A 72,089-nucleotide genomic window follows, 5' to 3' on the forward strand; every position below is an offset into this window, starting at 1 on the left:
CACATACGCCAACAGTCTGGATCAAAAAGTTGTTCGATGGATGATCTTTATAACTTTTGGAAAACGTAACCTTTTCCATTAAAAAAAGGAATTTTATAATAGCGTTGACACCTCGTACACTAAGTACTGACTCCTTTTGAAATGGCGCTGACAATTTCTCTCTCTCTTTTGAACGACCTCTCTCTCTTCCTCTTCTCTCTCTCCATTCATTTTCCCAAAAAGAAGCTCTTCTCTCTCTCTCTGTTCTAACAGAAAACACAGCTGGGGTTTCTCCTGCGCCATTCATTTTCTCTCTCCTCTCTGGTTTTCTTCCTCTTTCTCTTCCCTTTGCCAAACCTCTCCTCCCTAGTTAGCCCCTCTCGTGCACCCTGCCTATGGTTCCCTGTGCCAAGCGCCTCTCATTCTCTCTGCCACTCTTGCTGCTGCGCACACCCTCTCTGCCTCTCGCTCCCCTAATCGCTCAGATCATCCCATCGTCTTCCATGTCCAAAGGCTCGTCCCTCAAGTTCCCCATTGATAGGTGCTTTATCTCACGCAGGTACTCTATCTCTATGTATTTGACTCATACAATCTCTGAGTTCTCAATTTCCATCACTGATTTGGGGGGAGTTTGGGTTTTTTTGTGGAATCCCAAACAATTTTGGTAGAATCCACCAAGATTTTTATTCTCTCTTTATCTGATTTTTAGGGTATACTTGTACAGATGGGGTTGTTAACCTTTGTATTTAATGGTTTGGAGAGTCTTATGATGATTTTGGTTTGCACAATTAAATCTAAGTCATAATATTTATTATTGTTTTTAACATGACTCATATTATGCAAAGTTTGTTGGAAATGCAAAATCCTTTTAGCTAATGTGAATTGTAATTATATTGCCACTATGTTCACCACAAATATGCAGTTTGCTTCTTTAGTTAACTCATTCGTTTTTTTTTTTATGGAATACTTTTTATAGAATCCCAATAAACTCTTTTTTTTTTTATGTATTATCTAATTATGAAACTCTTAATATTCAATTTCATTGAATTTGACAAGAACACAAATTGTTTTTCCTTCTTCCTGATGAATTAAAATTATATCTATTAGGTTTGTTCCCATTGTTAACCATCTCAAATAAATGGATTAAGAATGTTTGTAATGATTTTTTTAATATATTCGTTATGACTTCTTTATAGAATGGATCTTGACAACCAATTCCCTCCAAAGATTTGTAAATGCAAACCAGGATGTGGTCGGATGCGTGTGTTTATTGTAAAGACACATGATAACAACAATAGGCATTCTATAAATGCTCTAATTGGAAGATATGTGATTTATTCATTGATATAATGTAGAAGTATATTGGTATTCATTTGTAAGCATATATCTAACACACATTTATCTTATGATATTAACCACCAGAATGAGACTGGATGTGGCTATCTAGAGTGGTGTGATGAAATTCTAGGTGAAGATAGGAAACCTATGGGTCGAAGGTTCGTGTCTCAAAGGCCATATGCTTGTGTGGCTGATGGAGTAGATGCATCTTTATCTGAAAAAGAGAAGTGCAAATCTGTTGCTATGGTCCATGGGAAAGTAGGCCTTCAAAAAATTATTCTCATATGTATAATTTTATTTATGATATTGATGTTTGCTCTCCTATTTTTTGTAAAAGGAATGGGTATATGTTTTATGGTATCCATATAATTGTATACATTTATTCGTTCTCTATCTTCTATGGAAGAACAATGTTCAATTTAGTTTATCTGCACATTAATGTAATTTGGAACTATCTTAATCTTTCTTTCTCTCTCTCTGTCTCAAGCATCAGATATTTTTAAGTAGTTTGGATCTCTTTTTCAAGCATCCGATATTCTTAAGTGGTTTAAATCTCTCTCTCTCTCTCTCTCTCTCTCTCTCTCAAGAATCAAATATTCTTAAGTGGTTTGAATGGTGAAAGTATCAATAGACCTACAAAGTGACAATGAACATTATTCGGTGATACCACACAAGCAATGCCTTGTTTTGAGAAACTTTGACATGGCTTCACCTAACAAATTACCAAGTCCCTTTTCATTAACTTCAAGTCTCCCTGGTGAGAACCAAGGAGTCCCAGATTAAACATACCTTCACTTTCAAACAAGGTTGAGTGTTCCCACAAAAGATTTACTTCAATAGCGATGAGTGTATGTTGCCGCCATCATTTACATATCCCTTACTTCCACGATTTGCTTATTGCTTATTTTTGGATACTTGTTTTCATTATTTATTTGTCGCTTTGGTGGGGTATAGAGTTTGGGATTGTCACAACTGCTCGGGCCTGAGTTCATGTACAAAGTTTTGAGAGCGAGAGAGAGAGAGCGAGGGAGAGAGAGAGATTCTAGGCTAGATCTCAGCTAGTGGAGTGTTGCTTCTTCTAAAACATTATATTACGAATGTATTGATCAAGCAATTGGGGTGGTAAAATGTTTACTCCAAATTGTCCACACAAACGCGCATTTAAGCCCTAGCTTAACAGTAAGAGTGATGTTCTCTCAAAAGTATAATTCAAGTGAGTGCATATTGGTTCCACAACTTTTGTGATTACAGCATGTGTATAAGACTGAAAAAACACTCCCAAATGTCCAAATTGTCCACAAAAAAGAAAAAAAAAAAGAAAAAGCATGTGCATAAAGCTCTCACACACACACACACACGCTCACGTGTGGGCAAACACACATCTTCCATTATAATTCAACCAGAAAAGCAATGTTGGTTTTAAAGGTACCAAGTGATGAATGTGCACAGAATGTTTTTCAAGGAAAATAATTTGTACATCAATAGCATTCTCTCCAATACATTGAAAATAGCCAATAACATTTATAGTATCTTATCATATGCCACTCAATTATGAGGTGCAGTTACAGTCTAGGTGGGGATAAACAAAAACCATTATACATAATTTCAAAACAACTTATAACATTTAAAGCATCTTCATATATGAGAAAGCTTGAGCAAGTTTTCATAGGTTCCCATAATACATTTAGAAGCTTTCCATTTCAGCGGAGCCTTTCCAGAGTCAAGTTTTTATTTCCTCCACAATTTGCTAATGTTGTTTGCATGTGGCTCTCTAGAAACCCCATCTCCACCAACTTTTGAACCTGTTCAATAACCCACATCATTCAAGAGCCAAATAGGATGTTTCATGATTATATGTTAATGTATTATGACTTGTGAAAAAGATCAACCAAGATTAGACATATGGAAAAAATTGAGAGAGAGAGAGAGAGTGAGAGAGAGAGCTTCATGTTAATATAGGCAGCAGCTAGAAAAGTAAAAACATTAATTGTAATGCCCAAATAGCCTTGGTACAAGTCAAAGAAACAATTAGAGAGCCAAAGAAAAAAGTTTGCCCAATCAATTTGTTTAGCAAAAAAAATGATAATTATTCAAACCTCATGGAAATGCTCATAAAATATAATATTAATCCCCTAAGTTGCCAAGAATGAAATATTATTTCAGTTCCACTGCAATGACTGACCATTTTCATTTATCAGAACAAAGACAACAATAACGCAATGATCGTTAGGCAAAATGATATATATATATATATATATATATATATATAGATGTATCTCTGCTAGAATTTTATATACACATACAATGTCTGAGACATAAAATTTGTATCTCTGCCGCAACATAGGCCCTTCCTTTGAAGTACTTCCATATGAATTTGTCTTCTCTGTCTAAGACATAAAATACATTATGATGAGTAACATTAGTGTTCCAAATGAAATTACAAATAAGAACTTATATGCATATAAAAATGTTTCAAAATGAATTTAAAAAGATGAACTTACCATTGTAGCACATCTACTGCCTTCTTATGGGTCTGAAGATTACGATGTGTTTTGTCTTTAGCCCTGTAAGAAGAATATAAATTCACATGTTAGTATTTCAATTGAAGCAGTTGTCCTTAGCCCTGTAAAAGTATGCATTTGTACTTATCAAAAACAAACGATGGTCAGTTCGTTTTGTCATGACCATTGCCATTGCAGACGACACATTTTCTTTGTTTTGTCTTCGGCTTCCATCCCTCAAAACGAGCTTTCAGTATTTTAGTGGTCGGTCGTCCCTTTGTCTGTACTCATGTAAGTTCAAGGACATTGCGCAATGGTTACTTCCACTTGGTGTGTTACTACAACTAGCAGAATTATAGCTCATTGCATTATCCTGTAGACCTCTCTTGCACACAAACTTTTCATCAAACTGACAAATTCTATTTTGTATTATGGACATTACAAACTCATTGCCCTCTACAATTTGTGAAGCATGCTCGACAAAGAATCGACTTACCTGCATAACCTCATAATATTTAATGGAGTGTGGTAGTTCAGATGTTACTTGAATTTGTTCCTTAATGTCATCAAGAAAAACTATCATCTTTACATCCTTGGTCCAATGCTTCATTATATACTGTGGAGGGATTTCAAACACATCTTTCACCATAAAAATCTTCAGTACATGCTTGCAAGGAAGACCCATCTTCTCAAAGAAGTGACAATTGCAAGAAACGTAATTGTCATGATAATTGAATTTCACTAAGTAGGATCTAGATCTGGTTCCCGGGACTGCCACCTTAAAGGTAGCAACTTGTCCATTGTCTTCAACTGTCTCCCTCGTAAAATTAAAGCAATACTGGAGTAGTTTGAATATCTTTCAAATTATTGTCCCTCTCTTTTCGCACCTTCTTATCTTGGACTTTTGCAACTACTTCTAATAACGTGCGCAAGCTTATTGTGGGTTTCAAGTACGTTTTGAAGTGTGTATTCATTCCTTCACTCATTTGAGTAGAGGTCCTACCCGCAGTAAATGTGTTAGCCAAGTATGTATCAACCCATTACATGCGAACCATAAATCTTATTGAGCCATTCATTATCTTCCAGCTTATATTCTCAATCATTGATTTCCATCCCGATTCAAATTCTTTAATTGTTGGGCTAGCCACACACCTCATAAAGATATCTGAATAAGAATGATGCATACACAAGACATAAACACATATTTTTTTTTTTTTATCTTCGCAAATATGTGCCACTTACAATAATGATGTCTACTTTGGTAAAGAACTTGTCTCACTGCATATGAAATTGCATGATCTTAATCAGTGAGAATAACGCTTGGTTGCCGTCCGCCCATGGCTTCCAATCAGTTTTCAAATACCCATATATATGATTCTATTTTCTTGTCACGTATGAGTACAAATCCAAAGAAAGTTGTATTCAAATAGTGATTTACACTAAGTATAGGTACAAAGGGCATACCAAATGTAATTATCTTATATGTGGTATCAAAGGTAACCACATCAAAAAAGCACTAGTAAGAAACTCTAGATGTAGAATCTACCCATAATATATTGTGAATGTAATCATCATCATCTAGTTTCAATCTATAGAAAAATGATGGGTTTAATTGGTTCTTTTTATACAGCTATTACAAAATTAAATTGCCATCTTCTCATCTAAGTTTTCTTTTAGCGCTTGCTATTTCATTTTGGATGTCCTTTGGTATACAAGGGACATTATCGATCCCTCCAGCCTGCTCTATGAATATGTCATGAATATGTCTAAGCTTAACCATTGTCGAGCTCATTTAGTGTATCAATGGCTTTGTAGCACTTGACAATGATCGATGCATGCGAATTAGACGAGCTTTTCATGGACTAACTAGAACATGATTATGATCATTAACAATGCTAGTCACTTTCCACTCGCCGTCTTCTAGATAACTTATGCACATCCTAACTTTGCACCCACACTTTAATTCAGGGTAAACATTTCCACTTTTATTAGGTCTTTCTTGTGTAAACCTTTCCTTCGAGCAAACATAAACCCTATCGATCTATTTACCTTCCTTGTTACCTTCCTTATTATGAGTTGTCCCCTTGCGAATACCAAAACATTTGGTCAATGCATAAGACTTATAGAACTCATATACATCATCCTTTGATCAAAACATCATTCCTACACATGGTTCTTCTATTTCTTGTCTTATGTTTGGGGATCCACAACCACCATCCGGGATTTCTTTAATGCTGCCTACATTTGGGTATGTGCTAGATGTCACACCGACTGAATTCGTGGGATCCATCTCAGTTTTTTTACTTACCCAACGTGAAACTGCACACAACAAAAATATATGTATTCAAACCTTCATGTTAAAAATACCAATCATATTTTTCTCAACCCACCTTGCCACATGCAAAAATTGTAACAAATAGATACTACATACTTGTAATATAAACTCAATGCGGCAGGGGCGAAAAAACCCAATTGAAAAAAAAGAGCAGCAAAAAAACAAAAAGGGGAAAAAATTGGGGAGAAATACACAATTGAATAAATAAATAATTTTTTACAACAGAGGTATTCTAATTTCTAAGAGTAAGTGATTTACTATACGGTGCATCAGATGCCACAAGAAGATATTGGACTAGGACACAACATATGATATATCAAAATGTATAAAAATAAACATAACAGAGCTCAAGAAATTTGTAATCTCTCTTGCTTAGGACATAGTTCTTAATAGATGCATAAACCAAATTCCTTAAACTTAACATCCAATTTATTCGTCATCATGAATATCTCTTTCTTTTTTGGTCAACAACCATATGGACTGAAACATAAAGCATGCTCAATCTATAATAACAGTAATGAAGAAACATAAAGTATGCTCAATCTATAATAACAGTAATGAGGAAAATAACAAAGAAAGCTTATCATAACAAGGTGCATAGAAGTGACCCCTTCAATGGTCAGTTGAACTCAACAAGTTCGTTCGACTCAGAGATAACAATCAATAGTCAGATTAGAATTTGACACTGAAATTGCTTTTCTTGTTTTTGTAAATTATATAAACGTAAGTTCCCTTTCAAAACCCATTAAAGAAAACTCACAATTGAATCCAACTAGTTTCTTTCTCCATATTGTGGAGCACATGTTGGACTTTCTCAAACACACTGCTTTTTGTTAACTTTTTCGTATTTCAAAAATAACAAATATATCAAATGCATGAAAAACAAAAGCTGTATTGAAAGCAGTAGTCTATACAAGAGATTTACAAACTGATAAAGAAAAAATTTAATTACACAATATCTAACTAAGTTACTTGCCTTGCACTCACAAATATACAATCACACCAATTCATTGTGTTTATGTATGCAAAATATAACACAACCTTCTCCATAATAGGTATAATAAGTAGTTTTTTTATGGCCTCACTCCTCCTATAAACTCTCACGACGGAAACAAATATCATCAACTAGAAAGCCCGAGCTTCAGAAATTGAGAGCCACTTTAACAAACCAATCCATTTATAAAATGGCAAAACCTCAACTGATAAATTTTGTTTTGATGCAATATAGAATCATGCCCTAAAAATTTTCGAGGTAGAGAGGTAGATATGTGAAACCATGCCCAAAAAACATTGAGATAGAGAGAGATAGAGGATATGTATAAATATGTCCTAAAAATCATCAGAGATAAGGAAAAAAAAAAAAATTTGTGGATTCTACCAAACTTGTTTGGGATTCCACTAAAAAACCCAAACCCCCTCCCAAATAGATGATGGAAAGTGAGACCTCAGAGATTTGATTTGTATGCGTCAAATACAGAAAGAGAGAGAGAGAGAGAGAGAGAGAGAGAGAGTACCTGCACGAGATGAAGCACCTATCAATGGGGAACCTGCAGGACGAGCCTTTGGACAGGGAAGACGATGGGCCGATGGAATGATCTGAGTGATTAGGGGAGCGAGAGGCAGAGAGGGTGCGCCAACAACAAGAGTGTTAGAGAGAGCGAGAGGGGCTTGGCACAGGGAGCCAAAGGCAGGGTGCGCGAGAGGGGCTAGCCAGGGACGAGAGGTTTGACACAGGGAAGAGGAAGATGAAGAAAACCAGGGTGGAGAGAGAAACCGAATGGTGTTGGTGTGCCCCCAACTGTGTTTTTTGTTGGAAGAGAGAGAGAGAAGCGCTTCGTTTTGGGTAAATGAATGGAGAGAGAGAGAAGAGGAAGAGAGAGAGGTCGTTCCGAAGAGAGAGCAAAATTGTTAGCGCCATTTCAAAAGGAGTCAGTACTCAGTGTACGAGGTGTCAGCGCTATTATAAAATTCCTTTTTTGAATGGAAAAGGCCGCGTTTTCTAAAAGTTATAAAGACTGTCCATCGAATAGCTTTTTAATCTTGGCATATGTGAACGGGGTGCGCGAGCTGGCTAACATCAGCCTTATATATATATAAAAGATGGGTTCACCACAATATTGTAAACCTTAGGACCACCTACATATATAGTTTTGTAAATTGAAATGCAACAAACCACCAAAGCTCTATCTTCTTGACAAGTACGCTGCGAAGGGAGCTAGTCTTTTATGTGAATTATAGATAAATATTTATTATGAAAACCCTCGTCATCATTACTATTAATAATATTATATTATAATATGAAATTACAATTGAATAATATCATTATATTATTTTAGCATACTTTAATAATAACTTATAATATTTATTATAATTTAATAATATACTATTATTGCATAATATTATATTATATAATAATATTATATTATTATATAATACTTTAAAAATAACATATAATAGCATTATATTACTATAATATTATATTAATATCATATTATTGTATAATTATATTATGAACATGTAATCTTTTGTGGGAAAAGTTAATATAGAGTCAGCTCTAAACAATCAAATTAGAGCCTACCTAAAAAATTTCACCGGAAGAGGTTATTTTGATGCCCAAATACCCTCAAATTGATCATTTCGACATCAAGATTCATGAGCATGAGAAAAAAATGGATTTCAAAGTTTTGGAAATAGTGTATTTTGTAACGTATTTTTGGATTGTCAATTTTCAAGATTTTCAAGTTTTCGATCTACTCTATTTTAGAGGCTTTAAACTTTATAAATAAAAATATATATTTTAAAGTTGTCACAAATATTTCAAGTATTGAAGCCACATTTCTCGACACTATTTGTAGGTGGGCTCTAATTTGATTGTTTAGAGCAGCGGTTTAAAAAACGGATCGGTGCCCCGGATTGGACACCCCAAAAACCCATCTGGATCGGTGAATCGGCGATCCAGATTGGAAATCAGACGAATAGATAGGAATAAGCTTTAAAAAAATCTAAAAAAATTATTAAAATTCATTATAAATGTTATTTTTTAATAATTCAATAAAAAATCGGGGTACTACATTATTAATTTTCATTTTTTTCATCAATATGTGAATATTGAGTTTTTTTTATCTGTATGAACTTATTTGAACAAAAATACTTGTTGTATTTTTGACAAAAATAAGAAATGAGTTTTTTGACAAAAATATGAACTTATTTTAACCAAAATAAGAAATGAGTTTTTTTGAAAAAAATACTTGCTGTATTTTTTTTTTATAAGAACTTTTTATTTTTTTGACAATAACTTTTTATTTTTTATTTTTTTGACAAGAAAAAGATTTGATAAGAACCTTTCATTTTTTTTATGCGAAAATTTTTATTTTATAGATAAGAAAAAAAAATTGACAAAAAACGAAATTGATAGAAACCTTTTATTTTTATTTTTTAGAAAACTCCATTAATTTTTTTTATAGAAAAAAATTTGACAAAAAAATTCATTTTTCTTGTACGAAATTTTTATTTTATTGATAAAAAAATTTGACAAAAACCAAAATTGATAAAAACCTTTTATTTTTGTTTTTTTTACAAAAAAACATTTACTTTTTTTGATAAGAAAATAATTTGACAAAAAAAAAGAGGAAAAAAAGCAGTTCCTCAACCAGATGAATCGAACCTGCGTCCGTCCACAAAATGAGCGCATGCAATAACCAGTATAGTACTTGCAACTTATTGTTAAGAAAATTGTTAACAAAATATGTAATATATGAACGTTTTAAGGTATTACCTTTTCACATAGTTCCACATCGAAGAGAGAGAAGCAAATTTTGGTGCATAAATAGTTCTTTGTACTCACTGTTTGTAGCACGCGTGAAGCAACAAGATTACATGATGCGTGTGGATCGCGAGCACACGTGCGTGTAGGCACTATAGGGCCCGTGAAGCGTTAAGGCCTACGAAGGAACTAGGGCCCGTGAAGGAACTAGAAGAAAAGAATCAGGCTATTTACTATGCAGAATCACCGGTTCTAGATTTAATATGCAGAATCGGAATCAGGCGATTTACTATACAGAATCGTCGGTTCTCTCTAGAACCGGACAAAAGAGAACTGGCGATTCTGGCTTTTATCGAAGAACCGACACGGGATAACTGATTCGAATCCCCGATTCCGTGCCGACTCGATGATTTTTAAAATACTGGTTTAAACTGCAGTTATTATTATTTAATAATTAGGGAATCTTTTATTGTTATTATTATTTAATAATTAGAGAGAGAGCCTGGACTTAATTGGTTTGCGCTTAACAATTTGCAACACTATGTTCTAAGCTCAATTCCAACAAAGGATAGGGCCCTCTCCCCATTACTCACCCAAAAAAATATTATTATTTAATAATAATAATAATATTGTTATAATAATAATAATTTAAGCATTAAATATTTATCATAAGAAACTGCCTATATAAATTAGAATAATTTTTTTTCACTTTTATATATTTTTGTAATACTGTATTTAAATTTTCATATTTTTTTGATGAATGCATACGAATATTTATTTCCTAAATCTTTGATGTACTTATTTCCTAAATATTTCAAAGTACGCATCATTTTTCAAAAATATCTTAGGAGACATTTGGATGCATAGAAATACATTTCCAAAAATGTTTTTCAGTGGAGATGGCACATTTCTGTGTTTCGATCGAAATTTTTGGACTGAAAAGTATTTCCACCTGAAATTATTTTCCTCATTTCAAGCCAAAAATAAAAAAAATTGTATCATCGCCTTTACCCTCGGTAATTAATTTCCAACCAGATTTACCTGTTACGGAAACATGAACTTTATAAAATACAATTAACTTAACAAAAATACCGCCTATGTTTTAGAGAGAGAAAGCATCTTAAAATTTTAGGGAGAGAAATTTCTAATTTTAGAGAGGAAAACTAATTTCTAATTTTAGAGAGGAAAACTATTGAAAATTTTTAGAGAAAGAAATTATCTCAAAGTTTCTATAGATAAACGATTTCAATTTTTTTTTAGAGAGAGACAATATCTTAAAATTTTAGAGAGAGAAACTATATCAAATTTTAGAAATAATTTTTTTAAAAAATTTTTTAGAGAGAAACTATCTCAACATTTTTAGAGAGAGATACTATCTCAAATTTTAAGTTTTAGAGAGAAAAAACTTGAAAATTTTTAGAGAGAGAAACTATCTCAAATTGTTTAGAGAGATAAACTATCTCAAATTTTAAGTTTTATAAATAGAAAGTACTGAAATTTTTAAGAAAGAGAAACTATCTCAAATTTTAAGTTTTGCTTTAAATTTGTAAAGAGCGAAACTATTTTAAATTTTAAGTTTTAAAAATAGAAAATACTTGAATTTTTTTTTGAGAGAAAAACTATCTCAAAATTTTTAGAGAGGTAAACTATATCAAATTTTATGTTTTAAAGTGAGAAAGTACCTGAAATTTTTTAGAAAAAGAAACTATCTAAAAATCTTTAGAGAGAGAAGCTATCTCAAATTTTAAGTCTTAGAGAGAGAAAATGCATAAAAACTTTTTTAAGAGAGAAACTATCTCAAAATTTTTAGAGATAGAAGGTATTTCAATTTTTAAATTTTAGGGAGAGATTTAGATAAAGATAAACTATATCAAAATTTTTAAAGAGAGAAACTATCTCAAGTTTTAAGTATCAAAGAGAGAAATGACCTAAACATTTTTAGAGAGAGAAGCTATCTCAAAACTTTTAGAGAGAGAAAGTACTGAAAAATTTTTAGAGAAAAAAACTATCTCAAAATTTTTAGAGAGAGAAACTATCTCAAATTTGAAGTTTTAGGGAGAGAAAATATCTTAAAATTTTAGATAGAGAAACTACTTCAAAATATTTAGAGAGAAATTATCTCAAATATTTAGAGAGTGAAACTATATCAAATTTAATAAAAAATAATATAATAATGAATAATATAATAAAAATATTTAACAAAAATTTAAAATAAAAGAAAAATGAAATGTTATGCATCCATGTAGTATCCAAACAGCCGAAATCTATTTGATAGGAAATACTTTTCTTGAAATACATTTAAAAAAAATAAAATTTTCCAAGTAATCTGTTTCCATGGATCCAAACTGCCTTTTAAAGTATATAATTTTTTTTTTATCTTATCCTAACATATTTCTCTATCTAAAAAAAGATAAGATTTATCTTTGAGTTATGCTAGGGTGCTCACACTATAGAGCATTTTGTAATTGTACTCAACAAATTTTGGATGTTATTATACCTTTATTTTTTATATGAAGTATATTTTTAGTAAGGGTACTCAAAAGACTTTTCTTGAAATACATTTAAGAAAGAATAGATTTTTCCAAGTAATCTTTTTCCATGGATCCAAACGGCCCCTTAAAGTATATAAACTTTTTTATCTTATCCTAATATATTTTTCTATTCCGCAAAAGATGATTTATCTTTGAGTTATGCTAGGGCGCTCACACTATAGAACATTTTATAATTGTACTCAACAAATTTTGGATATTATTATTCTCTTATTTTGTATATAAAGTATATATTTTTAGTAATTATATTTTTGGTCATTAGGAAATATGTAATATGATTCACATAGCATACTAGTTAGATTTAATGCTCTATGTGGTTGATATACATCCAGGTGGATAATGTCACACCCATAACAAAAAATATTCTTAATAAAAAATTGTATTACAAAACAAATATATAAATATCAAAAATTTATTAAGTACAATTATAAAATAATCTATAATATGAGCACCCTAACATAAACCTTTATCTTTTTTTATCTTATCTTAAAATATTTATCTAAAAATAAAATTCTTTTTGTCCTTATAAGTATAATTCAACAGTGGTTCAAGTTGTTATATTAAACTAAAAAAAGCAGCCTTTGGAGACAAGGACACCGTTTTGGTGAGTCAACCTACTCACTTATTACCATGCAGTCCCTTGTCTAACTAATATCCATCTTTAAGATGGATGTCAAAAAAAAAAAAAAAGGTTACATCCATTAAAAGTTAAAATAGAGTATGAAGAAAAGAATTCAAAAAATGATATTGATATATTTTTTTTAAAAAATGAACTCTAAAATTTTAGATCGAAAATACCTTTTTTTCTTTGTAGGTAGACCGCACAAAAATAGTGCGGGTCGGCCAACTTACCAAACACTTTTCCTGAAGATAATGATAAGCAAAGTTGCTTAAAAAAAATAAAATTACACGAGTGTAAGGCTGGCTGTATCAAATCTGCAAGTTTAATCTACGTGGCGAAGTTCCAAAAAAATTCATCCTTCCTCTCTTCGATTCGTTGCTCCTTTTTTAAACCAAATATTTCGCCTGGACGGACCTTCACAAATCACAATTATACAAATCCCGTATAAATATCAAACGCCATTTTTTTTTGTCTCTAGAATCTCACAGATAGCGAAAGGAGTCTTCAGATGGTCCTCGCTTCTGTAGCAAATTACGTAACGTAGAGAGCGAAAGAAAAGTACAGGAGCTTTCAACCTCTTCCGACCCGGTACCTCTCTCTCTATATCACTTTTATCCTTCCTCTCTCTAATAACTTTGAACTCTCTCTTTCTAAAAAAATGTTTTTGCAGTCTCGATCGACTGGACAGTGTGCGATATTTTCTTTCGTTCTCCCTATCTCCTGATTCAGACATTGATTTACTGCTTTGTCACTCTGGTACGATTTTTCACTGCGAAGAGTCTGCTTAATTTTGATTGCTTAATCTTTTCTATGTCTAGTATTAGGGCTGCATTGTGTTCTTCAGTTTTCTGAGAGATTACTTCGTATTGGATTCTTTCCACTTCTCTCTCTTGCTGTGTTTTGTTCCTCTGAGTCTTCGTTTTTAATGCGTTTCTGTTATTTGATTTATTATATGGTGCTTGTGAGAAAAAATGATGCTGCATGTGTGTGTTAATCATTTGAGGATTAGAGGTTTGAGTTTTTTGCAGGAAACCCTAATCTAAATTATAATAATGATCTGTGTTGTGTCATATTCGTTTGGGGATGGGGGTGGGGATGATTTGCTAAAGCCCTAAAATTTGAGGCTTACGGTATTTGCAGGATTTGGGCTTCTGTGTAATGGCAGCAGATCAAAACTCCATTCCCAAAGATTTGAGACCTTTGAGCTTTGGTCTAAAGGTTGCAGATGGTAATGGCTCCTCCAGTATCTTGCAACCTGCAGTAGCTCAGGACATTAGTGGTAGCCCTAGGTCTAGGATTGCACTTTACCAAGAGAGACAACAACGAGGGTTTGAGGGCCACTATCCCATGACCTATACTGAGTCTATGGTAACAGGGTTATCTGGGCTGCTCCCTATTTCTTCTTCAGCCATTGAGATACTTGGTAGTTTTAACGCTTTTGCAGGCAATGGTAATGAACCATTAACTGATAGGTTCCCTTACGATATGGCGCAGGGGAGGTCCTTTACACTTAAGAGTAATGCTTCTGATAGTCAATCTAATAATGTCCATCAGCACCAACGACAAACCTCGGTGCCCTCAACCTCTCAGGATTCTCATTGTCCTGAAGCTACTGATGATTTTTCCACCAAAAAAGTGAAGTTTTTGTGTAGTTTTGGGGGCAAAATCCTTCCTAGGCCAAGTGATGGGGTGCTGAGATATGTAGGGGGTCAGACAAGGATCATCAGTCTGAGGAAGGGTATTGGGTTTCAAGAGCTTTTTCAGAAGCTGGTAGATGCATATGGGCAACCTGTTGTCATTAAGTATCAGCTCCCTCAGGAGGATCTTGATGCTCTGATTTCAGTTTCCTGCGATGAAGATTTGGATAATATGATGGAAGAGTATGACAAGCTCTTGGAAAACTCCCGAAAGGGATCGCCGAAGTTTCGTGTCTTCTTGTTTCCAGCCTCAGAGCCTGAATCCTCTGATGTTGTTCAGTATGCAGATCATCAGGAAGCAGGGCAACGATATGTTGAGGCACTGAATGGGATCCCTGAGAGCACCAATAGGATAAAAGAGAGCACAACAAGTGCTACTTCAACTCAAAGTTCTGATTGTCAGTTTAATGGTGATGCTTCTGATAATTTTGTTCCTAGTCAAGGTGATGCAGGCAGCAATCTACTATCTAGCAAGATTCCAGTTAATGATGCTCCAAGATTGGCTAATGATGCTCTGAGGTTGGCTAATGATGCTCCAAGTGTGGTTAACGATGCTCCAAGATCGGCTAATGATGCTCCAAGGTTTGCTAATGGTGATCCAAGGTTGGCTAATGGTGATACGAGGTTGGCCTATAGGTTTCCTAATCAGTTGATTTTTGGGGAAGATGCTGCATCTTCAAGTGCCGCTTCTGTTAATACCAGTGGTCCTTCTGAACCTATGCCCATGTGTTCTATGCTTCGACTTGGGCAAACCCATTCTGTGGATCCAGCAGTTAGGCCAGAAGAGGACCATTTACATGCTAAAGTAGACAATCTCTCTGCTATGCTAAATCTACCTGTTTATGGGTTGTCGACAAGTCCTTCTGAGAGGCCCAATATTTCTTCAACACTAGTCGATTGCAGGCCAGAAGGGCAGCAGATGCCACAAATCGAAGCACATGCTTCTTTAGTAGATGTTCGTCCACCTCCCACATATGTGCATGGTTATGTGGGTGCTCATCCAAGTGCCTATAACTTGAGCAGCTACAGTCCTTACAATAACTCGGACATAAGAATCTCTCCTGAATCAATGAATGCTTCTCAGAGTTCTTCTCTCAGTGCACAACAATCAGTAGTGCATGTGGCTTCAGTTATTGGTGTTGCTGGTGTCTCCTATCCATTTGCACTGGCAGGTTCTTTGGGATATCCTATAGGTGTATGTCCTCCTTCACAGAATTTGTGTGCTGGTCCTTCTTCGCCAAGAGTTAATGGCAAAATTGGAGGTCAACTGTTCGTACCAACACCCCATATACCCATTGAGCATTACATGGAAGAGAGCAGTGCAGGAGCAAGATTTCAACTTAACGGTGACCAGAGTCATAAGGCATTCCAAGTTCCCCAAATTACCCATTCGCCTCCTGTTCAGGTTCAAGGTCAGTCCACCATGGAGAGGCTCATTTGCCAGCCATCGGCACCTGAATGTGTAGTTTTCTCTGAAGAATGGGTAGCCCAGCAAATGGGAAATTCTGGCGATAAGGTGTCTATTCTTGAGGACTGTTTTATGTGCCAAAAGGCACTGCCTCATGCCCATTCTGATACATTGATTCAAGAGCGTGTGAATCCTGTTCCAGAGACAAATTCAGCTCTTCAAAGTCATCATTCTGATGGAAGTCTAAGACTCATGGCTTCACCGAGAGTTGCTGGAGCATTGGGGGAGGGTTCTGCGGCTCCCCCAGTTGAGCATTGGTTAGGTATGGGACGTGGGGCAGTGGCTAGGTTTCAGGGAAACGGAGGAAGTCATGCGAAACTGAATGGGCAGAATGGACATGAAACTGCTGCATCTTCACTGAGACCTCCACGAATTCCTCATGTTCCCGAGCAGCATCTTGATTATGATCAAGTTCCTCAGCAGCAAACAGAAAAACCTGATCACACCAAGTTGTTGTTTACTCAGAACATACCAGTTAAATCTACTGAGGAACTTCCAAAAACTAAACCTTTCGGCTTTACTCATGTTGACAAATCTACTGAGGAACTTCAAAAAACTGAACCTTTGGACTTTACTCATGTTGACAATGCAGTGAACAAGTATGGAGCAGATGATGTGAAACCTCTGTATGATCCATTCTCAAGCAACCACTCATTCTTCCATCAAGAAGATGCATTTGTAATGCCCCATAGCCAGGTTAAGCAAGAGGTGGCAAGGGATAGGACGATTGGTATAGACATACCTCTAGAAAATAGCTTGCTTTTCCCTAGTGCAGAACCCTGCGATCTGGACTCTTCACATGATTTTGCAACGAAAGATGTTTGTCTGAATTCATTGTCACCTGACAATTATAAAACACTCGATGGGAGGTTAAGTGCTTTTCCTGTGAATTCATCGGGGTTGTCTTCAGGGATCGATCAGAGCAAACTACCAATTTGGATGAACTTAGATCATTGTGTGAGAGAAAATCAGCTAAGCGGCAGGACGCAAACAAGTGAAACCTCGGTAGTGGCTAACGTGAATGCTGTCAGAGAAGAAAGGCTGAATGTGCAGCCACAGGTTACTTTGGATTCTATTCGAGTGACTGATCCCTTCAGTGAGCCAGGGATTGTTATGAGTGCGGGGTATGTCAATCCAGGTCAACCATCGATAAATAATGCTCAGTCTGCAGATCCTTCTGCAGCACTTCCCTTAATTGGAAATCCTTCAGTTTCTCATGAGATGTTGAACAACAAGGCCACAGTACCTTGTGGTGATTCTTCATGCGTGAACACTACAAAGGAAAACCCAAGTCAAGAATGGAGAGTCGAAGGTCCACAAGCCTTTACAAGGGGTGCCATCAACAATGTCACTGTTCCTATGAATTGTAACTCAGAAACTGTAATATTGGATCCTGGCCTTGGTAATGGGAAAAAAAGAGATATAACAGCTGCCTCAAACTTGCCCTTCGGTCCATCTGGTTTAGATCGTTGGGACTTGTTACATGGTGTACCTGTGCCTCAACTTGGGGTGTGCAATGTGGAGAACAAAGATATCTCTTTTATGATGGGATTGCCCATTGAAGACCACATGGTTTCTAGGGGCAATTTGGGCAATTTGGGCTTGACATTGGGATTGGATGGAGGCTTGAAAGACTCATCAGATGCGCAAGTTGAAACCAGTTTTCAAAACAAACTGGTCCTGGAGCCAATGCAACAAAGCCATGGTGAGTGTACCTCAAATGCATGCAGTAAATTAAAATTTCTCGTTTCTGTAAGTCCCCAATTTTTATTTTTTAGAATTTCCTTTTTCTAGTAACATTCTTCTTTTTACAGTGAAAAGCTCTTGCGATGAATACATTAAGCAAGAGTTACAAGCAGTCACTGAGGATGTCACGGCATCTGTTCTCTGCTCATCGACTTCATCTGTACCTTCTGCCTCTGTGACTGGTATGAATGGATCTGTTCTTGATATTATCCAAGAAGGAATTCAAGAACTGAAAGCACAAGCATCAAGTCATCTACAGATTGAGGTATTTTATTATTTAAATTTGATAAAATATTTCTACAATTTTTACTGCTATCGTTCATGCAATTAACATGTCCTGCTTTCTTGTGTTTTAGGACATCAATGTTAAAATCTTGGAGAAACCTAATCCTGGTTTAGCATTGAGTGATGGTATTGACAACTTGCAGGTTGTACTTGGAAACTTGGTTACTTCTCCTTTGTTTAGACACACTTATATGTTGACTTTATGCATCTTATATTTTGGGCAGATCATTAAGAACAGTGACCTTGAAGAACTAAGGGAGCTAGGTTCTGGCACCTTTGGGACAGTGTATCATGGAAAGTGGAGGGGCTCAGATGTGGCAATAAAACGAATCAATGACCGGTGTTTTGCAGGCAAGCCATCGGAGCAGGAACGGCTGGTTCGTATGTTCACATAAAAGTTGTTGTTACGATGTAATTCGCATTGTTGATATTTTGTCTTGTTCATATTCCCTGAGCAACATATTAGCATATGTATGTACAGAGGGAAGATTTCTGGAACGAGGCTTGTAAGCTAGCCAATTTGCATCATCCAAATGTTGTCGCATTCTATGGTGTCGTTCTTGATGGCCCTGGAGGTACAGTGGCAACAGTGACTGAATACATGGCCAATGGTTCACTGAGACAAGCTCTACAGAAAAGTGATAAGTATGGCACCACATTGGTCTCCTGTTTATAATGTTGTTGTGTTCCATTCGATTTACTGTAGGTTTAAACAATGTTAATCTTATAAACAGAGATGAGATGCTGTCGTTTGTTACTTACAGGACACTTGATCGGCGTAAACGTCTGCTGATTGCAATGGATGTTGCTTTTGGGATGGAATACTTGCATGGAAAGAACATTGTCCACTTTGATTTAAAAAGTGATAACCTACTTGTCAATCTTAGGGACCCTTACCGTCCTGTATGCAAGGTACACTGCCAAAGTTTAGATTTCTTTGAAGTTGCATTACCTTTTGACTGTTGTATGTTTTCGCAACCAAATGAGATGAAACTGATGCATTCTTTTGGGCTGGAGATTACTGTCATGGGTTTATTTGAAGCTACCAGACCTTTTGCTTGTTTTGGTAGTTCTGAAGCTAGCACTCTTTGTGCTTGATAATGATCCCTTCAAAATTTGTTGAAGTCGTTAACATCCTATTATGGTAATGAACACTAGCACAAGATGATAAATTATGCAGGAGTTTGATTGACATATCTTGATGTGCAGAGAGGATATCATACACTTGCATTCATGTGTGTGCACACAAGTTTGCGATTGCTAGTTGAAATCCTCAATAATTGTGTGGTTTTTGTAATTATGAGTCACACGAGCCTAATGTAGCTTATGTACTGAAACTACATATAAAAGGAACCCTGTGCACTGATAATGACTGTCTGGAAACACCGACAGGTCAAGTACACAATCCTTGCATAGTTTAAGTTCATTACCTAACTTTAATGACAACCTTGGGTAGCTTAGATTTACCAATGAACCTGTGTCTCTTGACCTAATTCTTTGAAAGGCAAGATACTATGTGCAGATGAGTCGACTTAGAATACTAATTTCTTCTCTCAATTGGATTCTATGAACTCCTTTGCTACTACAATCTATAGAAATTCAAGGTGTTATTCTTGCTATTGTAATGGTCTTCTTCCATGGACTTTCCTGGATTCCAGTATACGATACATGTGCCTGGAGATAAACTAAAAAACAGTGTTGGAGCTACAGTTACCTGAATTGTCTTCCCTAGGTAGCGATTCTGGTCATGATTTCATGTTCCCGTGAAGGAATTGCCATAGATCTTACTTCCTGGAAGATAGGAATAACAATTCCACATTTTTTGAATCTCGTTCCGATGCCTTTGGAATCTAGATTCCACCTCACATATTTTGTGTTTCATAGGTGCACAAGACCGTGATTCAACCAATATGAGACCTTGCTTCCAATTTTTAGGAAGCAAGAATTTCAAAAATTTATAACAAGTGCATATTTTTTAAAAGTACAGTATCTATAGATTGGATCATTTAATTCGTGAGGTGGTGCATGAGAAAAAACTCTCATACCCAGTTCTGCAGTAGAGATGGGATTAAAGCAACTAAAAAGAACCAGATTCCGTAAACAACATAGAGGAAGAATGAAGGGAGTATCTTCTTAGGGCAATCATATTTGTTTTGGTAGATACACTATTACGGCACTTGAACCTGCTTGGATCACATCTACACAAATAGAAGCGGGTAGACGAGCAATGACATGATACACTCGTCGTGTGGAAAAATATGGGTACGCGTATTCCCCGACAGACCCGTTACAGTAAGACCCGCAGAACCACGTATGGTTTCGGGAAAGGGATCTCCTAACTATTGGGTTTTTGTAATTATACCAGGTCGAATAGTTCATGAAATGGGCGGAGTGCCAGAAACTGTAGCTAGAAACATAGATGTACTCCTATGAATGTAAAATATACTGAATTATTCGATTTGAATTGGAATTGTCAATTAACCGATAACTGTTTACTCGAAACAAGAAATGATTGCGATCGGGCCACATAGATTGTTTCGTTGATGTGGGCCGAGTCTCGTTCAAGATTCATCCAACAAAATCCCATTTTCTAATCCCAATCAATGCATCACGAGTTCCGTACAGTTCGCTTATAAATATAATTTCTCTCAAATTCATTAAAATTTCATGTACTAATTCCTCAATACATACTATTGTAGAATATTCATGTGGTACCCTCTTAGATTTTGCACATGTGATACATGTTCCTTCTATTTCTCCAAGTAAAGACCTTCGCATCGCGATACCTATCGTATCATTTTGACCTTTCATAAGCGGAGATAGAATGTAACGAACCATAATAAAGACGCTTACTGTCTGCTTTTGATTCAACACACTGCTACTGTAGTGTCCAATTGGATTCTAGTAATTTTAACTTTATTTCCTTTGTTCACTTTAAAAACTCTAGAAAAGTACTTTGTTTCCAATATTTGTGGAGAATTGTATTAAAGGGCACTCCATACATCGACGTCGATGTTAGCGGAGGGCTGTCAACGACATTGATTCCAATAATAGAGGAGTCCAAGGTAAGCAGACTTAATATGTGGAGTCAAGTACTAAGGAAATCTTGCTTATGGATAATCTAAAACCTTAAATCTTTTGCCTTTTGGAACTCGTTTCTTAATAATTTCTAGTCTGGTTCCAAGTGGTTTGGTGTGTGATTCCGTAAGTTAGGAATCTCAATTCCTAGATGATGGGACTGCGATTCCAACAATGTAGGAATCTTGATTCCTATTGGATTGGAGCGTGATTCCAAAATGATAGAAATCCTGCTTCATGTGATATGCATTGTGCGGACAGCAATTCTGACTATCAGCATCATCTGGCCACCCATGATTCTAATTTTGGCTCCTGAAACGGTTCAGAATCACATGAATGTCAACACCTATTTTTTTTTATGAAGAAGTTTCCAACAACTATAGTTGGAGCATTGCTGTTGTGGAGTTGGCGAACTTGCTTTTGCATTATGCAGGGTATTAAGATCATCCTGTTTCAAAGATGTTTTTGTATTAATTTCCCAACTAATTCATGAACTGATAGACTGGGATGTAGTTCAGGTCTGTAATACTTCCATGGTAAAGGACTGTCTAATACGCAATAGGTTATGCATTTCGTGAAACTTTATTTATTGGAACTTCCTAAAGTGGCTAGTATTGCAAATTGGAAATTAGTTCCTCGTAAGTGTTTCCCACAATCTGTGATGTAAGGGACAAACATTGGCCTTCTAATATTTGCTATATGCTCATTGGCCATCCAGAATAAACTTGCCAAAATTTTCTTATCAGTGTTAGTTCCTTTGCCCTCTCAACGTCTTGTTGGATATACAAGGCCAGGCCCCTTACTAAGCATCTCATAGTGCCTGGGTAATTGTGTGATCACTAATCAGTAATTTTCCTTGCTTAACCTATAGTGTTGGTCGCCTTCGAAGAATTTGTTTTTTCCTTGTCAGCTTGATCTTCCTGAATGAAATGTATGCCATATGTGGTGCATGGGGACAGAAGTATATGTCGTTTTTCAATGAGCATTCAACGTTCGACCTCATAATTAGTTTTTGACATTGTTGTTATGAATTGAACAACTTATGAATGGAACAGCTATTTATCAATCAACTCTAAACCATTGATAAAGGCATTTTGCTGTGGAACTAAGATTTCTTCATTGGTCTATTGGTTTCCATAAGGGTCTATTTCTAATTATTAGATTTTGTTTCTTTTCTTCACACTCATTTTGAAATTTATCATTGCATTTGTCATTCCCATGTCGAAGTTTACAAGGAACTACTTTTCCTTACCCTAAACAAAGGTGTTGATTCAACTTGAATATTTCTAATTCCCTTGAGACATGCCACTTTTTTCTTTTTTAAGAGAAAAGAAGAAGAAAAATACAGTTAACATTATCAAAAAAATAGAAGAAGTAAAAATACAGATATGTTGGTTTCAAAATTGTAAATTGTTATCTCCTCCTTTGCAATACAATCACTACATCTGATGTGAAGCCCAACTGTTGTCTAGTGAGAAATCAATCTAAAACATGAGATTGTATAGTCTTAGATTTTTAAGGTTCGTGCATAGTAGATTATTTTTGTTAATGTCCAAAACATCTCTTTTGGTTTTTCCAAACGTTGTTTGCAGTTGCACCACAACTTTTGACTTACAACGATCCAATCCCAACTTGTCCCCGTCCTCCACACTTTCTTTTGCAAAAGTGAATAAAAAAATTGTCAAGCCCTTGTTACAGCAGCTTTGTGCAAGTGCCTTGGTCTTACCTGGTTGAGGGGGCATGACATTTTACCGTTTGCTATCCATGACTTCTAGGTTACAGTTTATGCTTCAATTCATACATAGGCTGCTACTACACTAGGAACGTGGTCATCCCTTCCTTTAAGTTCCTGATTTAAATGATATGCTCTCTCTCTTTGTTCTAACTTGTCAGCCATTTTTTGGGCATCTTCTGTCGAATCCTCTAAGGAAAAATTAAATTTTCTTTGTGGCAATAATTCCTTGCGTAAACTTGGCTTGTTGCTTGCCTTGTTATTGTTAATATAAAAAGTGGCCTCTGACGTCACTACTTGGGATTAACTGTCGCACCAACTTGAATACCTAACTTATGAATCGCCATTTTAAGCTAAATGTGAAATGTTCTTTGCTGTTGGTTTTGACTGACCAAGTTATTTTGGTAGGGTCTGAATGATCTTGTTGAGAGTTACAAAAGATTTCAGCAATGGAAATTGATAAACCCAAACATGAATGTGAATGATTAGACAGTCATGTTTTACCTCACTGAGGTTATGGCCGTTGATAGAGCAGAATGGTAGACTAAGATTCATGTAGTCCACCCCAATTAGTTGGGAAAAAGTTATGATGATGATGATGATGATGGGACAGTTATGTTTTGCCTATGAAACTCAAGGGAACCACATAAAAGCATAGGGTTGATTTTTTTAATTCCCAAGCCTATGTGACTTGTGTCTATAAAAGGGCCACGTTGCAAGAGTTTATGAAGTCGACTAAGGTATTGCTAATCATAGACATGTAGACAAGCATTCCTTGGTGGGATATTGTGGCATCCTTAGTTTCTTCCCCAGAAAAGGTGTATTGCGGCACCTTAGAGACATGCACAGGTCATGAGTAGCTTTCTTGCTGAGTCTTAGTATTTGAGGTTTTTTTCTTTCTTCAATCAAACATATTGAGTTACTTGCTCTATTAATTGGTGTTAGTCGGTGGCCACATAGTTGTTTAGGTTAAGATTTTATCCCATGATCACGATCTCTAAGAAGTCCTTTGTGCATAACCAGTGTTTAAAATGCGGGATGCGGCCAAAAGTGTTAGGGGGGCTGATGCAGCGATGTGGCTCAATGCAGTCCGGATGTGGGTGCATCGCGGAAATGCGGTCAATAAATATAAAGAAATTCTAAAAAATCTAAATTTGAGTTTGTTCCGACTCCAAACGAGCGACGTGTGGGCGTTTGCAAATAATCCCGAGATATGACGAACGCAGCCTCCATGATTGGGGACTGGTTCGGTGAGGTCACATCGGAATAGTGTAAAACCTACCCGTTTGTGGTAATTTAGGCCCAGAGTATTCTTGGAAGGTCTGATTGAGCCCAAATTTGGTCCCAGGGGGTTTTTCGTTGTTCTGGATGCAATGGCAGTGGTCTGTTATTGTTTGGAAGCCCCTGGCATAGGGCTATAGTTATAAGCTCTCTTTTCGGCATGATAGCACTCTTTTCCAAGGTTGTTTAGTTTTAGTCTTATTTTTGAGTATTCCCTTGGTCTGGCGGTGTCTTGGGTACCAGTAGGACCAGGTCGTCACTGGCTCTCTCTTTATTTGCACCTGAGATGTAAGTACGTAAAAAATGACGTATAACACTCATATCACAATTTTTTTTTACAAAAAAACTAAACCATACCACAGAGCCAATAAGGATTTTTCCCACTCTAAAAAACAAAACACGCATGATATTGTTTACCCCTATCACATTTTTTTTTTTTAACAAAACCTTACCATAGAGCCATTAGGGATTACTCTCTAAAAAAAAACAATACACATGATATTGTTTACCCATATCAAAAACTTGTTTTTTGTTTTTTTACAAAAAACAATAAGCCTTTCCCCAGAGCCATTAAGGTATCTCTCTCACTCTAAAAACAAAATAAACTTGATATTGTTTTCCAAGATCACAATTTTTTTTTAAAAGAAAACCATACCACAGGCCACCTGCGCAAGAAGCTAGCAAGTGCTGGAGGGCCCGTTGGCACAAAAGAAGACAAAAGGCTTTTGCTACAAGGCCACCTGCACAAGAAGCTAGTAAGTGCTGGATGGCCCGTTGGCACAAACGAAGATAACAAGCTTTTGCTACAAGGTGACCTGCACAAGAAGCTAGCAAGTGCTGGAGGGCCCGTTGGCACAAAAGAAGATAAAGGCTTTTGCTACAAGGCCACCCTGCACAAGAAGCTAGCAAGTGCTGGAGGGCCCGCTACACTTTTCGCTTTTCTTCCTCGAGGATGGATGGCCGAGATTGTGCGATGGGAATTCCCATCGGCAATATCAGAGCCCTTCATTCGAAGGTAGGACAAACCATGGAATTCAAATAATCACGAAAAAAGGATGGGTTTTAAGACCACGTACAAGCAAATTTAAAAGCACATAGTTTGGAATTTAAAAGCAGATTAGATCAGAGGAGAAATCAAATATATAAAAGGAGAAATCAAATATATAAAAGGAGACGCACTTCTTTGAAATAAAGGGCATTTAGATTAGAGAAATTTCTAAAGAGAGAGCGAGGGAGGGCGAGAGTCAACGTAAGTATACTAAACCAAAATTGATACAATCTGTGAGAGATACAAAGCATATGTTAAAGATGTGTTGCAGCTGTTGCTTCCGCCTTCTACTCTTCGGTGATACCCCAAAAATGGTGATGGCACGAAAAAGGGCAGAAAGAGGCATGCCCTCTATTCTACGGAGATTCTCGTAAAATGGTGATGGTGCGAAAAGGACGGTGATTCTCGGAAAATGATGATGGTGCAAAATAGGGAAGGAAGAGGCCGACCCTCTACTCTATGGTGATTCTCGAAAAATGGTGATGGTGCGAAACATACGGTGATTCTCGGTAAATAGTGCTGGTGCGAAAAAGGACAGCAAGAGGCAAGGGGTAGAGGTTGGTGACTGGTGCAGAGAGAGAAAGAGAGGAAGTGGCGGTGGTGGTTTGGTCTTGAGAGAGAGAGAAAGTGATGGTCTGGTCTTGAGAGAGGGAAAGAGAGGAAGTGGCGGTGGTGGTTTGGTCTTGAGAGAGAGAAAGAGAGGAAGGAAATGGCGGTGGTGGTTTGGTCTTGAGAGAGAGAAAGAGAGGAAGTGGCGGTGGTGGTTTGGTCTTGAGAGAGAGGAAGTGGCAGTGGTGGTCTGGTCTTGAGAGAGGGAGAGAAGAAGTGGCGGTCATGGTCTGGTCTTGAAAGAGAGAGAGAGGAAGTGGCGATCGTGCTCTGGTGTTGAGAGAGAGAGAGGGGAAGTGGCGGTGGTGGTCTGGTCTTGAGAGAAAAAGAGAAGGAAATCGCGGTGGTGGTCTGCTCTTGAGAAAGAGAAAGAGAAGGAAATCGCGGTGGTGGTTGGTCTTGAGAGAGAGAAAGTGAAGGAATCGCGGTGGTGGTCTGGTCTTGAGAGAGAGAAGAAGAAGATGTGGTGTGATGAAGAAGATAGAGTGAGGAAGCTTGGGGAATGGAAGTGACTTGGTGGGAAATGATGGAGGGGGGTGGGGGGGTTTATGGGGTTTATCAAGGCATGAGAGAGGGGGGGGGGGGGGGGGGGGTGAGTGAGGTTAGATTTTCAATAGATTTCGATGACGGCGGCATTAAATGCTACAATCATGGTATATATAGACCGATCAGGTCGTGGATGGGTTTGATCGGGTCGAATCCGGACTCAGACCCGAATCGATAAGTTAATATATAATATTATATATTTTTGGGAAAATTTCGTACTGACCCTTGATTCCCCATCTGATTTCACGGTAGACCCTCCTTCTATTTTTTTTTCAAGTAACATGAAAAAACTCTCAAGTATTTCATTATACCCCCTCATCTCTTCTCTCCCATGTTTATTCACTTTTGGCCACAAAAACTAGCTCCAACAAATTGTTTTATTCCATCTCATTTATTTCCAACACCTTTATTTCCAATTAAAAAAAGCTTTTGTATTGAGATAGAATAAAACAATTTGTTGGGGCTAGTTTTTGTGGCAAAAAGTGAATTAACATGGGAGAGAAGAGATGAGGGGGTATGACGAAATACTTGAGGGATTTTTAATGCCGCTTGAAAGAAAAATAAGAGGGTCTACAGTGAAATAAAATGGGGAATTAGGGGTCTGTACGAAATTTTCCCTATATCTTTTATAATGTATATATTAATTATGTTATAATATATATATTAATATTTAATATATAATATAATAAATATTATCAAATATAGTACATAATATAATATATGATATTTATACTCGTATCAGAGGCACATTAGACAGTATAAGCCGATTTTATGGGTATAGACTATAGAGTATAGACTCGAATAGCTTTCCAGTCTAAGTTTTGGACCTGGATATAATATAAGACATTTATATAAGGATGTGGTTTCTCTAAGGTTGCAACCTTAAACAATCCAATTAAGGTGCACCGCCAAATTTTATCATAACATGAAATTTTTGCGTAATTTTTTTTTTGGATTATCTTAAAATCTATTTTCATCTTTAATTATAAAATTTGAAACTTTAAAAATGGTTAAAATCAAGTAGATCTATGAACATATGAAAATCTTGAAAATTGAACGGCTAGATAATGTGTTGCGAGATGCACTATTTCTGAGACTTAAATGTTTTTTTTTTTTTTTTTTCATATTCATGCAACTTGATGTCGAGATGATCGATTGGAGGGTTTTTCAACATTAAAACAACCTTTTCCGATGGATTTTTGAGGTGCATATGTAATTCTACAGTTTAAGGTTGCAACCTTATATAAACTTTTTTCATATAATACAAAATAATATAATATTATAAATATTATATGTTATATATTAAATATGTGTTACATATAATATATAGTATAATATAAGACATTGTATATTAATATATATTAATATAATATAAAGTATTATTATATTCTATATTAATATAAGACATTTATATATTTTATTGCAGATAAGTAGTTCCCATTTATATATTTTATTGCAAGTAAGTAGTTCCCATTGTAAGGGAGCTCGCGGACTACCTTTACATTGCATGGTCCCTTACCACAGTGTAGAGCACCTTGACTGCATACCTTAATGAGAAGAATCCAGTATTGTTATTTTATTGCCGATAAGTAGTTCCCATTGGCATCTAAGGTATGGACTATGGAGTACTGACCCCACTCTATCCAAGGGTGTCCAAGGCACATGACCTATACTTGGTTTAGGACGTCGTCATGCTGTATGGTCCACCCCACAGTCCACAGTACCTTCTCTTTGATGCGATGTCACCCTGGTGTATGGGACAGATACTAGTAGATTGTAATTAGTGTGTCATATTTACCATCATCTACTTTAGGTCGGTAAGGGAGCTAGCGGACTACCTTTATATAATAATATAATTATTATTTATAAATATATATTTATAAATAATAAGTATATTATATATAAGATATTTATAAATAATAAGTATATTATTTATAAGATATTTATATATTATATTATTATATAATACAATACTATAAATGTTATAAAATATAAAATTAATATAATAAATATATATGTTATATAATATTTAATATAATATATAAATTTTATATAAATATTATATATAATGTTTATTTAAAATGTCTACGTGAATTTATAAAGGACTCATAGGGCCCATCATGGTTAACCTTAACATTCCAATATTAAATAGAGACTAGAATGGGATAGAGATACTGTCGAACTTCCCATTTTATAAAAACAAAAAGAACCATAGCGCGGGAGAGAGAGACACCTGTAATGGAATTCTGTGAACTAAAGTACTAGAGTAGGGAAATGAGCACGTGAAGTACATTCTTACATACAGTGATGGTACTAAAGCTCCACGTCACTATGAACTTATAATGCCTCCTCATTTTCACAACCGTTTCTCCTCATTCTCTTAACTTTAAAGGTTGAAGCCTAAAAATGGCAAGCTTCAGTATGGTTAATGGATTACTATTAATAGTCCGTCGTCACTCTCAACGCAGGGACTATTGATGCCATCAAAAACTTTGATGGCATAGAAACAAGTCATCATGAGCATTTAACTCATTAAATGCTCAATATTTTCCCAACTTTAGAAGCTTATTGGGTTGACATTGAGCATATAAAACCCAAGCTTTATGGATTATTATCATTGATTCGCCGCTCACTGTAGGGGCTACAATTTTAGGTGGACCTGGTGGCCATCAGCAAACTCGGTGGTACAGCAACACGTCACCCTCGAGTTGGTTATTATTAACTATGCGATATTATCAAGTTCGTTATTAGTAACTATGGGTTATGGGTTATTATCAATAGTTCATTAAGGATTACTATTTTGGGTGGTACGGCAACACAATAAATGCTCATCATTATCCCACTTTTCAAAAGTATGAAAGTGTGAATTAGGTTATTGGATTGAAGAACTAAGCGCGAGTTTGGTTGTTATGGATTATTATCCATGGTCCATCACCTCACCATAGGGACTATTGATTTTGGGTGGACCCATGGGCGTCAATAAATCTGTGGTATGGCAATTTTATAAATTACACGTGGATGGCAATAAAAACATATTAGTGATCTTGAGTATAAAGGTCATGTACAAGTCTCCGTTAATACAATGTTCAAATCTATTTACCCAAACATAATCGCCTTTGTCGGTTAGGGTAAAATATCACTAAGGGTAAAATTGAAAAAATCCATTGGTCATTATTAAGTTTTTAATGCGAAAATCTCATAGAATATTATCCATATACAATCTCCCAAATATCAAATCCCACTCATTTTTTCCCTCTCCCTCTCCCTCTCTCTCTTTACGTGGATGGCTTTTGAACCTACCACGTGGATCATTATTGAATCTACGGTGTACCAATACCTCTTCCCTATCACCCTCTCTCTCTCCCTAAAACTCCAATAGGAAAGTCTCTGTCCTTCCTGCCCGAAGCCCCAAACTCATAAAACCTGCAGTCCCCGTACAACTTGTCCTGTACAATCTCTCTCTCTCACCCCCTCTACAACTCCCTTGCATCTTTCTCTCTCTCCAACATATTCCTCTCCCTCACAGCTTCTGTCCTCTCTCCCCTTTTCTCTCTCTTGCCTCTCGCCACCACCTATCTCTCTCCCTATGGAAAAATACATTAACCTGCTAGTTTTCTGCCCCATTTTACAAGGAGCTTATGAAAAATATGGCTTCGATTTCAATGGCAGTATGGTGTTTCCATGTGAGGTGGGTTTTTTCAGGCAGTATTGATTTTGGAGAAAAACGAGCCGAAAATCGAGAATCTCAGTCTCGATGAAGATCTGAAGCTTTGTAATGAAATGGGTTCTGATGCGATTTGTTAAAGGAATACTACTAGCCCACAATTCTGCCCTTTGTTGCAGAAAGCTAGGGTTTAATGGCAGTTTTTTAGCATCCGTTTTTTTGGGGGGTGGGTTTTGATTTGTAAAGAGGGGAAGAGATTAGCTCACATATGAATATGGGGCTAGCAGTTCCTCACGCTCTTCTGGACTTCAAATCCCATTCTTAGAGATCATCTCCACCATCGATTCTCTGAAGTCCCCTTCTGCATTCATTGTCCTCTTCACGACTGCCTTACTCTTTGCAACTCATTTGCCTTTGATAGCTCCCTGTGTCAAATGGCTATTTCTAACCTTAGATATCCTGCTTAAATTGAGCCCTTCCTCTCTCTTAGTTGGCTCTTTATTTATGTGATCTTTTTCTTCCATTAGTTCTGGACTCCATCTTTTGCTCCTTTGGAATGTGCATATGTGATCCTCTTGCCTTTCACTGCTTTCCTTGATGGTGGAACTTGGACTCCTCTGATTGTTTACACGTGGTTTGGTGGTCCTCCTAGAGGTAAAGCCTGTTGTCGTGTTATCTGTGCATTTATCAGATTTTTCTTCATTCTCCTTTGCTTGAAAACTGTTTCCCTCTCCGTTTGAATGGTTTTTTGGCCAAATGATAGGTTTTTCTACTGGATGCTTCGGCAAAATGCCACAAATTATGCAGAGATTTTCCAGCAACATTCACTGGAATTTGCCGTTCACTTCCACCCAAAGTTGCAGAAGAAAAACTTGATTTGGGACTATCACGGCTCTCACAAACTCCCTTGGAAATTCATGGGCTCAGAAAAACCATCAATCTTTGCTTTAAAGGATTCATTCTCATTAAGGAGAGGAAGCAATGAATTGTTTATCAGTTCTTCTGTTCCATCTTTGTTTTCTACTGATGTTACTCTTTGATATTAATTGGAGACAGATTTCAACTTGAAAATTCAGAGGGAACGGTGTTTTCACTGGATTTGTAGAATCCATCATTGGCTGGTTTTCTTCTATAAGTAAATTGTTGGTCATTAGAGCAATTTGTGCCTTTGCAGGTTAGATTGGTTGTGTTCTTGAACGTAAGGAACCGGTCGTAGGGGTTGAGCAGAGAGAAACCAGCGAGATGTGTTCTTCCCCATTTTGGTCTTCCAAGGCGATGATTATTGTGATGCTTTACGCTCTCTGTCTCTCTCCAAAAGTTAAAAAATAACTTCTACAGGGACAGGTTGTAGGATGGACTGAAGTTTTTATAGGGAGAGAAAAAAAATGAAGTTAACGTGCTAAATTTTAAATTCTGATGGTTCACACCACTATTTGTGGCAGGGTCATATAGGATCACCACTCTTTTCTTATATGGAACACATAAAGTTGTTTCCTTCTTTGTTATCTAGTTTTGTTTTTCTATTTTTCCTTTATTTTTTTAGGAACCCACTTTCCTTGTTTTCATGGGTCGGCTATCTTAACTTTAGAGTTTCATTTCATTTCATTTCAGTAAGCATTTGTCAATGAAATTTTGTATTGAGTTGTCTTGCTTGAAATTTTTATTTGTACCCACTTTCCTTAATTTTTCATGGGTAGTCTACCATGTATTTGCTCAAAACATTTCTTGAAAGTTTTTTCTTATGCTAATTCTTAGCAACCGTCTCTCTTTACTCTCTCTTTCCCTCGTCCCCCACAGCTGGCCAATCTCTCTACTCTTTCTCTCCACCCCCTGCCATTCTTTTTCTCTCACTCCCCTGCTATGCCTCTTCCATTTTTTTTGTATCCTCTCTCTCTCTCTCTCTCTTAATGGACTTTCTCTCTCTTTTGCTGGCTTGCTTTCATGGAGGGAGAAACTAAAAGCATGTAAAAAGCAAAGAAAAACAGAAAATAACAATAATGGGTTTCACTCTCAGTCTCCGATTGTCTCGGACCAAACCTCTAATAAATAAAGTCACAAGAACCACATATATTGGTCCCACCATTTTGGCAAGAACACCAATCATTATGGGGGAACCCAATATCACATTGACAATCGCACTATCTTGGATAAAGGGATGGCCACCGGTAAGCGATAGTGTTCCCTTGTCTTAGTATGCAGCGATAGTGTTCCCTTGTCTTAGTATGCAGTCCACATGTTGGTGAAATACTTGAACGTGGTGATTTGCTTCAACCTAAACTCTACAGCTAAGGATGCATTTATATGCAAACCGCACCCTTATTTTAAAGTTCCGAGTCTTTTGACTTCAGACTATCTCTCAGTGGATTACGTCCCACAGTTAATGAAACATAGTACATTTGATTTTTTATTGGTCAATAGTTGTGAATAAATGAATAAAAGAAAATTGCATCCTGTAACTTGTATATAGTCCAACTCCAACTCAAAAAATTGGATGCTCTGGTGTCGTGGGGACTAGGGATTGCTTCTCCTAATAAAAAAAATGGTTTCAAAGATAAATAATGTTCTCAAAAAAAAATTTATTATGAAAAAATCATATTGCAAAACAAACATATAGTGTTATGTTCCTTGTCATAATGAGCGTGAAGATGTGGAATATTTAAGTATGAATTATTATAAAATTATGACTTACAATCTCTTTGTGGAATACATTTGACAATTATTGAGTGGTCAATAGTTGTGAAAAGGATGAGTAAAGAATATTTGCATCTTGTATCTTGTGATTAGGTGAAAAGATCGAGTACAAGATCATTGCTTGTAACGTGTGATTAGGTGTCCTCCTCGAGATAATTTGATGCTGTCGTGTAGTAGGGACAGCTTCTCTTAAACAAATAAATAAAAAGGAATTCACATAAAACACATGTTCTCCTAAACAAAAAATATTATTAAAAAAACATAGTGCGAAAGTAACAAATTGAGCTGTGTGCTTTTTAATGAGGGTAAGGATGTGGAATACTTAGTCTTAACTCTTAACTCTAAATAACTCTTAATGATCACATGGCCACGTCCTCTTAGTTCCACAAAATCTATGCCAAAAAATCTAAACTTCAAATGGTCCGATAGTTATTAAGTTATAACTGCCTTTGTTACCTGCAAACGACATCACCGTTACGTTTAGTAGTTAGTACTTTAACTCTAAATAGTTAAATTTGATAGTTCATTCTCTTGAAGGGGCGAGTTGGTCTTCCAGTGCTAGCTTTGCCAACCACGGTCTCCTCAGATGATACACTAACACATGTCGATGCCACCATCTTTCCTTTATGCACAACATGCAGCCTTGTAGCTGCGACACTGCCTATAGGTCCTATATCACACACACTTATGGCTTGAGCTTGAGAAAACGCAAACTCCTCTAATGTCTAAACAATTTAGTGACACCTGACACTTCTTAAATGGTATTGCAGTACTCCTTATGTCTAAAAAATCTATCCAGCGACACCTGACCAACTCGCCCCTTCTCTTCACACCTGACCAGCTCAAAGTCGACTAGGTTCCCCCATCTCTTCACCCTCCCCCTCTTTGAGACGGTCAGCTAGATTAGCCTCTCTCTCTTCCCCATTTCCAACACAATGAAGATTATCTCTTGGAATATCAGAGGTCTGGGACATCCCTCCAAAAGGAAGGTTGTCAAGAACCTGGCATTGAAGCACCTTCCCATTATCCTTGCCCTTACTGAAACCAAATCACTTGCGCCTTCTCTCTCCCTCATTCGTCAGGAATGGGTTAGGAGGCCTTGTCAGCGGGTAGTCCTACCTGTGGAAGGAGCTTCAGGGGGAATTTGGGTGATCTAGGATCCCACAGATCATCTCTTACATTCCTCACATATAGGGGAATTCTTTGTAACCATTCTACTGTCTCGTGTTTCCGACGGTCTAAAATGGAAATTCTCGGCCATTTATAGCCCCGACTCTTCTTCCATGCGGCCTCGCCTTTGGACCGAACTTGACTTTGTGGCCTCCCTCCCTCACCCTGTTTGGTGCCTGGGTGGAGACTTCAACATTACACGTTGGTCCCACGAACGAAACTCCAGTTCCCATATTTCTCAGGGCATGACGGATTTCTCGGATTTCATTTTTAGGAATGACCTCCTAGATATCCCTCTTCAAGGTAACGGTGTCACCTGGTCCAATCACTCCCCTTAACCTACCCTTTCTAAATTTGACAGGTTCCTCATAGCCTTGAATTGGGAGGAAAGGTTTCCAGGATCCCATGCCATAGCCTTCCCCAAACCCACTTCTGACCATTGTCCCATCCTCCTTAGCACCATATCCCTGAATAAAGGACCTAAACCTTTCTGATTCGAACTGGCTTGGCTAGAAGAAAAATCCCTAACATCCTTGATCCCCATCTGGTGGAACTCTTTCTCTGGCCAGGTGACGGGAAGAGCAGGTTTTCTTAAAGCATCTCTCAAATCATGGAGTCGGTCACTTCCTGGGAACTACTCTCAAATTAAGTCCTTCCTTCTTAAGTCCATACAAGAATTGGATTGCCTAGAAGAGTCCCGTCCTTTGACAACCACTGAAGCAGACCTGAGAACCCAAACCAAACTCAAATACCTCTCTACCCTCAAAAAAGAAGAGCTCTACTGGTACCAAAGATCAAGAGTCAGTTGGCTCAAAGCAAGGGACCATAATACCAGTTTCTTCCACATAATAGCAAATTGTCGCAGGTGGGACAATTGTATTTCGACCATCAAGGTCAATAATTGTTATTTGGACCAGCTGGGAGAAATCGAGTCGGCCATCCTATCTTTTTCCAGAATCATTATTCTGCCTGGAGTGGTTCTAGACTTGCCATGACTGACCTAGACTTTCAGACCCTATCTGAAGAACATGCTCTATGGCTGGAACGCCCCTTCCTAGAAGAGGAAATTGTGAAAGCCATGGATGACCTAGCCAAAGATAAAGCTCCTGGCCCTGATGGGTTTCACGTTGCCCCCTTTAAATTTTTTTGGGAAACTTTCACCCTGACTTCATGAGCTTCTTTACAGAATTCTTCAATCGGGGCATACACAATAAATCCATTAATGCCACTTTCATCGCTTAGGTACCTAAGGTAGAAGGGGCTGAGGAACTTAAGGACTTCCGTCCCATCAGTTTGCTCAACTCCTTGTATAAAATTTTGGTTAAGGTGTTGGCCTCAAGACTACAACAGGTCCTTCCCTCAATCATCTCATCTTCTCAGGCTGCCTTCATTAAAAATAGACAGATCCTTGATGGGGCGTTGATTGCCCATGAATGTATACATTCAAGGCACTTGGCCAAATTGCCTGATCTCATCTTTAAGATCGACTGGGAGAAAGCATACGGCTATGTTAACTGGTCTGTCTTGGACGAGACAATGGCAATGATGGCTTCCGAGTTCAGTGGAGAAAGTGGATGAGAGGTTGCTACTCTCACCCATTTTTTTCGATTCTCATCAACGGAACCCCTAAAGGCTACTTTCCCTTATCGAGGGGTCTACGTCAAGGGGATCTCGTGTCCCCTTTTCTCTTCACTATCTCGGCCAAGGTCTTTAGTCGTTCCTTGGGCCATCTATACTAGGCTGGTCTCCTCACAGGTTTTAAAACTTCACACCGGGGGCCTATTGTGTCGCACCTCAATACGCAGACGACACATTAGTTTTCCTTGATGCTTCTTCCCAAGAAGTGGAAAACTTGAGGCTCTACCTCAAATGTTTTCAATTGGCCATTGGGTTTAAGGTCAATATGGAGAAATAAAAAATGATGGGACTAGCGATTGACAACGGCCAAATCAGAGAGCTCATTCCATCTTGGGCATGCAAAGTAGATGACCTCCGAACTACCTACTTGGGCCTGCCGCTGGGGTTGGGAAAACCGAAAAAGAGACACTGGTCCCATGTCATCGACAAGGTAGATAGACGGTTGGCTGGGTGGAAAGGGAGATATCTCTCTCAAGCCGGAAGAATCACTCTCATCAAAGCAACCCTTGCTAATGCCCCTGTGTACCTTATGTCTCTTTTTCAAATACCAACTTCAGTAGCCAACTGGCTTGACCAACTCATGAGGAACTTTCTCTGGTCGGGGCAGGTTGATAAAACTAAGTTTCATCTTATTTACTGCGACAAGGTCTGTTTACCCAAACAACAGGGGGTTTTGGGGATCATACTCGTAAGAAAACATAACCTGGCCCTCTTAGGAAAATGGTGGTGGCGTTTAGCTGCCCAAACGAACACTCTCTGGGCTCAGGTACTACGGAGTAAGTACAAGATTCCTGAACACACTTGGGTGCCAGAGAGAAGACCTTGGTCCAATGCAGCAGGTGCATGGAATCTTTTACCTCCTCCCTCGCATTGTTCAAAAAATTCATCAGGCTTCACCCGAGAGAAGGTACAAGAGTGCGCTTTTGGTCGGACTTCTGGCTTGGTCATGCACCATTGAGGAACCGCTTTCCATCCCTTTACTTTATGGCAGTGAATAGAGACACCACATTAGAGGAGGAATTGATACCGGAGGGAGGTCGAAGAGTGTGGCAACCCTCATTCAGAAGAAACCTCTCTGAGGAGGAAAGAAAACCACTTTCTCTCGCTATTGGCACTCTTGCACCATACTTTTCTCCCTGTTCAAGGTAGGGATCAGTTGGTATGGTCCCTCGTTCCTTCAGGGGAGTATATGGTGGCCTCCTTCTACAAGAAACTCACCCACCCCCCCCACCTTCCCACTTAATCCCACATCGGTTTTCTCTCAGGTTTGGCATATTATAGCTCCTCCCAAGGTGCAAACATTCAATTGGATAGCGGGCTCACATAAGGCACTCATTGTCGATCACCTACAAAAGCAAGGGATCCCAATTCCCAACTGGGGCATCATGTGTTTGTGCGAGGAGGAATCCAATAACCATCTTTTCATTCATTGTAAACTTGCACACTATCTCTGGAGCCTCTTAGTGAAATTGTTTGGTGTCTTTTGGATACCACCATGAACGGTCAAAGATCTGTTAGCCTCAAATTACGCCTCGCATTGGCCGAAAGCAGGCAGAATCCTATGGAAGGCGACAGTGGCAGCAACCATTTGGGTGCTTTGGAAAGAAAGAAATGCCGGAATATTTCAAGGACAGGTCTGCCTGGTCCCATCCCTCTTTCACATGGTTACATCCTTAGTAACCTTCTGGGCGTCCAATCACCACCTTTTCAAGGGTATCCCATCGAATTCCTTCCCAAGTCAATGGGAGAATATTCTTCTTCACAGACCAAGGAAGAAGAAAAGATCAAGCTTCTGGAAGCCTCCTCCTCAAGGAGCAATCAAACTAAATTTCGATGGGTGCTCCTTGGGAAACCCCGGCCATGCAGGTGCAGGCGGGGTTTTTAGAGATCACAAACGCAATATCCTTTTCACCTACTCCGAATACCTTGGCTTCCAAGATTCCCAGTATGCCGAATCATTGGCTCTCATCAAAGACCTGCAAAGTTTCGATCGATCTTGGGGACAAAACCTAATAGTGGAGGGTGATGCCTGAAACATCATTACTTGGGCCTCCAGGAAAGCTACTCCTCCCTAGTATCTTGCACCACTTTATGAAGAGATTGTACACATTTGGAGGGATATGCCCGTCTTTTGGACGCATACCTCAAGGATGTCAAACGAGCTTGCGGACCTGCTGGTGAAGGACTGAGCCAAGGCCCATGACGGAGACTAGGCCCTTACCTTTTTTGCTTTGGGCCACAGAGGATACTGCAAGAAGAACACCTTACTGAGAACGGGCAAATTTTTTGAGCCTTTTCTCTTAAACTCGCCGTATACTTTGTAAGGGGCAAGCTTATAACCCTATTTTGTATAGAGTCTGTTGACCTATTCTTTTTTACCGAGAGTCCCGTCTAGTGGGTACTCTCGGACTAACCCAAACTTGTATTCTCCTTTTATAAAGCAATGCAAATGTTAACGTTCATCAAAAAAATAAAACTTGAGAAACTTGATTCCAAATATGTAAGAATCACGATTCTACACAACAACATATCTATGTACCACATATGTCGGAAACTCGAATCAAGTCATGTCGGAAACTCAATTCCGCTATTGTAATTCTCGATCTCAAACCAACATGGATCTCTTATCCATATAGTTCAGAAACTTAATTCCAAATATGCTAGAAACATGATTCCATATATCATTGAAACTTGATTCCAAATATGTTAGAATCACGATTCCATAAATGATGGAAACTCGATTCCGCATATGTCAAAAACTCGATTCCATATATGATGGAAAATCGATTCTGCATATGTCGGAAACTCGATTTCATAGATGACGGAAACTCGATTCCTTGTATTAATGAAACTTGACACTTGGAGTGTCGAACCTAGGGGGATGGGAATCTTGATTCTAAGGAGGCCGGAATCTCGATTCCATATGTGGATGAAACTTGGACCTATTCCGATCGACTCTTGATTCTCGAAAATTAGGAATCTCGTTACCAACGATTCCTATTATACGGACAACGATTCCTACAAATGGAAACTTCTGGCCAGGTGCGATTCCAGTTCCTGAAACGATTCGGCTTCCCAGGCGTTTCCAACAACTATGTGCACAACACAAAAGAGGACCTTAGATGCCTCTAAGAATTGCCGTGGATCACCTCCTAGGGACTTTGCACAAACCGAATCGGATCTCTTCTTTTGATAACGACTAGATCGGGGCTCAATGCTCTCTTCCAAGTGGGAAGCTAAGACGAACATCCCAACTATGTTTGGCCTTTGAGATGGGTTGAGAATGAAGTTGGAAATAAGTCCAAGAATGCCTTATATTGTGTATGGAAAGATGGAGGCAAGAACAAGGCTTATTATGCACACACCATGTGGGAGACAATGTACAAGACAATGAACAAACAATATGAGGGCTAGAGAAGGGAAGAGAGACACCAAAGAGGGCTTTTACTTTGCTGGTTTGGACTTTGAAGATGTGGGTTTCAATCACCAGTAAGCTTCCTTAATTGGGTATGGAATATGCAAGGTGATGGGATCATGTAAGGCATGGTGATGGTGAAACAATACAGGGTTGTGGGGCACGCAAGGCTTTATGGTCTAAAGAGCAAGCTATAGTCTTACAAAGTGGGGCGTGGGTCTCAAGAGTCCCTCTGCCTCTCTCTCATACACACACACACACACACAAACACACAAAAATTTAAGAGCATAACAGTGCTTGAAAGGTTGTGTGAAACGTGGGGCCAAGTACTCCTATTTATTTTTACTGCTAACTTAGGGTTTCAAGAGTGTGTAGAAGGTTCGTCTTAAGGAGGACCAATATGGGCCTGTAATATTGGATATCTATGGGGTGAAGAGAAGCTCAATCCAAGCCACTCATCCCATGATGTTCTATCGTCGATCAAGGGCTAAGGTTCAACATCCTTATTCCCTAGCCATCCAAACCCTAATTTCCCTTTAATTGTATTTGGTTTTATTTCTGGCTAAGTTCACTCAGAGATAAGAAATATGTTCTTTAAATCAAGGGTCCTATGAACTACTGTGTGAGAGGGAAGAGAGAGATCGACACAATGAATAAGGCGTGCCCTTGAGTCCAGCTTTCTCTCCGTCTTTCCTTTCACTTGAAAGGAGAGAGATAAGACGGAATCTCTCTCTCTCTCTCTCTCTTATATACTTCACATGTGTTCAAGTGACTGAGTGACATGTTTCCTAAGGTTACTTTATATGTGGGCTAGGGATCTTGTGCCATGTGTCCCTTCTTGGACACAATTACTAATTTTCCCATGGCCCCATGGCATAAAGACCTGTTTTTCTTGCTCACACACATGTACTTATGTTCACACACTCATAATGCTCATCCACTTAATACGATAAAGGTGCGCTTATGTGAGGCACACCCAAGTGATGATTTCATCATCACATCATCAACATCGGGCCCTCCAAGGGCCCGCATGCGAGGTCCATTGCCCATTTGGGCATCACACATGGTCTTAGGCCCACCAATGTCTCCTTATTTATCATTTGGTCAAACAATTTTCTCAAGTCCATTTCCAGAAAAATTATCTAAAACTCCTGAACATGATCAAATATCATTTTTCATTTTATTTTAGCAAATTAAAATGGTTCAAGCTCCTAGAAAAATCTTAAAGGGAAATCCGGTACCTTAGGTTGTGGACTTCTCAATGCGAGAGCACTTCACGTGGCTTACTCCAAAACATACAACCATGTTCTTAAACTAACCCAATGGAACCCAAGACCCACAGTTCCATCCAAGGGCTCATGATTGGCCCATCAAAGTAGAATGATAGGCCATGGAACCCGGAGTCTAGTGGATTCCAGGTGGCATAAGAAATGAAAGCCGCTTTGAGTTTGATTCCGCTGTTTTAGAACTTAGGAGTAGCCTTAAAACTGTTATTGTTGAATTTTGATTGCAAGACACTGGTAAACATTATAGTTCTAGATGATGAGTTCTTAATGCTTCTAGGATGATAAGTTTGACATGACGGAGTAACCAAATTTGACAGGCAGAATTGTAATACCAATCGAAACAGGAGTTTACTTGAATGTGAAAAATAGTACATAGGGGTTTATACTTCGCCATTTCCTGGTGCAGCAAGCAGGCTATTGTTAGCTGTTGATGCAAACGCTGTCAGGGAAAGCATTATATTTAGGGAAGCTATTGCTTCTTGCTTCACAAAGGTTTTGCTATACCAGATGGAACCTTGTACCAGGTTTAATGGGAAATGTCTTCAATGATGAGCACAGTTAATTTCTGAGTGAAATTTGTGAACATTATTGCTCAAAGACACTAAATTTTTTCAGACTTTTCATTTCCGACATGCGTGGGAGTGATGCACCCTAAACGTCGGCTTTCACATTTGACAACTTTGCGGTGATGTCAAATTTTCATCCAACAATTAACTTTGCTGTTGGATGCAAAACATATTTAATATAAGAATGTCTCTCATAAAATGCTTTCTGAGGAGAAAGAATGGCAATATCAATGATATCTCATTTGCGTTGCTTAGAACGAAAATACTTTAGAAGGCAAGTGATGTACCATGCATGTGCTCGTGACAGGTTGGACATTTTTCTTAGCATATTTTCTTATATATATCTTGCTTGATTTTCTTCAACTGTTATTTACATGTTGATTAATTCTTGGAGCTTCTTTATCAGGTAGGTGATCTGGGTTTGTCAAAAGTGAAATGTCAGACACTTATATCTGGTGGCGTGAGGGGTACTCTCCCATGGATGGCCCCTGAACTTCTTAATGGCAGTAGCAATTTGGTTTCTGAGAAGGTATGCCGAATTCCATTCCTATGGATATCAAATAGCTTCTTAAACTTTATCTAATCCTCCATGTGTGTGTTTTTGCTCATGCTGATCGCTGCTGTGCAGAGAGAGAGAGAGAGAGAGAGAGAGAGAGAGAGAGGTTTGGCTGTGAGGTTAGATAGGAGAATGGTAGGTGTTTCTTGCCGTCAAATTATGCCTGTTGGATAGTTTCTTACAGAGATGGAGAGAGGGGGAAGAAAGAGAGGTGTCTTCGGTAGCCGGATTGATAGGGATGTCTTTGGCTGTCATGCTAGAGAGAGAGAGAGAGAGAGAGAGAGTTACTGACATTTTTGGATTTGACTTTGCTGCCTCATTCAGGTTGATGTATTCTCCTTCGGAATTGTTATGTGGGAGCTTCTCACAGGTGACGAGCCATATGCTAATCTCCACTATGGAGCTATCATAGGTACTCACACCATCTCTCTCTCTCTCTCTCATTATTATTATTCTCATTTTTGCCTGCTGATATTTGCTAGTCATCGCGACTTATGCTTCCACTACCTCCTAACAGGTGGTATAGTGAACAACACACTTAGGCCACCAATCCCCGAAAACTGTGATCCAGAGTGGAGGTCACTAATGGAGAAATGTTGGTCTTCCGATCCTCCAGAGAGGCCAAGTTTTACAGAGGTTGCTGACATGTTGAGGTCAATGGCAGCTTCCCTCCCACCAAAAGGGCAGGCCCAACATGCACCTGCGCAACCTCAACAACCAAGATAATGCTTCAAAAGATTTGTACTTGGTCATTCTGGTTGCTCTCTCTCTCTCTCGTCTCTCTCTCTCCCGTCTCTCTCTCCCCCGTCTCTCTCTCCCAATGAATGTTCATCCTGGATGCTCACCAATGCAAAAGGCCATTGTACAGGACCGCTTTTAGGATCAAAGCTGTGTTGATAAAAGGGGTTTGCAACCTGGCTGTGGTTTGATAGTGGTGACCACTGTGAATCCAGGAAAGAAAATCCCCATCCTCATAAAGATTAATAAAATGATGCCAAAATACAAGACCAAAATGTGACTGATATTATGAAAATAAAACGCGCCTGAGATTGATACTTCTGCCTTGGATCTCTCTCTCTCTCTCTCTCTCTCTCTCTCTCTCTCTCATATGATCGCCTGATTCCCCCAATGTCCCTTCTGCTCGAAGGTCCGGTATGTGATCTGACAAATGAATGGGTCGCCAATCTTAGAGATGGCGTGATGAAAGGAAATGAGGATACAAAATGCATATCGGTGAAAACATATCCATGTTCTGGAGATTTGAATCATGTGGAAATTGTCCCTAGAAAGAGAAAAGCTGTTGATATCTTCTACAGTAGAAGATATTACTTGATGCCTACAGAAATAGAAGTTCTACTTGGTGTCTACAATGATATTACTGCCTATGATTGATGGTAATATGGGAAAATGGCCTCTACCTCTCCTGGAAATTTCCTCCCTATTAGCCTTTGGGATCACCAAAATCTTTTTAATCCTTCAAGTTTACAACTTTGGGACCATTAGCTCTCTAATTGTTTTTTTTTTATTTTTACAAATTTGACCACAAAATGCCAAATTTATATATTATATTCAAATTTTATTGATGATGATGATAATAATAATAAAAATAATAACAATTATAAGTAATAATAATTATAATAATAACGATAATAACAATAGCAATATATACCTTTTATGCAATTGCCCCTAGATCAAGCTTTGTAGTTAGAAAGAAATTTTAAGAACAAGAAATTAAGTAGGCAATTTTTGGTCTTGGGACAGATAAGGCCACGAGGCTAAATGGATTCCTTTTAGCCTTTTTTCAAACCTTTTGAGACCTCTTAACGATTGATCTCTTTCAATTGGACCAATGTGGCAATGAACTCCACTTTCATTGCTCTGATCCCAAAAGAAGAATGTTATTAAGGACGCGAAAGATATTGGACCTATTAGCTTACAAGGTAGTTCTTATAAATTATTGCAAAGGTCCTTGCTAATAGACTGCGACAAGTGGTCTATGTAGTAATAGAGACAAAATCAGCTTTCTCAAACGATAGACAGATCATGGACAATATTTTGGTAGCCCACGAGTGTATACATTCTAGAATCAAAGAGAAAATACCGGGCCTAATTTGTAAGAAAGATTTTGAAAAGGCCTATGATAAGATCGATAGGAAAGTGCTTTAATACATTATAGGCAAAACAGAGTTTAGATCGAGGTGGAGGTAATGGATTGAGGGATACCTTCCATCCACTCACTTTTCAATACTTTTGAATGATAAGGCCACTAGTTTCTTTAGGGGTTTCAGAGGACTGAGACAGGGTGACCCCCTATCATCTTTTTTATACACCATGGTGGTAGAAAGTTTTAGTGTGATGCTAAGAGGAGTATCATCAAAGGGGCTTATTTCACAGATAAAGAATGAGAATTACGGCTTGAATGTATCACACTTACAGTATTTAGACGACACAATAATTTTCTGTGATCCAAATGTTCTTGTGATTAGTAGATTGTAGATATTTCTTAAGAGCGTCAAACTAGCAACTGGGCTGAAAGTTAATCTCAATAAAACCAAGCTGATTGGCATGGATGTTCTCAACCTATAGTGTCTAGAATGGTCGAATTGCTAGGGTGTGGTGTAGAAAATTTACCTTTTAAGTATTTGGGGATCTCTTTGGTGGACTTGAGGCCTTCAAGATCTATATGGGATCCAATAGGGGAGAGATTCCATAAAAAACTGGATTTGTAGAACGAAAAAACTTTGGCTTTAGGAGGAAGATATATTCTTATTAAATCCACCTTATTCAATTTAACAGTTTACTTCATGTCTTTGTTTAGAATGCCAAAGCAAATTGAAAGGGTACTATAAAGGCTTATGAGGGATTTTTTGTGGGTAGATGATGAAAAGAAGAAAAGACTTCATTTGGTTAGTTGGGAAAAGGTGTGCACACCTATGAAAGATAGCGGCTTGGGTGTTCGTAGATTGAAAAATATGATTTCTGCATTGCTTATTAAATGGTGATGGAAAGGCGATACCCAACAAAATTCTTTTTGGGTAGAAATCTTTAGAGAAAAATATGGTTTGATCTGATTATGGTATCATTAAAAGCCCAAATAACAAGGCTAGCCTCTCTCATACTTGGAGGGGAATTGATTTTGAGAGACCAATTTACTTAAGGCACATGGAAAGTGGTGGGTAATGGGGAATCCACACTATTCTGGTATATTAAGTGGTTTGGAGATTACCCTCTTAGATATCTCTTCCCTGAGGTATTCTCCAAAGTCTCTTACCAACTAGCTTCGGTGAAGGAGGCTAGTGGGAATGCTCATACTAACATTATTATTCAATGCAGATATAGGAAAATGATATGTACTTTTATTCAAGAATATCAAACCTTGTTATATTTGTTGAACAATATCTATCTTACCCCTAACAAAGAGGATGCAGTGATTCAGGATCTTACCAGTTTGGGGGCTTTTCCCTAAAATAAGCTTATAATCTACTTTTTTGTGATCAATTTAGACCATTTGACCCATGGCTATTTCAGCTAAAGAAACTTCATGTACTGCTTAAAGTGCAACTATTTCTATGGATCCTTTGTCAAGATAAGCTAGCCATATTGGATAATCTAAGGAAGTAATGGTACAATATAATCAATGTCTACATCCTATGTAAAGCTAGCAATGAGACTGTTCAACATTCATTCTTATTTTGCCTTTTCATCGTTGATATTTGGAGTTGGGCTCGCTAATGTATTATTCTCACAAGTTTCAGAACATTGGGCCTAGCACTGTTTGGAGCATCGCCGCACGTGTATAAAGGCCCAGCGCCGTCTATGACCCAGCGCCGTCTGTGACCTAGCGTCGTCTGTGACCCAGCGCCATATGTGACCTAGCACCGTCTGTGAAGTGAAGAAGAGAAAGAAGTCAGTGCCGTGCGTGAAATGTCAGCACCGCCCGTGAAAAGTCGGTGCCGCTCGTGAAGATAGGGATGAGCATCGCCATCTGTGGAAGAGGCCTAACGCCGACTGTGAAGAGAGAAGGAAGAGCAATGCCGCGTGCAAAAGGCATTGTCGCAAGTGAAAATTTGAGCATCGCAGCGAGTGTAGCACAGTTTAGGGACATCGTCGCACATGAAGGCAAGGAAGATGTGACCGTTGCTAGCACCACACTTGTCAATACCATACGTGTCAGCGCCGCACCTATCAGAGCCGTACACGTAAGCTATAGTGACATTCACGTACCCTGGGTACTTAAGCCCTCTCCCCTCCCCTTTTAACCACGGTTCCCCTCACCTTTCCTTGGCCCTTTTTCTCTCTAGAACCAGTGGGAGTTAACTGCTGCCTTAGAGAAGTCATTGCTTCGAGCTCGAGCTGGCTCGCGAGTGGGAGATTTGAAGACACTGTGAACACCAGGTAAGTGGGTTTAGTGCCGTGCATCATTTCACTTCGTAGGACCTAAATTTACGTTTCTATGAAGAGCAATATGATAGAATGAGGTGTATGAAAACAAATGAATAAAAAGGGCTTGAATGAGTGATTGAGCATTGAGTAATGAACTTGATAGATTTATAGAGTAAATGCTATGTGATAGCTACTGCTAAGTGTCGAATTAATGAATGTTACATGATAAGTGTTGAATTGCTACTGATAAGTGTTGAATTGCTACTGATAAGTGTCGAAGTAATGAACTTGATGAATATTACATGATAAGTGTCGAATTGCTATTGATGACGTCTAAGCATAAATGCTATGTGATAGCTCATGAAATGGACGATTCTGAGTAAGACTCCGTTCTTGCATGATGAAATTTGCTGTATCTGTTATAATGCATTGATTTAGCATGAATGAAATTTAATGCTTGAGCATGATAAGAGGCCATAATAATGACTACTATACAATAGGACACTGATTGGTAGTGGGCACTATTCTACGATAATACGGTGATACTGGCCATTATTTTATTGATACTGCTCACTATAAGATGGGGCACCCATCGGTAGTGAGGATTGCTATACTGAGGAAAGTGATGCCAGCTATATCCCCTAACTTGCTGAATGATAAGATGTAGTTAGGGAAAAAGTGAAATAGGAGGGTCGCACCCCCTTGAGATTTACTGCGATATGACTAATGACTGATGCCTTGCAAAGTAAGTGCCTATCAAACCCCCAATGCGCGCTGGGGGCTGTGTGTGTGAGTATGAGGGCATTACGAAGTAGATTTCCCCACTTGTCATTGCTCTCCTTATGGGGAGATGGTAGAGGTTCTAAGCTATAAGATTGGCTTAGCCCGATGGATAGGGCCTCTATTGTGGGAGTAGGTGAGCTAGAGAGCGAGTGGGTAATGATTGAATAGTGATTGTGAATGCCGATGATTGAATTCGATTGAATGATACTTGCTCTATGGATAGAATGCTTATAATTGATGCACTGATCAGATAGTTGATTCTTATGACTACTGCATTGAAATATCGTATAGTTAACTAAAATGTTTATGATTCATGAGTAGGCTCATTATTGAGGCATAGAGATTAGACCTGCTTACTGGGCTATATAACTCATTCCACTATTTCTTTTCTCCATGTAGATTGATAGCTGTAGGTTCAGGGTCTGGAGTTTATGTTTTGCGACGGGAAGTCGAAGCTAGATTTCTTGAAGAAGGTGCTTAGATCTTGTTTGTATCTGGGCTGTTTGGCCTTGGGTTTTTGTTCATTGTAGATATGTGTAATTTTGGTCCTACATACCCTGAATTGAAGTGTAATATTTTGGAAGAATTTTATATAGTGGATTTTTGGTGTATGAGACTTTCTATATTCATCTGCATGTTGAATTATTGTTTTAATTATTTTCCATGGTTCGCTCCGTTTATCGCATTATCAAAGTGTTGAGTCACTCCGACCTGAGTGGCATACGCTACATCGAAATCACGGACCTGCACCCAGCCATCCTCTGTCGAGTACGTATTGGGATCGGGGGCGGGGTCGTGACAGATATGGTATCAGAGCAACCATGATAGGATTCTTGGCCTAGGGGGTTTTAGAAGAGTTCTTAGAATAGTTTTTGGATAGATTAGTGATTGGGTGCTCCTATGCTAGGTTGAAGATGCGGAGGGCTTGTGCCAACAATGCGAGCTCCAGCAATGAGAACGCTGAGATGCTTGATGAGTTTTATAGGACTCTTGGGGCAATGAACCAGATGATGAAATAGTCAATGCCAAAGCAGTCCACCCCTACCCCGGAGCAGAATGATAGTAGACTTATAAAGAGGTTTAGAAGGCTGGCGCCCCCAATTGTTTTGGGGCAAGAATGAGTAGAAAAAGCTGAGAGGTGGAAGAGGCAGATAGAGAAGATCTTGGAAGTGTTGCACTGCTCGGATGAGTAGAAAGTCAGATTAACAGTATTCATGTTGGAAGGAGAGGCGGAACATTGGTGGGACTCGGCTAAGCAATCTTGGAGGGAGTCAGGAACCGGGGTCACATGGGAAAACTTCCTGGCGGTGTTTGACGAGAAATACTTCTCAGACTTCGTCAGGGAGAAGAAAAAAGTAGAGTTTATTGAACTCCAGCAAGGGAGTATGACAGTTGAACAATATGCCGTTAAATTTTACAGAACTGTCTAGGTACACGCCTCACATTATTAAGACCGAAGTGCGAAAGGCAGGCACTATGAGAGGGGCCTTCAGTCGAATATTAGAGGGAGAGTGATGTCGACCAACCTGAAGTCATACGCCCCATTGGTGGACCTTGCCTTAAAAATTGAGAGGGAAAGCGAGGACCATAGATTGAGGATGGAAGGAAAGATGTAGGGTGTGCCGTCGGGGAGGTTTGAAAAGAAGCCTCAACAATTTCTAAGGAGGGATATTAGAGGAAAGGCCTACTAGCTTAATCAGAAGGCCCAAAAGAATTTCCTGAGCAACATGGAGAATGATGGTCGCCCGGTCTGCTCTTATTGTGGGAAAGACAACCACATTACCGTCAAATGCTATAGGAAACAGAATGTGTGCCTAAAGTGTGGCAAGCCCAGTCATTGGGTTAAGGATTGCCCCGTGGCAAAGACCAAGGACGAGTGTTTTCTCTCATCGAACAAGAAGCCAAGGCATCAACCTTGGTGATCAGAGGTATGCCCTCTATTTGTGGTGTTAAAGCAAAAGTCTTAATTGATCCTAGTTCTTCTCATCCATTTGTTGCACCCCATTTTGCTTGCCATGTGAATGTTACACCTGCATGTCTCAATTATACTTTGGTAGTAAGCACACCTTTGGGGGATTTCATGGAAACTGATAGGGTATTTAGACAGTGTGAGATCAAAATTAATAGGTGCGACCTACCTATAGACTTGATCCTCTTAGATATTCAGGACTTTGATGTTATTTTGGGCATGGATTGGCAGTATACCCACCATGCCACCGTCAATTGCCATGAAAAGTTGGTGACCTTTAAGCACCCTGACCAAACTGAGCTACACTTTGAGGGCACTAGGGATACTCCCCCTTTGCACTTTATTTCTGCTCTTCGGGCTTCTTGCCTCCTGGCTAAGAAGTGTGAAGGGTATCTAGCCTATGTAGTAGAAAACTGGGGTGTTCAGGCCCAGCTAGAAGAAATACCGGTCGTAAGAGAGTACCCTGAGGTATTTCCAAAAGAGTTACTGTCCCTGCCTCTAGAGAGGGAGATTGAGTTTGAGATAGATGTAGTCCCTGACACTGTTCCCATCTCTAAAGCCCCATATAGAATGGCCCCAGCTGAGTTGAAGGAGTTAAAAGAGCAGTTGCAAGAATTGTTGAATAAGGGGTTCATCCGATTCAGCGTGTCACCCTGAGGTGCACCTGTCCTATTTGGGTCCCTGAGGTTGTGTAATGAGTTTAGGCAACTGAACCAATTAACAATGAAAAACTAGTATCTCCTACCTAGAATTGATGATCTTTTTGACAAACTCCAAGGGCCCAAGTGTTTTCGAAGATTGATATTCGGTCGGGTTATCACTAGTTGCGAGTCAAGGAGGGAGACATCCTAAAGACTGCTTTCAGAACTCGATACGGTCACTATGAGTTTCTTGTGATGCAGTTCGGGTTAACAGATGCCCCCGCTGTGTTTATGGATTTGATGAATAGGGTGTTTAGAACCTTCCTAGATGACTTTGTAGTGGTCTTTAGCGATGATATCTTGGTATATTAAGAGAGTCGAGAATTGCATGAACAACATCTAAGAAATGTCTTGCAAACTTTGAGGTCGGAGAGATTGTATGCTAAGTTGAGCAAGAGCGAGTTTTGGCTCCCCAGTATGGCCCTCCTTGGGCACATTATTTCTAAGGATGGGATCACGGTCGACCCCTCTAAGATCGAAGCTGTACTTAAATGGAAAAGACCAATAAATGTGGCTGAAGTTTGTAGTTTTATGGGGTTAGCAGGATACTATAGGCACTTTGTAGAGGGATTCTCAAAGATAGCGCTTCCCCTTACTTGGCTGACCTAGAAGAATGTAAGATTTGGGTGGTCAGCGAACTGTGAGAGGGATTCTCTATGAGCGGTGATGACTTGTTAAAGTTTAAGGACCGAATATATGTTCCTAATGACGAGAGTATAAAAATGGCAATTCTAGAGGAAGCACACCACTCCAGCTACATTCTATACCCTGGGAGTAACAAAATGTACCAATATTTGAAAAAGACCTTCTGGTTGAACAACATGAAGAGGGATGTGGCACAATTTGTCGCTAAGTGCTTGACGTGTCAGCAAGTGAAGGCGAAACATCAGAAACCCGTTGGACTGTTACAGCCCTTGCCCATACTGAGGTGGAAATGGGAACACATTACGATGGATTTTATTTTTGGATTGCCAAGGTCTAGTACGAGACATGCTAGTATTTGGGTCGTTGTGGACCGATTAACTAAAGCTACTCATTTCTTACCGGTCCGCACGACCCATACCCTGGATAAGCTGACCCAATTATACATTAGAGAGATTGTGAGGTTGCATGGTATACCTATCAACATCGTGTCCGACAGGGACACCAGGTTCACCCCTAGGTTTTGGGCAAGTTTGCAGTCAGCCTTGGGAACCAGGTTTACCTTTAGCACCGCCTTACACCCTCAGACAGATGGATAGTCAGAGAGAACCATTCAGACTTTGGAGGACATGTTAAGGGCGTATCATTGACTTTAAGGGAAGCTGGGAAGACCATCTACCTCTGATAGAATTTCCTTACAACAACAACTTCCAAGCTAGTATTTAGATGGCACGTTATGAGGCCCTATATGGAAGAAAGTGTAGGTCGCCCATCTGTTGGGATGAGGTGGGCGAAAGAAAATTATTAGGGCCCAAAATCGCTCAAATGACTTATAAGAAGATTGCTTGATTTGAGAGCGGCTCAAGATAGCCCAAAGTCGGTAAAAGTGTTATGCCGATAATCGCAGGAGAGACCTCGAATTTGAAGTGGGTGATCGAGTCTTCCTGAAGGTGTCCTCAACCAAGGGCATTACGAGATTTGGCAGAAAAGGAAAATTGAGCCCACGATTCATTGAACCTTTTGAAATCTAGGAAAGGGTAGGAAACACGGCGTACAGGTTTGCCTTGCCACTTAAACTGGCCAACGTTCACAATGTATTTCATGTATCACTACTGAGAAAGTATCAACCCGACCCGTCCCATGTTTTGGAGTATGAACTGATCCCAATCAGAGAATACTTGACCTATGTTGAACAACCTATTGGGATATTAGACAGGAGGGTACATGTTCTACGCAATAAAGAAATTCCCTTAGTCCGAGTGCAATGGCAGTATCACTCAAGAGTTGAATCAACATAGGAACGGGAGGACGAAATTCGTGAGAAATACCCCCACTTATTTGATTGACACGAATGTGATTTTGGGGACAAAATCCTTTTAAGGGGGGGATGATGTAAGGACCATAATTTTCTCCCAGTCCAGAGATGTATATGGAGATGGAGGGTGAAACAGAGGCCTAGTGCCATTTGGCACATCGTCCAGAGTGTATAAGGGCCCAGCACCGTCTGTGACCCAACGCCGACTGTGACCTAGTGCCGTCTGTGAAGTGACGAAGAGAAAGAAGCCAGGTTGTGCTTGGAAAGTTAGCACCGCGTGTGAAAAGTCAGCACCGCGCTTGAAGATAGGGATGAGCATCGCCGTCTGTGGAAGAGGCCTAACGTCGGCTGTGAAGAGAGAGAAGGAAGAGCAATACTGCGTGCAAAAGGCATCACCGCGAGTGAGAATTTAAGCATCGCTGCGAGTGTAGCACCGTTTGGGGGCATCACCGTGCGTGAAGACAGAGAAGGGGGAAGATGTGACCGTTGCCAGTGTCGCACTTGTCAGTGCCGTATATGTTAGCGCCGCACCTGTTAGAGCTGTACACGTCAGCTACAATGACCTTCACCTACCCTGGGTACTTAAGCCCTCTCTCCTCCCCTTTTAACTACGGTTCCCCTCACTTTTCCCTGGCCCTTTCTCTCTCTAGAATCAGTGGGAGTTAACTGCTGCCTTAGACAAGCCATTGCTTAGAGCTCGAAGTGGCTCGCGAGTGGGAGATTTGAAGACACTGTGAACACCAAGTAAGTGGGTTTAGTGCCGTACATCATTTCACGTCATAGGACCTAAATTTAAGTTGCTATGAAGAGCAAGATGATAGAATGAGGTGTATGAAAACAAATGAATAAAAAGGGCTTGAATGAGTAATTGAGCATTGAGTAATGAACTTGATAAATTTATACAGTAGTTTCCTTGTAAAATTGCGTAAGTTGCTTGACATGAATAAAGCTGGTGATGGGTTTTTATTTTTGGCTTGTGAAATGGTGTGCATCATTTGGATAGCATGTTAAAACGTGGGATAAGGGATTTTCCAGCAACTGTGAGGGTCTTTTCCTTGGGCTTTTTTGTGACCAAACAGCTCCCAAATGGGTCCAAATTGGTATTGAATTGAAGAATGCATGTATATTTTAAGTTGGCTTCTTTTACTATGTTAAAATTTTGTATGGATCAAAAGATATGCCCCAAAATGTTGGGGCATGTCACTGCCCATAGTCACCGTTAATTCCAACAACTGTGACTCTTTTTGTGCATCACTTTTGGCCTATCAAATAATGTCCAAACGTCTTCAAACTGCCACCATTTAAAAGATCAGTGAATAAGCTTAAAGTTGTATGTTTTAATAATTTTGAGATTTCTCGTAAATTTAGAGTTATGCCCTAAAATGCATGGGTACGTCACTACTCACTGTTGCAACAACTTTCAATCATTTTGAGTCGAGTTTTTGACCCATAAGAAGTCGTTCAAATTCCTTCAAATCACCGCCACTTTAAAGCACTGGGCATGAACTTAATGTTGCATGCTTAAAGTATTTCAAAAATCTCCTTAGATTGGGAAATTTTGCCCTCGAAAAAAGGGGCATGTCATTGTTGCACCTCACAAAATTAGTGCTATGCTCGTCTTCTGCACCTTTCCCGGAATTACTCATTAAGCTATTCAAGTAGCTATGTAACATCTTTGATAAGTGATAAATGTGAGTATTATGTGATGTTTTCATGTTAATGCCATAGTGTTATGTGGATGGTGCTACGCAGCTATGTGCTATGTGATTAATGGATAAGTGCAAAGCTAATGCGATTTTTCTATGATGAATGTTACATGATAAGTGTCGAATTGCTACCAATGTCGCCTAAGCATAAATACTATGTGATAGCTCATGCAATGGATGCTGCATGATAAATGTTATAATGTTTTGTGGATGCTGGATGATTCTGAGTAAGACTCGGTTCTTGCATGATGAAATTTAAAGTATTTGTTATAATGCATTGATTTAACATGAATGAAATTTAATAATTGAGCATGATAAGAAGCCATAATAATGATTACTACGCAATGGGACACCCATTGGTAGTGGGCACTATTCTATGACAATACTGTGATACTGGCCATTGTTTCATTGATATTGCTCGCTACACGATGGGGCACCCATCCGTAGTGAGGATTGTTATACTAAAGAAAGTGATGCCGACTATATCCCCTAACTTGCTAAATGATAGGATGTAGTTAGGGGAAAAGTGAAATGGGAGGGTCGCACCCCCCTGAGATTTACTGAGATAAGACTGATGACTGACGCCTCGCAAAGTAAGTGCTTATCGAGCCCCCAATGCACACTGGGGGCCATGTGTGTGAGCATGAGGGCATTACAAAGTAAATTTCCTCACTTGTCATTGCTCTCCCTCCTGGGAGATGGTAGAGGTTCTAAGAAATGCGATTGGCTTAGCCTAATGGATAGGGCCTCTACTGTACAAGTAGGTGAGCTAGGGAGCGAGTGGGTAATGATTGATTAGTGATTGTGAATGTCGATGATTGAATTCAATTGAATGATACGTGCTTTATGAATATAATGCTTATAATTGATGTACTGATCTGATAGCTGATTCTTATGACTGGTGCATTGACATTTCGTATAGTTAAATAAATTGTTTATGATTTATGAGTAGGATCATTATTGAGGCATAGCGATTAGACCTACTTACTGGGCTGTATAGCTCATTCCACTATTTCTCCTCTCCTTATAGATTGATAGCAGCAAGTTCAGGGTCTGGAGTTTGTGTTTTACTGCTGGAAGTCGAAGCTAGAATAAGGTGCATAGATCTTGTTTGTATCTGGGCTGTTTGGCCCTGGGGTTTTGTTCATTGTGTAATTTTGGGCCTAGATGCCTCGAACTAAAGTGTAATATTTTGGAAGAATTTTATATAGTGGATTTTTGGTGTGTAGGACTTTCCATGTTCATCTGCCTGTTGAATTATTGTTTTAATTCTTTTTCATGGTTTCGCTCCATTTACCGCATTATCAAAGTGTTGAGTCACTCCGACCTAAGTGGCATACGCTACATCGAAATCACGGACCCGCACCCAGCCATCCTCTGTCGAGTACGTATTGGGGGTCGGGGGAGGGGCCGTGACAGTGTTCCTTGGGGTGTGTGGAAGGATAAAAATAGAAGGGTGCTTGAGGGGATTAGCACAGAGCTTTCGATGCTAAAATCAAATATTATGGCCTCATCAACATATTGGTTTTCTTCTTATAAATATAGTGGTTCTACTCCAAAGAATCTTATCATCAACAATCCGTTGGTTGTGGCGATGTTGGGTATCACTAATACGAGTCAAAGAGCTACTGTTTGGTCCCCACGTCCCCCAAAGTCGGTCAAAATTAACTTTGATAGTAGTAGTTTTGGTAATCCTAGTGCAATTTCTTTTGGTGGGCTGATTAGAAACAATTTGGGTCACATATTATGCTCATATTCAGGACCATGTGGTTTCGTTACTGCAAATGAAGCGGAGGCTCATAGCTTGTTGGAAGTTTTGAAACTACTTCAAATATGGGGAGGTGGCTAGATTATCGAAGGAGATTCAGCGAATGTTATAGCTTGGAGCCGAGAAGAATTTAACATTCCATGAAGATTAAGAACTTTGTTACATGAGATTATGAACAATTTATCGTCTATAAAGGCCTGATTTGTGACATTATTACCTGAAGGCTAATGAGGAAGCAAAGTTTTTGGTCAAAGGGGAAGTCAGTTTCTCTTCCTTGGTAGTCAATCTCTTCTAGTAATTCTTCTGTATTTCCTTGTACATCTTGTAATCCTCTTTTTGATTTTATTGGAAAGTTTATGTTAATGTTTGAGGAAAAGAAAGAAAGAAGAAATGGAATACATGGTGATTTAAGAAAACAATTACCAAAGTATTTGCTATAAATTAAGTGCAAAAATGTACTTTATAGTAAAAAAATATTTACCATCACACTAATCTATCTCATTAATATAGATAATTAATGAAATAGACTTTATAATAGTAGTAGTAATTATGATAATGATGATGATAAATATTTTATATTAATAATTATAAATAATTAATAAATATTGAAATTACTCCTGGATATATTAGGATGATCAATTAATTAAAGATTTTACTAAAAGCTATTACTCATTTGTTTTACATCCTTTTGTGTGTAAATGTGTTCATCACAAAAGGAGTTAATATCATTCATAAATACTAAGTTAAATGTTGTAAATCAATATTATATACGTTGTGGTTCTATTGATCAATATTAAACTTGGGAATAAACATTACCAAAAAAATTTAAGGTTGAGTGTTACCATAATGTATCACATATGTAGACACCCCATTTTGTGGACTGGCAATTTTGATGGTTTTCTAAACCATAGAGAGCCTTAGGATCACTATCTCAGTAAACCCACAAACCATAGACGACCATAGTCCATATTGCTTGTCCTGTAATCCAGAATCATGCAGAACACCTTGTTTAGTAAAAACATAATTAAAATAGCAAAACACCTCTGTTTAAGGGTATTTTTCAACACTTGTATCCCCAATGCGAACAAAGAGAGAACAGTTCACGACCTAGGTCTGCAGGTATTAAAATTCTTGTGGACTACAGAAGCCGTAGGATAATAAGTCTTGATTCAGAAATGAAAATTTCAAAGTCTTAAAACGGTCCAAAAAAGTTCAAGATCGTGCCTAAGGGTTTCCTAAGAATCCCTACCAAGTTTCGTCGCAATCCGACAAGTTGAAGACAGTGCAGATGAATAAACATTTTTGGATAATTGACCTCTAAATGGAAATAGACCTTATAATTATAGTCCTATTGTCAGAGAGTCAAATGATTGTGGGACCACCGCCATTGAATCCGGAACATCCGAAAACTCTTAGGGACCAAGTTTCGGCTTGATCTGACATTTTTGGACCAAGTTATGACCAAATTACCCAAAACGGGTAGGTCACACACTATTACCATGCACCCTCACTGAACCAGTTTTCATTAATGAAAACTAAATTGTGTGATTTTAGGATGAACTTTAGAAGGCCATATCTCTCTTGTCCCAAGTTAGATCAAGCTAAAATTTTGGGAGCATGGTCGTCTCGTCGACTCGAGTGTTTCGATATGTGGCACGACCCATGTTGTGGCTCGAGCCTGGAAAAAAATTGGAGAGAAGATGATGATTCAAGGCAAAATTGTAGATTTTTCAGCAGGAGTGCGCCTCGATCGAGCAATGTAACAATTCTAAAATTTTTTTTTTAAAAAAAAAAAAAAAAGAGAAAAGATACTTTTAAATAGGTAATGGTTCGTATGAGCATGATGGTCCTTAGGGACCATCACTATTTTCAAAAGTTTTTATTTGGTTTAAGTTGCTGCTGCTGCTTTGCCACGTCCTTTAGTGGACGTGGTTTTCATATGTTAAAAACGGACTTTTAACGCGACACCTTAGGTATGAGGTGGAGCCTAATAAAATAATATGTTATAAGAATTTAAATAGGGGAGGTGAGGACTCCCACCCTAGAAAATTATGAGATCTCTCTCTCTCTGGTCGAAACACAGTGAACTCCTCTCTCGAGCCGAATTTTTATCGGAAGCACCCTCTCAAATATTTGTATGCAAGTGACATCATCTTCTTGAAAAATAGTATGTTTTTAATAAATAGTGATATTTCCGTCCAGGATCTTTATTTTATAAGCTTTGTGTGTAAGTGACCTCATTGTCTCGAAAAATAATCCATTCTTTTTAAAAATAAAATGAAATAATTATTTCTACTTAGTATCATGAATTTTAGGCGCGATAAATTTTATGTGCACGCGACTTCATTATCTTGAAAAATAATCTTTTTAATAAAAATTGTGATATTTTATCTATGTTAGAAATTTTAAATGCTGTAAATTCTTAGAAAAATAAATTTATTTATTTTTCTTGTCTATTGTTAGAAAATTTTAGATACTGTAAAATTATTAAAAATAAATGTGATATTTCTGCTGTTAGTAAAATTGTGAGAATTCTTTCTACTGTTTTTGAATAATTAGACATTGTAAATTTCATGTACAAATGACTGCCTTATTATTTGAAAACTGATATTTTTGCATTTGATTATAGCATTGTCTGTGAAATGTTTATTTGCGAATTGACATCCTATAAATTGTGATAATTCCGTATTCTTGAATTTCTATAAGAGTTTTTCTATACATATTAAATTGACAATTATGCTAGAATGTCTTTACGAACTGCTACCTTTCTAAATTTGAGCCCAAAATATTTGATTGGTTATTTTTGAAATGTTATTGAAAGTGAATGTTATTAATGGTTTCAGTGAGATTTATATTAATGATTTCAGTGATATGTTGAGTACATGATATTGCTGCTTTCGAATGTTTAAAGAGATTTAGAAATACTTTAAGTATGCAAGTGGACTCATCCGGTTCGCCGGTGAGGTATAAGTGGACTTATCCGATACGCCGGTAGGGATTAAGTGGACTCATCCGGTACGCCGGTGAGGTATAAGTGGACTTGCAGGGATTAAGTGGACCTATCTGGGACGTCGATAAGGATTAAGTGGACCCATCAGGACGCTTATGGGGTATATAGGTGACTTACTTGGGACGCCAGTAGGGTATTTTGTGAAATCTTTTTAATTATGCATTGATGTTAAAATGTGATATGTATTTCAATTATTCGGATTATACTTAATTATATATTTTTGAAAGTGAAACTGTTAATGCAATCCTGTTAATAGATCTCCTTTTGGAAAATATTGATATCTTTCAATCATGATTATTTTTAGGATTATGATGATCACTTACTGAGTAGCCAAACTCATCAAATTATGGTAAACATTTTTTTCAAAATAAATGCAAATTCATTTTGAGTGCTAGTCAAGATCAACCTTGGAAGATATTGTTGTTGTGCTAACTTTCTTTTGTTACCTTGTAAGAATTCGCCACTGTAAATTTGTCCTATCAAGAAATATATATATGTTTTGACTGTCACATCTCAGGAATATCAGTATTGTAAATTCTTGGGGTGTGACAAGCAGTCACATCATAGTGCTTGCGCATTGGATCGGCCTGAAACCAGATCCACTACGAGCACAAGGTCAGAGGCTTCGTTCGAGCCGAACCTCAGATGTGATGGATGGTTAGATTCACCACATGATGGAGTTAAAGTTGCTGTAATTTCTAGCCAAAATACCAAATTTTGGAAAATGGTCGTTTGAGCATAAAATCGAGCTACATTCATCTCCAAATGCTCATGACGGCATGCTCATCAAAATTCAACGAAGAAATCATGGAAAAGCATTGAGAAACGAGCGTGATCTTGAATCAAAGATCACACGTTTCTCATGATTTTCACGTCTCGTGATCGTGGCCCAAAAGTCCGATCCATGGCTCGAAATGGGCATCAAAACGGTCGCCTTCTTGAGCGGATCAAGAAAGCAGTAATCTTTTAGCTGGATGAAGACCAGAAGGACCCCAAACGGACATCGGAAGGTCGCAAAGGTTGCATGAGCATGATAGGGACTTAATTAGAATTTTAGGATTTGTGGGTGAGGGCCAAAATCATCATTTTGCCCCTAATTTATTAATTTTATTTAAATCATTTAATTCCTTTTTTTTCACAATTAGGTTAAGAAATGGGCTTCCCCTGCATATTTGGACTTGAACTCTATATAAGCACGTGATGCTCTCATGTAAAGGATCCCATCTTAATCAATACAAAAATCTTATTCTGCTTTAGTTTTGGGTCACGGTTTGGAGAGAGAGAGAGAGGAGAGAAGATTACCCCTGGTCATCAAGGTAACTTTTTCTCTCCTCTCCTCCTCTCTCTGCCTTTCTTTCTTTCTCTTTCTCTCTCTTCTCTCTTCTTCTTTCCTTTTCTCTCTCTTCTTCTTTCTCTTTCTTCTCTCTTCTTCTTTCCTTTGTCTTTTCTCTTCTTTCCTTTTTCTCTCTTCTTCTTTCCTTTGTCTTTTATCTTCTTTCCTTTCTCTCTTTTCTTCGTTCCTTTCTCTTTTCTCTTCTTTCCTTTCACTTTCTTCGTCTTTCCTTTCCCTCTCTTCTTCTTTCCCTTTCTTTATACTTTCTCTCTCTTTCTGTCTCTCTCTCTTCAGATGGGCAGCGACGTGGGCCTATCCTTTTTGGCGGGCCTCGCTGTGGTCTCTATATTCTCTCTGTCTCTCTCCTCTTTCAGGGACATCAACGTGGGCCCACTTTTTTTGGCGGGTCTCATTACGGTCTCTGTGTTTTTGTTCTCTATTCTCTCTTCTTGCTTCTCCTTCTCTCTCTTCTCTTTCACTCCTCTTTTTTTTTCTTCTCTTTCTCTCTCTCATTGTCTCTCTTCTCTTTCTCTTTCTCCCTTTTCTCTCTTCTTTCTCTTTCTTCACAGATGACAGCTAAGCCGCCATCAATGCACTATCCCCTTCTTTCTCTCTCTCTTTTCCCTCTCATCCTCTCTTCTCGCTCTTCACAAACGGTAGTACAAGTCGCGGTCTGTGCACTCTCATCCTCTCTTCTCTCTCTTTATAGACGGTAGTACAAGCCGCCATCTGTGGTCTCTCATCCTCTTTTCTCTCTCTTCATCGACGACAGTACAAGCTGCCGTCTTTGCACTCTCATCCTTTCTTCTCTCTCTTCACAAGGCAGTACAAGCCACCGTCTGTGCACTCTCGTCCTCTCTTCTCTATCTTCACAAACAGCAGTACAAGCCGCCGTCTGTGGACTCTTACTCTCTCTTCACAGATGGCAGCTAAGCCGCTGTCTGTGCTCTCTCTTCCTCTCTTTTCTCTCTTCACAGATGGTAGCTAAGTCGCCGTCTGTGTCTTTCTTCTCTTTCTTCTTTCTCTCTCTTCTCCTTCTCTCTTCTCTCTTAACTTTCTTGTTTCTTTTTATTATCTTCTTCTTTGAAGGATTCGAGTGAAAAACAAACCAGCCTTCTCTCTTTATTTCTCATTATTCATTTGCATTATGAAGAACTAGTTGAAAGACATACTAACCCTTCGTTTCTCTTTTCTTTAAAAATGTTTCTGTTTACTTTCTCTCTGAAGGACTAGTTGAAAGACATACTGGCCCTTCATTTCTCTTTTCTATCTTTACCTTTTTCTCTCTCGCTTTCAGAAGAACCAGGTGAAAGCCAAACTGATCTTCATTTCTCTATTCTACTCTTTTCTTTCTCTGTCTTTCTTTGTCTCTTTCTCATTTTTGTCACGAATATCTTGTTAAGAAGACACTGGAAGGCTATCCAATCGACATGGACTCGATAACATCATTTCCCCATTTTTTCCTTTTTAATGTACACACTTGTGTGCATTCACCCAAAGAGAAGGTGGGGTCTTATGACCCACTTGTCTGCATCTTAATGTGTATGTATGGTCGCAGGAACGGAGAAACACATCAAGGGAGACGATTTCGAACCAGCCACAAGCCAAGGGGCATTCCCCATGATCCACGTGAGTAGCCCAAGTGTATCACGGACCCAAGGGTGGTGAGTCCCGGCTCGCATCCCAAATTCCTCTCTCATCGGTTGGTATTCCTGCTCGCATCTCCTTTATGTGATTCTCGAGAGAGCGATCTCAGGTTCCGGTCCATGTCGAACTCGTGACCACACCACCAGGTCACCCCGACCTTAAGGGTGAGATTGAGGCACCTAACCAGCTTGACGACTCCATTGGGGACAAGCTACCCCATCATCAGGTCGTTCTCGCTTGACTTTCCTTTCTTTACATTCCTGTTTTATTACACACACACATATTTCTTAGGGTTGGCCAACTCCTTCATCCGAGCCGGGGATTTTCAGATCCCCGCACTCGTGAGTCCGCTTCGGGAACAAGTTCCACGAACCTCATTCCTGACCATCATTCTGAGTGTTGACCTCGTGTCACTCTCCCAGATCCTAACCTCGATTGGTCTGTGGAGGGACCTAAAAGTCCCTCACTCCCCATCTCCTAGCCTTGGTGGACCCTCCATCGATGCACCTTGCATAGATGGCGCACTAGCCACCACACACTGCATGCACCCTACTACAAGTAAATCAATTGTCGATCCCACTGCTCAGGGCAGCCGAAAGTCCGTCCCTCTCTTTCTTGAACATGGTAGTCCAGTTGCCAGTGCTCCTGCGGGTCACTGTAAGGTCACCGCCTACTTTCTATCACATCTTGCCCCTGTAGCAAGAGGCTCGACACGTCGAGGAGGAGGCCCTAAGGTCGCCACCTCCCACACATGCACCAGAGCTCGTGGTCCATCCACTAGAGCCACACCTCGGGGCAACCCTCAGGCTGCCTCGAACTGCTGTTAAGGTTCGAGTCTTCTTGGACCCGGCCCCGTATACCTTTTGTATATGCATCGCACAGCTCGGGGTGGCCATGTTGCTGCGTTTACCCGAATACACGAGAGACAACCCCCTAGTCGTCCCTCCCAGCACATGCCTGCACGCTCTGTGAGGGGTGGTCACAAGGCCATTTCCTCACAAACACATGCTCGCGGTACTCGGCCTCCTACGATACGACCTATTGTTCGAGCCTGGGTTGACCCCTAGGTCACCCGAAACCCCTCTGCCAGTGGCACAAACGTGCCACCCCCACAGATGGCTCCAAGCTCTCCACTGAAAGGTCATTGGCAACTGTCTTCTGCCCCGTTCGTCCCTTCTCGTTCGGTTGAACCACTCAAGATTTGGTACTCGAAGGCCTTCCCTAAGAGTACCCTCTTCAGAATGGCCTTACCATTGGAGCTCACAAAAGAGCTCGGGGCAAGGCTCCCTTAGGGGATGAGGTCTTCCATCCCCCGTCTCTCCTCAAGCCAAAACAGATGCCCAAGCTGACACCTGTTTCTGGCCCGCATCCCTTGCCTCATCTCATGGAGACTGCCCAGTCATGTTTGAAGAAAGCGGACCATTCACAATCACGGTCTCAGTCTCGATTCTGGAGGGAAATATACCAGAGCTTGAGAGCCAAACATGACCGAGGCGTGCAAATAGTGTTGAGAAAAGAACTCAAGACACTCGGGGCAAGCAAGAACGCTGATCCTCTGGTCGAGAGCCCCATTTACCCATTACATGCCGTAGTAGGGCCTGAGGTGGAAGAGCTAGAATCCTGCATGATTGTCAATGTCATAGGAGACGACCCAACCTTGCAGCTCTTGCGGTCCTAAGACCGTCATGAACTGGTCCTGACCCGATTAGCTTACAAGGCTCGAGCTCAGTCGGGGTATGTCGAACCCTTGTTGACCGACCTGCCGCACCCAGTCCGACGGGTACGCGAGACCTCGATTGCGCAAGAGATTAATCTCCCTGAAGAAAATGCCAGCATAATGGTCGTTGAGGAGCCCAACGACGATCAAGAATACCGTATGAATCGGTTCGAGGATTTGATGTGTAAGATGATGGAGAAGATCTAGCTGATGGAAGGTACCCGACTTCCTGGGAACTCATCTCACCAGGAAGCCAATTCTCCTCATCCAGTCAATCTAGTCCTGAGGTAGCCACCTCCTTCACATGACCATTCCTCTCGTCAGGTCTCATAAGCCGACATCAATGCCATGGTCACCCATAGTTTGCGGGGAAGACATATCGTCAGTGTACAAGATACAACCCTGTATCAGAAGCCCTATCCATCTTACATTGATCAGCTCCCGTTTCCCCCAAATTACCAGAAGGGGAGACTCCCACTCTTAAACGACATGATCTTACCTCACTAGCATATTTCCCATTTATATTCGGCGTGTTAAGAGACAGCAGCTGATGGGAGGCTTCTTCTCCGTCAGTTTGTTGAAACTCTTGACGAGCCGACATTCAAGTGGTATGCCCGACTGCCTCGAACTCAGTGTAGACCTGGCTATTGAGCTTCTCACATTGACCCAGGGCCAAATGAGCCGGTGGACCAATTCATTGCAAGATGGAGCGATCTAGGTACGCACCAAGCTACCCCCATGCCTAAAATTGATGCGGTCTAAGCATGTGTGCGTAACATGCGGCCGGAGATCTCCTTGCATGTTGAGGCTTCAAACCCAGCCTCTATATCGGATTTGATCTTTAAAGCAGTCCAGATAGAGAGCCTCCTTAAGCATCATGGAAAACTTCAAAATCCATCATCAAATGGGCAAAAAAGCAAAAGCTCTGGTAATGTTTGTCCCAATTCCCAGGGCAATCAACAGAAAGGAATGATCAGTGCCGCTGTCACTGTATCAGATCCTAAGAATGCCTCTCCTCAAACTCTGGATTTCTCCAAGGGAGTGAACCCGACAAATGCTCAAGGGACACCTCAGGCGAGCCAACAAAATCCTCAGTCCTACAATAAGGTGCCTCCGCCTCAGAACCTCTACGGAAAGGATTACTAGGTAGAGCAAAAAAAGAAAGTCTACAGCTTCGATATGGAGTGGATCCCGACCTTACTCTGAATGTTGAATAGAGCAACAAATGATCATCTTGCCTGGGATGAAAAAGCTAGAAAATGCTGATTTTTTCACCCACAAAAATTACTGCTCTTATCATAGGATGTTGGGGCACCCTGTCCAGGATTGCTTCACTCTCAAAGATCACATAGAGGCTTTAATCCAGAAGGGGCAGATACAACTCGATAGTCTCAGGAAGGCATTCGGGGTAGTTGAAGCATCTCATGTGGTGACAGTTCAAGAAGAAGACAAGTAAGAGTATCAACTTGACGAACTACCACCAGACCTTTTTCAAGAGCTATTCTGTATGATGCCTCAAGTAGGGGTCATCGCATGAAAAGAAGCGGTTCGCCAAGCAAAGTCTGCTCTCAAGCCTCGTTAACCTAGTCTGCCAACTTCAGACTGAGGTTGAATTCCTCGAGCCCCTTCCTCGATTGTCGATCCTGTGGGATTTCTTCCCCTAGTCAGTCTCTTTCACTAACCATGACCCATAGTCCAGTCAAGAGGGCATACTTGAGCCTTCATCTACTTAGGTTCCCAATACGTTCGATAAGGGTGACGACATAAAAAGAACCCCCCATTGGTCCAAGTAGGGTGAAGACCTAAAAGATTCTCTACACACGTCCAATTCCGGTGATGATGCTAAAAGCTACCCGGATCGGTTCAATCTGCGTGACAACCTTAAAAGCTCTCCCCCATCTTCTATCCCCAATTCTTTTAACCCTTCTTCTTCTTTTTCTAACACGAATTCTATAGGTTCAACTCCCAAATGCCCAGACTTTGAGGCTCTTGACAAAGAGCAGAAAAGTTGCAACATTAGTAAGCAACATCGAAAGCAGTTGAAGAAGACAGTGGCCCAAGCAGCTGGATTCCTAACAGTCGTTGATGCCTTGACGTCTAGATTCAATAAGAAGTCTCCTCCAACTACTGAGGAGCTCATCAAGCGACACAAGAATCCTAAGGCCAAGGGAGCCCAATGGCCTCATGAGCCCGATTTCGAGCAACCGGTTGAAAGAGTCAAGAGGGTGGAGCTTCCATTCCTGTGAAGCATGCCATATGGTGCAGATCTCTGAAGCAGTGAGCAATTCTGACCCAATCAGTTTAAGGTCAGGCAAGAAGTTACAGCTGCTCATGCAGAAATTGATACTCTTGAAGTACCTTGGTCCGCCACTCATCCTATACCCTAACACACTGACCAATCCACCACACCTTAAGCACCCGGGACCACCATTGGTTCCATATGCCTAACCATCACCAAACCCTCAGCCTCCATCAACCTCTATTTCACCAACGCATACTCCTATCACCCAATCTAACATGGCCATACTAGGCTTGAGTGCACGACATAGCCAGTCAGCACCAAGTCTGGTGGCGCCACCTTTACCTAAACCTACCTCACAACCTACCTTCTCACTAAAGCCCATGGTGGACCCAGGAGTACATAGAGATGGTGATCACAAAGACAAGAATGATGTGATGAATGTATCTATGATTGCTGAATTACACAACCCTCCCTTCACACTCTCTGAGCCCTGCTCTTCCCAACTCAGCCAAGTGCCTCAAAATTCGCTCTCTCAACTATATGCACTCCCTCTCCTTGAAGCCGATCCTTCCTCAAGCAAGAAAATAGTAGAAGTAGCAACCATGCTCTACACCGTCAAAGCCCAATTTGAGATGGAGATGCCAAAAGCATGGGTACCTACAAACTCTGAGGTCGGGACATTCGAGGTCAATGAAGGACCCTATGGATCACCGACCAATGACGAGATGGAAGTTCAAGAAGCTCCCGAGGAATGGGAAGAAGGTGGACAAGCTACGATTGACGATCTTGCGAAAATAAACTTGGGCGATGAGAATGATCCAAGGTCAACTTTTATTTCAGCTAACATGTTGCCATATGAGAAGGAGCGCTATATTGCCTTCCTATGAGCAGACCGAGATGTCTTTTCCTGGAACTATCACGAGACGGTCGGTATCGATCCCCAAGTTGTGGTACATCAGCTCGGCATTGACCCATCCTTCAAACCTGTAAAGCAGAAATCGAGAAGGTTCCAACTTGATCTTGAAATGCAGATAGATGCTGAAGCAACTAAAATCAGAGAAGTAGGTTTTATTCGGGAGGTTAAATACCTGAAATGGCTCACCAACGTTGTCACAGTTAAAAAGAAGAATGGGAAAATCAGGGTCTGCATTGATTTCCATTACTTAAATACTACCTGTCTAAAGGACGACTTCCCATTACCATTCACAAAAATGTTTATCGATTCCACAGCCCATTGCCAAATCTTCTCCTTCATGGATGGATATTTAGGATACAATCAGATAAGGATGGCACCAGAGGATGAAGAGGCCACCGCCTTCTTGACTCCCAAAGGGGTCTTCTGTTAAACGATGATGCCATTTGGATTGAAGAATGCAGGTGCTACGTATCAGCAAGCAATGACCACCATTTTCAAAGATATGCTACACAAGGAGGTAGAGTGTTACGTGGATAATTTGGTGGTCAAATCCAAAAAGAAGGATGTTCACATGCATGACCTTGAGCAGGTGTTCGAGCGGCTTCACCTTCATTAGCTTAAGATGAAACCATTGAAATGCGCCTTTGGTATACTTTCAGGGAAATTCTTAGGGTCAGTGTCAGGTATCGGGGATTGGAGGTAGAGCCTGTCAAGATCAAGGCAATTCGAGGAATGCCACCGCGAATGACACTCTGAGAACTCCGGTCTCTTCAGGGACAACTTGTTATATTCGAAGATTCATTTCCAATCTCTCAGGTCGTTGTAAGCCTTTTACACACCTGTTGACAAAGGACTCTCCTTTCATATGAGATAAGGCATGACAAGCGGCCTTGGATGATATCAAAGAGTATTTGCTATGCCCCCTTGTAGTCTCCATGACAGTGTTACGAAGGCCCCTCATTCTGTACGTGACTGCTCTTGACGAGTCACTTAGTGTGCTCCTAGCACAGAACAATGAGGGAGGGAAAGAAACTGCTTTGTACTACCTCAGCCGCAGGATGCAAGGGGCTGACTGTCCAAAAGCCCTGCCATTACCTGCTCGGTCATGAGGTTCAACTTATCTCAAGAGCTAACCCCATCAAATTCCTCATGACACGCCCTTGTATGTCTAGGCGCTTAGCTAAATGGTCACTATTATGAATGGAATTCAACATCACGGGGCCAAGCTCTGGTTGATTTGATGGCTGCACATCCCTTAACAGAAGAATCTCCCTTGTCAAGCGACCTCCCCAATGAGGAAGTGTTTTGTGCTGAGCTAGCGTATGATTGGAAGGTGTATTTTGACGGGACCTTTCAGTTTGAACGAGGTGGTGCTGGTGTAGTGTTTTTGACCCCTCAAGATGATGTCATTCCCTTGTTTTTCTCCCTCGTAAAGGTTGACTTACACAATGAGGCTGAGTATCAAGCCCTCATAATAGGGCTTGAAGTCTCCTTAGACTTGGAACTAGAATGGTTAGCCATTTTCGACGATTCTGAGCTGGTAATATGACAGCTCAAAGGGATATACGATGTGAGAAAAGATAGCGTCAAGCCTTATCATGACACTTTTAAGAACTTGATGGCAAACCTCGATGACTTTTCCTTAGGGCACATCCCCAGAAGGATGAATTCCCAACTGATGCCCTTGCCAAGCTCAGTGCCACAATCCAAGTCTCTTCAAAGGAACGCATGCCTATATGGGTAACTGAGTGGAGACACATTGAGCTGGTTAAAGAGTTGGATGGCGATGATGAAGGGATTCTTTTCCCAGAATGCCATCCTTACCCATTCGGGGCAATCCTCGCTGCCATGGATGCCGTCAAAGCTGAAAGAGAGGAAAAGCATGTTCAAAGCGATAAGTTCGAGAAACAAGAGGAGGAGATCTTTGATCCAATATGCACCAAGATCGAACAAGTTGAGGCCAACCTATAATCAACTTTGTTAAACACGATCGACTACCAGATGATCGCATCGAGCGTAACAACGAAGATGCTCTCTTTCGACGATCCTTCGATGGCATTCTCTTCCGATGCATCGATACAAAAGAGGCAAAGCAAGTATTGGAAGAATTGCATGCTAGTATCTGTGGCCTTCATCAGTTCGGTCCTAAACCCTACGAACGGATATGCAGGTTGAGGTATTACTGGCCATCGATGGTCGTAGATTCATTGATCTATGCCAAGAGGTGCCAAGTGTGTCAGATACATTCAAACCTCATTCACCAGCCACCAGAGTCGTTGAATCCTACAGTGATGTCATGGCCCTTCTCACAATGGGGTATGGATATTGTTGGAGCCATCAACCCTCCCTCAGCGTTGGGCCATACCTTCATCTTAGCTACTACGGATTACTTCTCCAAATGGGCTGAAGCGACCCCTCTCAGACATGTCCCTAGGGAAGCAGTGGCCAACTTCATGCGACATCACATCATTTATCGTTTCGGTGTGCCTGGCAGGATTGCATCAGATAATGGTCCCCAGTTCAGAAGTCACCACATTGACCTCTTGATTAACCAATTTGGTTTTGAGTGGAAGTACTCTACTATGTACCACCCTTGGGCATGTGGTTTGGTCGAAGCCTTCAACAAGACCCTTTGTAGTGTTATGAGGAAATCGATGTCGAAGACGAGGAAAAATTGGCATGAGAAGCTTCTCGAGGCCTTGTGGACATATCGCATCACCACCTAGAGTGCCATCGACTCTACTCCCTATTCATTAGTTTATGGGAGTGAAGCGGTACTGCCCCTCGAGATCCAACTTCCTTCGCTCTGCATCGCCATACATCAGGATATGACTGAAGATGAGCAGGTTAAGCTTAGCTACCAAGAATTGGATGCACTTGACGAGAAGATATTTGAAGCCCAATAGAACCTTTAACTCCATCAGGGGAGGATGAAAAGGGCTTTCGACAAGTCAGTCAAAGTCTGCTCATTCACTCGTGGTGACTTGGTTCTAGCGATAAAATGGCAGATCGTTATGGGCGATGGAAGGGGAAGTTTGAACCAAAGTCGGAAGGTCCTTTCGTAATCAGGAAGGTTTCTCCGAATGGAGGTTACATATTGGCCCATCTTGATGGAGAGGAGGCAATGCCTCCTATCAATGGACGTTACCTAAAAAGGTATTGCCTATGACTTATGGTCTCGGAGTCACGACCTTAAACACACCCACACGCCCTTGTACCAAGACGTTAAACTGCATGACACACGGTCTATTCGCATGAGTATAAACTGCTTCCCATCTCCCCATGCTGCAGCGTTCAAACTGCCGTATGTATTTAAACTTCCATGTGCGTTCAAACCATCGAGCGCATTTTCGCCACTGAGCGTGACTCTCACCACATGCTGCGTCGTGCATACCGCCAAGCGCGTTCCCTCTACGAAGATTGTTGTACCCATTCTGGTGCTGTGTGCTCCTCGACATTCACTACCGTGCATGACCCCTATTTCAAACTGCCACGCGCGTCTATTTTCTATGGACCGCCACCGAGGGCAACTCCTGTACTGCCGAGCACAACCCTTTTGCCTCTAAACCCACGTCTTTTACATGCACCTCCATGCATGCCTTCCCTAGCCGACTTGTCCGTGTGCGCATCGGCACCTTTCCATCCCTAATGGATTCATACTAATGTGCTCGATCACATGAGTAGACCCATTGTATTCACCAGGGAGTCACATTCACTCCCTAATCCTCAGTGAGTCTGCTTTCGTCTACCATCCCTCACTGGGTCATCTTCACCATTTGAACCCACTACCTATAAATGGTCTCAGCCATTTTCATCCCTAGTGAGTCAGACCACCATCCATGGACTCATTTCCCATGGAGCTTCATCCACTTCACATACCCTAGTGAGTCCACCTCTCACTAAACTACCCTCATATATGGCTACTTGTACAATGGTCCAGTTACATGGCCTTAAACTGTAGCACATATCCTGACTGCATGATGTTAAACTGCATCACACAATGGTCCAATTGCATGACCTTAAATTGTAGCACATGTCTTGGCCGCATGATGTTAAATTGCTTTGCACAATGGTCCAGTTGCATGACCTTAAACTGTAGTACCCATCCTGGCCGCATGATGTTAAACTGCTTCACACAATTGTCTAGTTGCATGACCCTAAACTGCAGCACCCGTTCTAGCCGCATGACATCAAACTGCTTCTCACAATGGTCCAATTGCATGACCTTAACTGTAGCACATGTCTGGTCACATGATGTTAAACTACTTCGCACAATGGTCCAGTTGCAGGAACTTAAACTGTAGTACTCGTCCTGGCCACATGACGTTAAATTGCTTCGCACAATGGTCCAGTTGCATGACCTTAAATTGTAGCTCACGTCCTGGCCGTATGATGTTAACCTGCTTCGTGCAATGGTTTGAGCTATACAACCTAAAAAACCATAGCCCAAGTCACGGTGGCATGACCTTAAAAATGCCTCCACACACGTGTGCCCCCTCTACTGTACGCACTCCCCCTGTATGCCCTTCCAAACATGCCTCCCCTAGCAGGCCCATCTGCATGAGCATACCACCTTCACTTCCTCCCCAGTGAGTCAATCTCCATTACCCTTCATAAACTCACAACATTTGCCAGTGAGTCTTCCCCATGCTCATGAATCTCTGGTGAGCCATTTCACCATCCATAGTCATCGACAGCTAGTGGCCCTCCCCTTATCCATCTTCTATACAACACCCATCATCCATAGACTGTCTCGTGCCATCTCCCCCAAGTGAGTCAAACTACCACCATACTCACTCTATGGCCGCTACGAGACCATCATCCATTGCTACCATGGTCCAAGTTATATGACCCTAATAGCACACGTCCTGATCACATGACGTTAAATTGCTTTGTGAAATGGTCAAGGCTATATGACCTTAAAACATAGCCCAGGTCCAGGAGGCATGCCCCCACAAAAAATGGGCATAGTGTAAACCCGAAAGGGGAACACCATGAGTAAAAATGACGGATGGGCATGGTCACGAAACCATGAGTAAGAGTGTTCTGTAAAATAATAATAAAAAATAAACTAGGCAAGGTAAAAACTTGAAAGGGCATCGTGAAAAAAAATGGAAAAAAAAAGGGCAGACATGGCCTTCAGATCATGGGAAAAAGAGCCTAATAAAAAGGAAGTTGGTGCAAATTGTCTTTACAACACCACTTCCCCAAGGCCGAGTGTAAACCCACCAGGGCACTCAGACCAATAAATAGATTGAAGTAGGGCTCGCTTCCACAGACTGCTTCAATAGGCACTTCAAGAAAACTCCTCGGTAGCAGAATACCCTGTTATCGGGACCCAAAAACAAGATCATTCACAAGCAAGAAACTCTAACCAGGTAAGGCAAATCTGGTGTAGCAGCAAACAATGCCACCCATACATCCAATAGGGTGTAGACTTTAAAATCATCCCGCCATACGTCCAATAGGGTGTAAACTTTGAAATCATCCAGCCATACGTCCAATGGGGTGTAGACATTAAAATCATCCCTCAAGATCCTTCACAGGCAAGAAACTGTCAAATCAGGTCAATACCTTCCCACAACAATCAGGGTAGAGCCCTTTCAAGGCCGCCTCACCAAAACCCCTCCCTGACCAACCAGACGTTCGAGACAAGCCAACAAAAAGCCCTCGACTGGACTCGACAGTATGGGTTTATAGAGGGACTTTGCTTGTCAAAGCAAATATGGTGTACCAGCAAACAACGCTGTAAATATGTTCAACAGGGTGTAGACTTTAAAATCATCCCTCAAAGAATTCCTAACGTGGACCATGAGTGTTCCATGAGATGTTCCCCACCAGTAGCTCAAGTCTCTTCTCCTCTCAAAAGTCTCCACGTTTGGGTCTACATGCCCTTAAACAAGGCCCCCAAGCATCAGAGCACCTTGGTCACCCCCTTTGGGAAGAAGCTTCACATGAGTATCCCTTTGGCGTTGGTGTAATCCAGTGGCCAGGAAGAAAATTAAAGTCGAAGGACAACTTTGATTTCGAATGTTGTCCTTCTCGCTTCTCTCAAAGCACAACATACGGCGGGGCAAGCTGTTTGAGGGTATTTTTCAAAACTTATATCCCCAATAAAAATAAGGAGAGAACAATTCGTGACCTATGTCCACATGTTCCAAAATGCATGTGGACTACGGAAGCCATAGGACAATAACCCGTAATCCATAAGTGAAATTTTCAAAAGTCTCAGAAAGACCCAAGAAGGTTCAAGATTGTGCCTAAGGGTCTCCTAAAAACATATCTCAAGTTTTTTCGCGATCCAACAAGTTTAAGGTAGTGTAGATGAAGAAATCTTTTTGAAAAATCGGCCCCTAGTGCCCTGAAAATAGACCTTATAATTATAGACCTATCA

At 39.8% G+C, this 72,089-nt stretch overlaps 1 protein-coding gene and 1 long non-coding RNA gene across 10 annotated transcripts; both read left to right on the plus strand.

Moving 5' to 3' along the window:
- The first annotated feature begins 146 nt into the window (after nt 1-146).
- LOC148779509 (uncharacterized) lies at nt 147-1,445 on the plus strand. The gene is made up of 2 exons (XR_016045750.1): nt 147-538; nt 1,402-1,445. It is a non-coding gene; the product is annotated as an uncharacterized LOC148779509 (long non-coding RNA).
- An 11,927-nt stretch (nt 1,446-13,372) lies between these two features.
- On the plus strand, nt 13,373-42,622 carry LOC18438588 (RAF-like serine/threonine-protein kinase PRAF). Of its 9 annotated transcripts, none has more exons than XM_020670058.2 (11): nt 13,373-13,675; nt 13,758-13,843; nt 14,228-17,957; nt 18,067-18,263; nt 18,355-18,426; nt 18,508-18,660; nt 18,765-18,928; nt 19,048-19,195; nt 41,414-41,536; nt 41,888-41,975; nt 42,081-42,622. In XM_020670058.2, the coding sequence occupies exons 3-11, from the start codon at nt 14,246-14,248 to the stop codon at nt 42,287-42,289; spliced, it is 4,866 nt and encodes a 1,621-aa protein (XP_020525717.2). In that variant the 5' UTR covers nt 13,373-13,675; nt 13,758-13,843; nt 14,228-14,245; the 3' UTR covers nt 42,290-42,622. The 9 variants fall into 9 exon arrangements, with proteins under 9 accessions (XP_020525717.2, XP_020525718.2, XP_088709740.1 ...); XM_088853613.1 differs by having other exon boundaries at nt 13,462-13,675; nt 18,750-18,928; XM_088853615.1 differs by having other exon boundaries at nt 13,536-13,675; nt 14,582-17,957; nt 18,750-18,928.
- The last annotated feature ends 29,467 nt before the right edge of the window (nt 42,623-72,089 follow it).

Source organism: Amborella trichopoda, chromosome 12, assembly GCF_054954075.1.
Source record: "Amborella trichopoda isolate Santa Cruz 75 chromosome 12, AtrichopodaSantaCruz75HAP2 v2.0, whole genome shotgun sequence".
Lineage (NCBI taxonomy): Eukaryota > Viridiplantae > Streptophyta > Magnoliopsida > Amborellales > Amborellaceae > Amborella > Amborella trichopoda.

What these genes read in the sequence shown, in the direction of transcription:
- LOC18438588 (XM_088853614.1), top strand. Translation starts at nt 14,246, where the DNA reads ATGGCAGCAGATCAAAACTCCATTCCCAAAGATTTGAGACCTTTGAGC. An exon ending in CAAGTCATCTACAGATTGAG is followed by an intron (nt 18,264 to 18,354) that starts GTATTTTATTAT and finishes CTTGTGTTTTAG; the next exon opens with GACATCAATGTTAAAATCTT. An exon ending in CATCGGAGCAGGAACGGCTG is followed by an intron (nt 18,661 to 18,749) that starts GTTCGTATGTTC and finishes GCAACATATTAG; the next exon opens with CATATGTATGTACAGAGGGA.